The sequence below is a fragment of the Schistocerca americana genome, chromosome 2, assembly GCF_021461395.2.
Source record: "Schistocerca americana isolate TAMUIC-IGC-003095 chromosome 2, iqSchAmer2.1, whole genome shotgun sequence".
Classification (NCBI taxonomy): Eukaryota; Metazoa; Arthropoda; class Insecta; order Orthoptera; family Acrididae; genus Schistocerca; species Schistocerca americana.
The window spans coordinates 649451223-649518512 of record NC_060120.1 but is presented as its reverse complement, the minus strand read 5'-3'; the positions used below and the strand labels follow the sequence as shown (position 1 = coordinate 649518512).

The following is a 67290-nucleotide window of genomic DNA, read 5'->3' as shown; positions in this document are numbered from 1 at the left end:
ATAATAGTGAAGTTGACTTTTAGCTCATCCCAGAGGTATTCCGTTGACTTAAGGTTTGCGACTCTGGGTAGCCAAGTCAGTTCATTTCAGGAAAGTAATTGCCCACAAACCATTGCCTCGAAGATGCTACTTTATGACATTGTGCATTATGATGCTGATAGAAGCAGCCATGGTCATAGAACTGTTCCTCTGCTGTGCGCAGCACTCAGTGTTGTAAAATATGTTCGTATCCTTCTGCATTTAGCGTTTCCGTAACCGCAATAACAGGACCACCCGCTAACCACGAAAAACACACTCACACCGTAACACAAGGACTTCAAAGACCAGCTGAATGGAATGGACACTGCCTTGAAAAGAGAATATAAGATGACCATCAACAAAAGCAAAACGAGGATAATGGAATGCAGTCGAATTAAATCAGGCGATGTTGAGGGAATTAGATTAGGAAATTAGACATTTAAAGTGGTAGATGAGTTTTGCTATTTGTTCAAATGGTTCAAATCGCTCTGAGCACTATGGGATGTAGCATCTATGGTCATCAGTCCCCTAGAACTTAGAACTACTTAAACCTAACTAACCTAAGGACATCACACAACACCCATGCTATTTGTGCAGCAGAGTAACTGATGATGGCTGACGTAGAGACGATATAAAATGTAGACTGGCGATGGCAAGAGAAGCATTACTGAAGAAGAGAAACTTGTTAACATAGAGTATAGATTTAAGTTTTAAAAGTCTTTTCTGAAGGTATTTTTTATGGAGTGTAACCGTGTATCGAAGTGAAACATGGGCCATATACAGCTTAGATAAGAGAATAAAAGGTTTTGGAACGTGGTGCTATAGAAGAATGCTGAAGATTAGATGGCTAGATCACGTATAGGACACATCCTGAGACATCAACTGGTCACCAGTCTAGTGCCGAAGGGAAGCAGGGGAGATAAAAATCGTAGAGGGAGACCAAGAGATAAATGCAGTAAGCAGATTCAAAAGGATGCAGGCTGCAGTAGTTACTCGGAGATGAAGAGGCTTGCACAGGATAGAGTAGCTTGGAGTGCTGCATCAAACCGTTCTTCGGACTGAAGACCACAACAACAATCGTAACGCAACCTTCTTCATACTTCGCTGTCGGCAGTACACATGGTGGCAGGTAACGTTCTTCAGGCATTTGCCAAACCCAAACTCTTCCTTTGGATTGCCAGAGGATATAGGATGGTTCGTCAATCCAAATGTCTTGTTTCCAGTCGTCCGCTGCCCAGCGCTCTTTACATCACCTCAAGCGTCGCTTATCATTGATGATATAAATGCTTGGCTTTTGAGCATCTCTTCGACCATTCTGTACCAATCTTTTTAACGCACTACGCAGTGTTATTTTGCTAGCTAGGCTGGTGATAGGACTTTGAAACTTGCAACTGATTTCTTCCGCTGATTTGACGCAATTTTTTACAACCAGCCTCCGCAATGTTTGACAGTCCCTGTCCGTCACTACATGAGTTCTGCCTGTCTTGGTGTAGCTGAGGTCGTTCCTTCGCGTTTCCACTTCAGTGCCGCATCACCAACAGCCGACTTGGACGGCTTCAGAAGGAATGAAATGTCCGTGATGGTGTTTTTACTTAGATGATATTTAAGAATTGGTCCACGTTCGAAGTTACCGAGCTCTCCTCACCGACCCATTCTGCTGTTACTGGTTCTCTACTGCCAACACAATACTCACCGCCTCCTTTTATTCTGACGCGTCCACCTCTTGTGACATCTAGTGGTCATATCCGCACTACATAGGGGTTTTGATCTGATAGTGTAGCTCTCTTCTTCCAATTGATTTACAATTTAACGTCACTTTCGGGAACCTTTTATGGGTCTACGTTCAGTTTTTTCCACTTTGAGTATTTGACGCACAGAAGCGTTTCTTATGTGATTTGCTTTAGGGAAACGTCTTTTTCTTCTCGAGAATTTCATTTCGGGGCTCTCTTTTATTTTATTTTATTTTTATCTCTATGCTATGCTAGATGGGAGAGCTGTAATTGCATGAATTCTATTCTTGTGCCCTACCTGATCATACAGTTTAACTTAACAATGGATATAAAAAAAATAGTTACTCATATTTTTCCCAACTTTGCTAGTTTCGAGTCATTATATTTTGTGAAGAAAGAAGCCTGGAGATACTGACAGGTTTCAGATAGATTATGTAATGGTAAGACAGAGATTTAGGAACCAGGTTTTAAATCGTAAGACATTTCCATGGGCTGATGTGGACTCTGACCACTATCTATTGTTTATGAACTGTAGATTAAAACTGAAGAAACTGCAAAAAGGTGGGAATTTAAGCAGATGGGACCTGGATAAACTGACTAAACCAGTGGTTGTACAGAGTTTCAGGGAGAGCATAAGGTAACAATTGACAGGATGAAGAACGGGTAGCTCTGAGGGATGAAGTAGTGAAGGTAGCAGAGGATCAAGTAGGTAAAAAGACGAGGGCTAGTAGAAATCCTTGGGTGACAGAAGACTGACAATGGCAAGGAAAGCGTTTCTGAAGAAGAGAAATTTGTTAACATCGAGTATGGATTTAAGTGTCAGGAAGTCGTTTCTGAAAGTATTTGTATGGAGTGTAGCCATGTATGGAAGTGAAACATGGATGATAAATAGTTTGGACAAGAAGAGAATAGAAGCTTTCGAAATGTGGTGCTGCAGAAGGATGCTGAAGATTTGATGGGTAGATCACATAACTAATGAGGAGGTACTGAATAGAATTGGGGAGAAGAGAAATTTGTGGCTCAACTTGACTAGATGAAGGGATCAATCGGTAGGACATATTCTGAGGCATCAAGGGATCACAAATTTAGTATTGGAGGACAGCGGAGAGGGAAAGAATCGTGGAGTGAGACCAAGAGATGAATACACTAAACAGATTCAGAAGGATGCGGGTTGCAGTAGGTACAGGGAGATGAAGAAGCTTGCACAGGATAGAGTAGCATGCAGAGCTGCATCAAACTAGTCTCTTGGACTGAAGACCACAACAACGACAATAACATATTTTTTGTTATCATGATCGTCTTAGAAATGATCCTTACCGCAGACTAGAGTTATTCAAGACGATTTTAGTGCTTGCTGGATTCTTAACGCAGAAAGTTATCAATGTACTCTCTTTCTTTATAAATCTCAACAGCATAATTTTTGCGTATGCATACAGGATTTGAGTGGTACATTGGTCATTGTAACTCACCTCCCGCGTCTTGGAGTACCAAGGCATCGTCAGGTATGAGTGAAATGTTTAACTCATTTCCTCCTGACAACCTGATACCATTGCATGCACGCTGCTTCCAGTTTTGATTAAGTCATCTGCCTAAATATGAAGATGTATAGGTGGTAATGGACGCCGTATCCGCCCACCCTCATTTGTTAAAACTTTCTCAGTCTTAGTTTCTCCTGTGTTCATACTGATTTTTAAGTCTATGTCTAGACATAACTTGTTGCGGTACTAATTATGTACCATTACTGACCAAGACTAAACTTCTTTTAAAATTGTCAGAAGCTTTTACAAAGTCTGTAGAAGGTATATGTATTTGTCGGCTAAATTCTGTTCTTTTCTTCTGTACTTTTGAAAAATGAATTTGTTGTCACTGGTTGGTCTGCCGTTTCTAAATCATTTTGTTCTTAGAATAATAATTTCTGAAATAATTTTAAGTGTCATGTTCATAATTCTTAGATGCGATTTATATACTGAATTTAAGAGGCTTATATCTCAGTGGTTTTCTGCATTGTTTGCGGTCTCCTCTTCTGAGAAACCAGAAATTGCTTCTATTGTTTTCTAAAAATCTGATACTTTTGTTCTACTACCAATATTGGTTTACTATGTGCAGAAGTCTCTACTACAGTGTCATGCCCACGCAGGCCTATTTCGATAACCTGGCATTTATTAACTGCTCACAGTATGAACGCTATTTTACTCCTGTTTTTATGCAGCAGTAATAGTTATAGATAAACGTGCTTATTTGTACTGATGGCGATTAAACTCCACAGTGCAATGAAGTGCCAAACTGTTAAACAGTGACACGGCTGTAAGCATAAATAACTGGCCTGAAACTGTTACAAAATAATAATAGTTCTTAGGACTGTCGCACATACCAAAGATTCTAAGAAAAATACATATTACATACCCATTTCATCCACTTAAGCAAACCTATTTCAAGCAGACTCAATGCGTCTCTACATCGAAACCACTGATATTATTATTTTTAGAGCTGTCTTCTGTCATCTGGGCGCAGTTTGCACCAGAAAGTCTTATATTTAAGGAATTTGCATTCGAGTTAACAAACTACTAGTCACAAACCCGGAATTGCAGGGGTACCCATTTTGCCAGTTTTCTGTTAGAAACGTACAGTTTCTGTACGTTGAGCGCATCTGCTTCGCGTATCTACAATTCGACTTTGTAAAAGTCTGTGGCAACGCTTCTTCGTAGCTCTGTACACGGCTACTGTTTTCGCGCACGGCCGTTTGCGCTTGGCAGTTGAGACCTGTCAAAAGCGCTGCCTGGTGTCACGGATTTCCTTAAGTTGAATGGACTGTGGGAGTGTCGTAATAGTAAAGATTGTTTTAAAACTTCATACATGATGCGGAATTTTCTCACGTCTCTCGGTGTTAATGACGTCATATCTCATAAACTGTGTCATACTATATTTGCTTAGGTACATTCAAGGGCATCTGTGGGTACTGTCTGCAAAATATCTTCCGAATAGAGCTAGTAGCAAAGAAGTAATAAGTTTAAACGCCATGCATGACACGGCAGTTTTTCACGCATCTCAATGTTTATGACGTCATAACTCCTGATCTATGTGTGGTACCATGATACGATTTTGTAGGTGCATTTAGCGGTGTACATGGATACTGCCTGCGAAATTCATAGCGAATACAGTTAGTAGCACAGAAATAATAAATTTTAAAGTCCATGCATGACGTGGCAGTTTTTTACGCATCCGATTGTTTATGACATAGTATCTCCTGAACTATAATAGGTGTTTCTTACTCCCACAGAGATTGTTGCCTGACAGTAAGGCTATGTGTACCAAGTTTAGTTGAAATCGATCTGATGGTTTAGGAGAAGATGTGGAGGACACACACACACACACACACACACACACACACACACACACACACAATGGCTCAGTTTTTGGAAATCATGAAAAAATCTTCTAATGGAAGATCGTGGTCACTTGAGGGACTTCGACGTCTCTTGAAACTAGATTTCCAGTACACACTTCATTAACCGATGTTATGGAAAGCCGTACTGGTTCAAATGGCTCTGAGCACTATGCGACTTAACTTCTGAGGTCATCAGTCGCCTAGAACTTAGAACTAATTAAACCTAACTAACCTAAGGACATCACACACATCCATGCCCGAGGCAGGATTCGAACCTGCGACCGTGGCGGTCGCTCGGTTCCAGACTGTAGCGCCCAGAATCGCACGGCCACTCCGGCCGGCGAAAGCCGTACTGAAAGAACTGGCTGTTTGGTTTAAATCGTGGACGGCTTGTGTAATTGCTTCTGCGACTTGAGGCAGAAGCTATCCCGCTCACCACTTGGCCCTGAATGTTGTTTGAAAGCCGAAAAGTAATACATTTATACCCACCCTACTGTCGATTAGAGCGTGTAGCAGTGTTCCTAACAGACATTTTTACGAACTTTGGAGGATGGTTACTTGTGTTAGAAGATCAATTTTGCTTTGTGACATGATTAAAACATCGTAGTAATGAAGTCTAGTTACATCGCGTGTAACAGTTATATTATCAAAGCATCTGCGTAAGTTCTGAGTATTAGTCTGCACTACGAGGCATGGAGTACCATGTGTTTCCTCGACTGTGTGAACGGAACTCTCAAAATCGTAACTTATTCGCCTTAATATGACCTTGGTGACTGATTTGATCTGCATGCAGGCTCAAAGCTATCTCTGTTTTCCGGTATGACACAAGCACGTCTTCCTCCACTAGCTTCCGTTTTCCAGCAACATTTTCTTCAGTGGCCAACGAAGATAATCTTGAACGGTTACGTCATTGAGCTGCTGCGAGCCCAGTGTACTTCGCTTCACGTTCTTCATAGGGTAAAGTGGTCTCCAAGCACTGGCGTCTTTTCTTGGATGCAGTTATCCATTTCCAGCGCTCGAGAAAAATTGTTGCACAAAATTACTGGAGATGCCTCTTTGCGAAATTTCTTTATGCTAACTGCGTAACACCGGCTGCAAAAATGGTAGGTCTTAACCACACTGCAATTTCTGAACGTCTACACGTATACAGAAACGGATTGTCAGTTATTCATTGACACACTAAACAGTTTCGTATAAAAAAAACTGTACGTCAAGAACTGATAGTGTGGGTTGAAAGAAAAATAATTACTAATCACAAAAGGTGGAAAAACATGTTCAAAACAAGGTTTCCGAGTTTGATGTGACATAAAAAATGAAGAGACATAGGAAGGCCAAAAAGGAAATGAAAATCTTTTTTATGGTGAAGGAACAAACTCAAAGGCTAATCCCTGCAGAGTAGAAGAAAGAAATAAGTTGGTCATACTACACTCGTTAGCCATAAACACGGGAATTCCTGCTATATTTAGCCCTAAGTGGGACAAATAAGAAATTCTCTCCCTCGGTGAATAGTCTATGAGTAATATTGGTTGGTTGTGGGGATTAAAGGGACCAGACTGCGACGGTCATCGGTCCCTAGTAATATTGGACTAACAGAAAATTGGAGCAGCACTCACAGCTACAAAAATATAAAAAGCTCGTCTCATTCGGCCTGAAAAAATCCGTATTGTTGATTATAGCGATGTTGCCCTGCATGGTATATTACTATCCTAGTAACATTTTTACTTCCGTTTTTACAGTTTTTAGTAGTTGGCTGTTCGTAGGAATATCTACAGATACATATGATAAATAAAGATTATCAAATCACAAAATAAAACTGCAGATATGCCCATTTTTAACAATAATCAGTGCAAACTATTTGCCAGTAAATAAATTATAAGGGTGTTGATTACAAACTGAGGTTTCATTAAAACAGTATACTCCAGTTACCCAAATGTCACAAAAATAAGTTAGCATTCAGCTTTCCATTACTGTCGAAACTGAGCTACAAAAGCCAAATGTGATTGTTGTTAGAAAACAAACTAGATTCCCGGGTTCCCGGGTTCGATTCCCGGCGGGGTCAGGGATTTTCTCTGCCTCGTGATGGCTGGGTGTTGTGTGCTGTCCTTAGGTTAGTTAGGTTTAATTAGTTCTAAGTTCTAGGCGACTGATGACCTCAGCAGTTCAGTCGCATAGTGCTCAGAGCCATTTGAACCAAACTAGATTCGGCGAAGAGGGGTACTAAGAACAACGTAGAATTAGATTTAAATAGGAGATGCTTTGTGTAGTCATTTGATGATGTAAAAATTGAATATACCAAAAATACTATCAGGCGTAGATTTCTCCAAGTAACAGTGTGTCGCCGACTCCTCCGCTCTGGTGATCATTGCTTTTGTGTTATGGTGTATGGTGGGGGGTGGGCCTATATGAAATAATTGATGGAACACCGAATAGTGTTTAAAAACCATCCACTTTGAATGTTTATTTCTGAAAGCTTACTATGCAGTGACGACGACTAGTTTGTCTACAATTAAAAATAATATTTAAAAAATCTAGGCTAGTCTATTTCAGCACCACCACTTAATTCGATACCATAAAAAAACAAGGGCTTGTGTACTTGTTGGGATATACGTTGCTGGCTTCGCATTTTAGAATGCCATAAAACTTATCACGGTTAATTTAATGACATCATTTGCCACCCCAAAACTCAGTAGCACGCGAGCTCGTTTCAGTGTGTTTTACCAGACAAGTGACTTTGATTCAGTCTTGACAAAATGCGTGCGTCAAGTATCAGCGGCAGTAACTGCACATTCACACATCCTACAAGACATAGAAACAGCGCGACATCCTTGTTCATTAGTTCAACAATTATAGATACAATGTCAGATTTCTCAGTCGTACGATGTTTTGTCATAAAATAATAATAATAATAATAATAATAATAATAATAATGTTTGAGAGTGGCTATCTGTGTTTCGTTGTGTAGACTTGTGTTGAACCTTTGGTACTAGTCCCACCAGATGGCAGCAGCAACCTTCTGTACCTCGCGTAATCTCCAACCGCGGCCAGCAGATGTCTCGTATTACGCTACGCTCACACCGATATTCTCGCATTAACACAGAGACCTCATACATTTTTTAAACACTTAACCTTTAGAACAAAGTTAACACGCAATTCTGATCGACTTTTTGTGTGCTGTAAATCATTGCACAAAATAACCACTTAGACCCTACTATCAAAACCGTGACGCCACAACTTCACGCGTACCTCCGGAAGAGAAGTTGATGATCTATCAACTTCTCTATATTTTTTCTTTTTCTCCTCTTGTGTTGATTTGATGTGGCGAACTTCAGTTTTTGTGGCTCGAGCGCGCGCGCGCGCGCGCGCCCACCCACCCACCACTTTTTGTAGCTTGACAAATCCTATGAACGTGTCTTCTCTTAAGTCTTCCTTGCATTATCAAGCTCAGTGTCAGAACTGCCCCTCTGATGGATGTACCTATGAAATGTTAACCCTACTGCGCGATAGCAGTCGCACACGGCTGTTCTTGCTAGCTGTGGGATTCATTGAATGATACTTTTCCAAAAGTTTGCTGGCATTTCTTCAGATGAATAGATTCTAAAAACCAACTTGAATAGTCGTTTGGTTGCCACGTCTCCCCATGATTTTACGAATTTTGAAGGAAAGTTATCTGGGCCTTCCGTCTTGTTGACCGCAATTCTTCTTTGCCTTGCTTAACTCCAATACTGGATCCCCTACGTCTTCCATATCGACTCCCATTTTTTCTTCTATGACTTTGTCAGACAGTTGGCCCTCCTTTTAGATATCTTCAGTGTTCTCTTTCCACCTGTCCCCTCTCTTTTCAGCATATAACAGCGGCATTCCTCTTGCACTCATAATATATGTATATATGCCCATATGTCTTTATTAGGAAATCAACTAACTTGCACGATAGTGCTAGAAACGTTAACAATTTCCTTTAGAGTTCGCATCCTGCCTTTATTTCTTGTCTAATGAAAATTATTACTGGGTACTGACTCAAAACGTGGGCCACAATAACAAATTATAAATATACTCATTTTTTATTTTACCAGTTACGGGACTGCTGTTATGTATAAAGTTTTGTGGTAATCTTTTCCTCGGCTTCATATAACCACAATACTTTTTCTGGCCTACTGGAATCTCCAGTTTCTTATCGTTCTGCTAGAAGTCGCTTTTGTGCTTGTGTTATAGTTGTATGAATGTCTGCGGTGGTTCATATTGGTTGGCATATAATTTCTGTCGTCGTAGATCACTTTTTCTAAAGCTTTGATTATAGTTACTGTGCAATCTTCGCTTCTTATTGAGGTGGCTGTGGGAGGTTATCCATCTTCATACGATGTCGATTCACATTTATAATTTTACTAGAAGTTATACACACTTAATCTATGTATAAATGCGCTTAATTATGAGGTCGTCGATAGTAGTGTAAACACTTTGCCAAAAGTCCTGGTCGCGTACGATGCTCACAATTCCGCTTTCGGAACAATAGAAATTAATATAGAGAGCGACAATGAAAACGTAGGTGAGATGTTCAGTTGTCAGCTACAAACCCGTGTCCTTAACTGTCTCCAATGGTACCACCACCTGAGGATAGATAGAATTAAGCGCATTTAATTTGTCTTGCAAATGCTGAAAATTGTACGAGATTTCGCCTTCTGTCTGTTCAGTTTATTGTATACTGTAAAGCAAATTACCTGTTCATAAGCAGTGTCATAAAAGAGTGTACTTTTTTGTTTTAGGTATGTGGTTCACGTCTGTTCACTTGTCCAGAATTGCAGCATATGCGTAAGTAGTTCACATTTTAGATTTTTCTTGTTGAAGATATTAAAAGAAATGTACTACGTCGTGTAATTGTCTCTCATACGATCTCAAGCAAAGTACAGAGTTGAACTTCTGTCGAGTTATGTTAAAATATCAAGAACGTAATGAGCAGCTGTTCAAACCATAAAAGTGCTGAGTATATACTCCAAATTATCATAATTGTCCTCATCATCAGTAGATAGAGTTAGTAATCGCGTCAGGCAGGGATATTGTCTTGCGTTTGTCTTGGAATATGCACCAAGTGCTCATGATTGCTTGTGCGATAGACTGCCGTCTGTTACTGGGTCGTGTACTTTTTTCATATCCGTTCACGACCCTTGGAAATGGGACATTCATGTCTGTCGTAGTCAAGTTAGATTACAACTCTTGTGTGCAAATGTTCCCACTTTCAGCTTTTACACGTCATTTGGATTATTTACGTCTATGACTTTTTTTTTTGCCGGCCGGAGTGGCCGAGTTGTTCTAGGCGCTTCAGTCTGGAACCGCGTGACCGCTACGGTCGCAGGTTCGAATCCTGCCTCGGACATGGATGTGTGTGATGTCCTTCGGTTAGTTAGGTTTAAGTAGTTCTAAGTTCTAGGGGACTGATGACCTCAGATGTTAAGTCCCATAGTGCTCAGAGCAATTTTTTAGCTATGACTTTTTATTACCTTAATTCGTTAGAACTTAGAGTTCATTCATTTACAGAAACTGATATGCCTGTAGAATGTTTCGCAAGGCCCTTGTGTTTCATAGAGAACGTTTGAAAGAGTAATTCATGAAGTTTCAGATACCGTCTCTAACTTACCCATGTCGCTGTGACAGAGCAGCAGCGTCAGTTGGGAAGAAAATAACTATTGCATGACATTTTCTGCGTTCGTGAATTTATTATAGCTGAGCTGATGAGTCTGTGCGATTTGCGTTGCGTATTTATGTCGTTAACAAGTCACCAACAACAAAGTGTTGTAACATATCTCTTCCAAACCGGGAAGATCCGCTTGTCGGGAAAAGTAATTATTCGATGAATATTTCAATTGAGAGAGCAATTTTACGGGCGTTACTTGCAGTGAGAGCTACCGTAGCAGAGCGAGAGCGAGCTTGCTGTTAGTTTTCGGGGCGTGTAGGGGATTTCCGTCGATCCCGGCGGTTGTATGATAATTGGAGGATTTCGATGAACGGTGAAAACTGTGCTGAAATTTTGGGGGTTCATGGTCGTACTTTTATTGAGTGAGTTTCTTGTGTCACAGAAACTATTCTGATTACCAATTTGCAAAATAAGGCAAAGAGTATTTCTACCAGGTGGCAGCACCATGCGGAGAGTGGATTTTAACAGTAGATGAGCGAAATCATTGTGCAGCCACCGCTTTGGTTAGATAACAGCTCGCAAGTGGTCAGCAGTTTTGAGAGTTATCCTGAACCCGCGAACCCAGTGATGTGGTCTTCGACCTTTGTGTAATGAAGAAGATACACACATCAGCAAAAGTTTTGCATTATCTCGATATGGCGTGCAGGTGTGTTGTTAGTGTGGCTGTACCTGTACGATCGTAAGGCTACCCGTGACATTGTTTGCAAGAATACACACAGTCACTATGAGCGCTGCCTACGTGCAGAATGCCACACTCGAATGGATTGCAGCATTTCACTTTAAGGTAAAGCACCAGTAGTGACGCATTAGAGATGTCTGCGGAACAGTAAAGTGAACATCAGTAATGCCACGGAGTGATCGGGTCCACATCATCACTTTGCGCACAGAAGGCTTGTCAACAAGGAGAGTCGCTCGGCGTGTGCACCGCGGTCAACGTGATGCAGGGCGGACATGGAATCAGCTCCAAATGATTGGTAGGGTTGAGGACTTACACCGCGCAGGCTGTACGCATAAGACATGTGAACAGGATATCTACGACTTTTTAGAACTGAATTCAGCGTTCGAAGAGGCTACGGGAAGTCATGTATCGCATCAAACAGTTGATTGCATGACGAAATGTGCATTTCTGAGGACCATGGAGAGCACCACAATACTATGCACTCAGTTACCGATAAGCAAGATACCTTGTGGGATGGACGCTCCAGGGCTGGGGTGATGTTTTCGGGCGGAACTCGGATCTGTTTGTACCCTGATAATCGCAGATAACTTGTACGGAGACAACGTGGCAATACTGAACGCCCCAAACAGTGTGTCGTACATGTGCAGTAACATTACATGGGGCCACCGTACACTTCTCGTGGTTGTTGAGGGCAGTCGCACTGAATCTACTGTACAGGAACGAAATTCTACAACCAATAATGGGACTGTACCACTAACATTTTGGGGATGATTTCATCTTGATATCTGGATAATTCGCGTGCTCATCCTGCTGTTTTCATGCTGCGTTCCCTCAACATGCTAGGGTCATTAGAACAGCCTTCTCGCCCGACACGAACGCAATCGAACATGTGTGGGATCGATTGAAACGATCTCTTTTTGGACGACGACAACGACCACGTACACCACGCGATTTACATTTTAAGTGTGGGACAATTTGGACCAGAGGGCATCATGATCTCATTGGTGCTATGTCACGGCGGATTGGAGGCTGTATCCGGGCAAGGGGATGTTCCACCACGCATTGACGTTGCTCAGGAGCGCTGCGAGAAATCCCCCGTGGGAACCAGACGATTTTATCGTTACACAAATGTTTTGTTCGTTTGTTTTGGTGAACCTTGGCACATAACAAATGAATATACGCGGGTGGTTTGATAAGTCTGGTAAAAAAGCAATAAAACTGTTTGTTTCGCAAACAACTTACCTTTCTTATCGACGTAGTGTTCTTTGAGGGATATACAAATGGTCCAGAGATCGTCCAGCTTTTTCATCCCATCGGAAAAACAGGTTGTCTGACTCTGGGAAATACTCATTGACTGCAACTATCAGTTGCTCATTTGCTGAAAATATCTTACCAGCAAGCCAGAGTTTTAAGTTGGTGCTATATCTGGTGAACAGAGTGGACGAGGAACCATTTCAAAGCACAGTGTATGCACTTTCGCCATTGTTATCACTGATGAGTGGGATGGGGCATTGTCCTGGTTAAAGAACACTTTTTGTGTGCCAACCTTGGTCTTTTTTCAGCAAACGCAAGTTTCAAACTATCCAAAAATGTAGCATAATAGGATCCAGTTACAATGGCGCGTTTTTCCAAGTAATCTATGAGAATTATTCCTTGGGAGTTCGGAAAAACAGTGGCCATCAACTTACCAATTGATAAAATGGCCTTTGCCTTCTTCGGTGCACTTTCACCAGCCTTAGTCCATTGTTTTGACTGCCATTTTGACTCTGTTGTGTAATGATGGATCCAGGTTTCATCAAAAGTCACAAATCTTCGCAAAACGTCGTGCGGATTGCGATTAAACATCACCAGTCGTTGTGCTGAAGTGGTGTGCCGGGTGTGTTTATGGTCGACTGTGAGCAATCTCGATGGCTGTCAACTATGAAGTGTACACTGTACGTTGTTGAAGTTCTTTATACGATCCTTGGAACAATCAAGCATTACCAACCGTGAAGGCTCAACAAAAATGTCCCATTCTTTCCTGGAAATTTACCAGACTCATCAAACGACTCTCGTACACGCATCACTCGGAGGCAATTTTGTCTTTTCTGTGCCACGAATTTCGAAATAAAGGGGTGATTCAAAGCTTTTGTTACACACACTATGAGTAGGCAGGCAGGACCTGCTCAAGGAATGTTACCTGCAGTTACCGCGTTTGGAAGCCGTACGCCTTCCTTCCGGCAAAGGCACACGTGATTTCATGTCTGCAGCTTTTCTGGAGCGGTAGTATTAAAGAAGAAAGTTGAGAGTACAGTGATTTAGCTCAAGCGAGTGTTATTATTTGACAGCAGTCTTTTATTGTGTCCAGGTGCTAGTAGCCCTTCACTTCTACTTTGAGGATGTTGCTTATTACCTGCAATTGACATACCACCTACAATGATAAGCCCGGTCGTACTAACAGTTCGTGTTAATCGATACTGAAGGAAAAAGTGGTGCACTGATGGCAGGACAAGAGAATAGGACTGACAAATTACGAATTACTATACCGTGAAAGGGGGCAACTTTGTTACTTAGGTATTACTTTGCGACAACAGCACATCCTAGCTTTTTATTTTCGGATACTGTACCTCTTGTTATCATGCAACAGGTAGCTCTGTGGCAGTGTGCTGTTGCATGGTATTGCCGTTAGTGATGAAAATTACAAGTATGTGAGTTAGTCACAAAGCTGTATTGTTTTTAGGCCGAAAAACGTGATTGTGGATTTCTTGAAAACTTTTTTCTACTGCCTATAACATTCAACAGCTGACTAACCTAAGGTATATCGATATAAGTGAGTTACATGTGCTGACCATTCTGTAAAAGAGTTAAATATCAGTAACATTTTCTTCAGCCGTTTGAATGTGAAAAAGTTATATCTGTAGATTGTAAACGTAACTTTGTGACAGGATGGATACCTGCAGAAACAAATGCAACATTTGAAACCGTAGAAAAAACAAGTCTCATTAATGAAATTAGAGACATTTACGAATGGTTTACTGAAAAAGACTATGTTTTTATTTCCCACTACAGCTCTGTTTCTAAATAAAGCATACATTTGTTCAAGATATTATATCAAATGTATCATGGTTTTGTTTTATCTCACACCGCTAAACTTCAAAGTAACTGTCTAACAATATGTTCTAATTATCTTTCTTAGAAGATGTTGTGTTAAATATAAGTGATGCGACATCCCTTGTTTCTCAAACATTTGCTCTGAACAGATGCGTAAACACTGTGTAACAGTTTTGTTTAACTATCTTCCTTAACTCAGGTCAGTTATTTGCTCAATCTCATCTTGTTTCAATGAGTGCGGGCCTACAATCATTTGTATTGTAAGAAAAATTGGAAAAATAAATCTCACCAAGTTGACAAACTTTGTGACAAATGTTTTTCTGTATGTGAGTAAAACAGAACTTACGAAACTGAGCAAATTTGTAACCAAGTTGTCACTGTGTGTCGTAAAGAAATACTAGGTCAGCTCAGCTGTGTGACAGGTTAATTTAACTTTACTTTACCTGCCTTAGGCTTCTTCCAAACGCTTTGTCCTGAGCTGTTGGAGAAGTTAATTAATATTAAAATTCCATTTTCCGAGTAACTCTCTGCACAGAAAACCTTATTACTATCAAAGTTAAGGGATAATAGCTAAAATTACATGCATGTGGGAATTAAACGTCAGTACAGTTTTACAAGGGTATGTTACAAAAACGGTTCAAAGTATCACAAAGTTGTCAACTTTTACAGAATGTGAAATGGAGTCAGGCTCTGACACACTATCTTGCAGCCTCACATGTAAGCTAAGACGTTTCTCACTATGCTGCGTACATTGTCGCTTATCACATGGATATCTGTTACGCCATGATAACGAACTGCAGCGCAGAACGACAAGAGTGTTACGTACAGTATAGTGTATCGAAACATTCTCCGGTGCAACTGTAGGATTAAGACAGCTCTGAATTTGGTTGGTACTCAAAATTCGGTTGTGGGACGCAACTAAACGATTGTTAAGGCAGCATAATATTCTGCAAAATGGCAGTACTCCTCTCTGCGTTAACGGGGGGAAACATTGATGGGCCATCCAACGTGCCATACCTATATCAGCCAGAATTAATTAAAGTTTTTTTTTCCCTTCCTCTCTCTCTGATGTTGTTGTTGTTGTAGTTGTTGTTGTGGTCTTCAGTCCTGAGACTGGTTTGATGCAGCTCTCCATGCTACCCTATCCTGTGCAAGCTTCTTCATCTCCCAGTACTTACTGCAACCCACATCCTTCTGAATCTGCTTAATGTATTCATCTCTTGGTCTCCCTCTACGATTTTTACCCTCCACGCTGCCCTCCAATGCTAAATTTGTGATCCCTTGATGTCTCAGAACATTTCCTGCTAACCGGTCCCTTCTTTTTGTCAAGTTGTGCCACATACTCCTCTTCTCCCCAATTCTATTTAATACTTCATCATTAGTTATGTGATCTACCCATCTAATCTTCAGCATTCTTCTGTAGCACCACATTTTGAAAGCTTCTATTCTCTTCTTGTACAAACTATTTCTCGTCCACGTTTCACTTCCATACATGGCTACACTCCATACAAATACTTTCAGAAACGACTTCCTGACACTTAAATCCATACTCGATGTTAACAAATTTCTCTTCTTCAGAAACGCTTTCCTTGCCATTGCCAGTCTACATTTTATATCTTCTCTACTTCGACCATCATCAGTTATTTTGCTCCCCAAATAGCAAAACTCCTTTACTACTTTAAGTGTCTCATTTCCTAATCTAATTCCCTCAGCATCACCCGACTTAATTCGACTACATTCCATTATCCTCGTTTTGCTTTTGTTGATGTTCATCTTATACCCTCCTTTCAAAACACTGTCCATTCCGTTCAACTGCTCTTCCAAGTCCTTTGCTGTCTCTGACAGAATTACAATGTCATCGGCGAACCTCAAAGTTTTTATTTCTTCTCCATGGATTTTAATACCTACTCCAAATTTTTGTTTTGTTTCCTTTACTGCTTGCTCAATATACAGATCGAATAACATCGGGGAGAGGCTACAACCCTGTCTCACTCCCTTCCCAACCACTGCTTCCCTTTCATGCCCCTCGACTCTTATAACTGCCATCTGGTTTCTGCACAAATTGTAAATAACCTTTCGCTCCTTGTATTTTACCCCTGCCACCTTTAGAGTTTGAAAGAGAGTATTCCAGTCAACATTGTCAAAAGCTTTCTCTAAGTCTACAAATGCTAGAAACGTAGGTTTGCCTTTCCTTAATCTTTCTTCTAAGATAAGTCGTAAGGTCAGTATTGCCTCATGTGTTCCAATATTTCTACGGAATCCAAACTGATCTTCCCCGAGGTCGGCTTCTACCAGTTTTTCCATTCGTCTGTAAAGAATTCGCGTTAGTATTTTGCAGCGGTAACTTATTAAAGTGATAGTTCGGTAATTTTCACATCTGTCAACACCTGCTTTCTTTGGGATTGGAATTATTATATTCTTCTTGAAGTCTGAGGGTATTTCGCCTGTCTCATACATCTTGCTCACCAGATGGTGAGTCGAAACAAGGCCCCCGGAGTAGACAACATTCCATTAGAACTACTGATGGCCTTGGGAGAGCCAGTCCTGACAAAACTCTCTGATGTAGTCTGTGCATTACGCGTACCTAGACATCCATCGACGCTTATATGTATAGTTTCTGTGAGAGACTCAGCAGGCAGATTTTTAAAATAGTTGTCTTTCCAATTTCTGAAAATAAATGATTGCCTATTACACGTAACAAGGAAGTGTGCTTGAGCCTTGAACAACCACAATTTTTCTTGTTTTACTACCCACACATATTTTGGAGAAGCTGCTTCATCTTCAGTGGGTTTTTGTCCGAAACATGTATGGGAAGTAAAACAAGAAAAATTATTGTTGCTGAAGGCAGAGCCATATTTCCTTATTACGTATTAGGAAGCAAACGCAGCCGAGGAAAGAGCTTCGACCACGAAATGACTGCATATTATCTTTCTTAGACAACTAAAAATTGAAGTATTGAGGGTCCGATTGATATTATTACTGCGCTGATGCCGTCTGAATGTTGCGAACGTCCAAAAATTTTAAGTTTATTCTTTGTAAATGTTAATGTAAATAACAGAATAATTTGTAAACTGTGTATTTGTTTTCGTATGTTGTAAAGCAAAACGTGTGGTGCACATTGGAAATTCGTTTTGTAACCGAACGAAAGTGGTTTACAATTCAGTGCAAAGTTTGTGGTGGTGAAAATACGAACATCCTTGAGAATGTTGTTCATTGCAAGAAAACGACAGATGGACATTTCACGGCAACCCACAGGAAAATAATGTATAATTTTTTTGATGAAAGCATGAATAAACAGTGTGATGCTGAAATGTGAAAAATTGGAAACCGATAACTGTACTTTTTAAATAAAGTTACATAAAACCAATTTGTGGCTGGTTGCTATACACCATGAACAATTTATTTCATACAACAACCACGGTCTCCAACCATGTTTTATTTGACAAAATTTGCATAAAATAACAGCTTGTTCTTCTTTATTTCTGGGTTTTGAATGTAAGAGTACAAAATCGAATAGTTTCTTGAGAATCAGCTTGTGCACTAGTCGTAAAATTTTGTATGGAATATTGGAGTGTAAATCAGGGGACAGTAACTCTGCGGTACATTGCAACAGATTGTCATTTCTTTATTGTATATTTGCAACAACATAGATGGAAGTTTGTAACATAGTCACTAGTAAGAAGGAGTGGGTAGGAGAGGGGGGGGGGGGGGGGGGGAGGAAGATCGCGCGCGCGCGCTCTCTCGCTCGCTCAGTGCGGGCTATACTCGTTGACATCGCGGAACCAAGCGAGCGCGTCTGCGGCGAAGAAGAAGCCGTTGACGATGGCGAGGGCGCCGCAGGTGTTGGACAGGCTCTCGGGCTTGTAGTAGTCGGGCTTGAAGGTGGTGCCGTGGATGCGTAGACTGCCCGAAACCACGAACAGCACGCCGCCCACGGCCGTTAGCAGCAGGTCCTGAGGCACACAGCAGCCGCTTACAACCGCACAAGCACAGTAGTCAACAAAGACACAGTGCTGACAAAAAAATGCGCCATCAATCAAATCACAGACAAATAATGGTAATACAGGTGAAGCGCCAGCGGATCTCAAAAGGACAAAAAAGTGAAAAAAAAACCAATTCGTAAAGTTAGCAGAAGCTCGACGAGGATTCCTTAGAACGACAAAGAAGGATTTTCGTTTAAAAAAAAGTTTTCCGCATATCCGCAAGAGGTGGCACTTCATAAATCCATCGTTTGTACAGTGAGGTTATAATATTTGTACACATGTTGTCTACTCTTCCATCAATCGAAACATGCCCGTTATCCATTAACATGACATTTAGTAGCGAATCCGCATTATTTTCTGTTCGTGCCGTCATCTGCATACAATATGATTGTTGAAAGTGATGATAATAAATAAGCTACTGCAGGCTTTCCAGGTGTATCATGGATCTTGGCGTCAATGCAGTGTGGCATCGATAGTGACAATGCCACAACGTAGGTGCACGCTCTCGTAAGTTGGCACTACGAGAGAAGACTAACTACGCCGACCAGAGCGCCCTCTGGTCGACGCTGTGGAGCTTAGGGAGTGCCGTCTCGATTTCGCCCCATTTTCATCAAGAGCAGACGGCCTGGAAATATCGCTTCTCCTACCGAGTAGGCTAGCTTGCTATTGAGACTTGGTATTCGTTACGTTCAGTTAAAAGTTTGGACAGCAACGAGTATGTGTTAGTTTTTTGATTATACTGAACAGTCATCCCAACAGCACGCTCTCCTCACTTCTAACGGTCCCTCCTAAGCATAGCAGAAGCGCGGGGCCAGTCCTACCGACTGTTGATGTTCAGGAACAAAAATCCAGTTTATATTTGATCCCCCCTCGTAACTGAATCACCAAAGCCAGTTCGTGACTCACAGCGAAAAGATCCATGTTAATCAACTGCGCATAGTTTGCCTGAAATGCTTCGTAACGTATCAAACACGGAATTCGGTTTCATCTGAACTGTAAAAACGGTTTTGAAAAAGTCTACATGGCTACTTGGAAACCACCGTTAAGTGCCTGACGGAGTATTCATCGAACCACCTTCACAATAATTCTCTCTTATTCTACTCTCGAAAAGCGCCCGGAAGCGACGAACACCTATATCTCACCGTGCGAGCTTTGATTTCCCATATTTTATTGTGATGATCGTTTCTTTCTATGTAGCTCGGCAACTAAATATTTTCACATTCGGAGGAGGAAGTTGGCGGCAGAAATTTCATGACAAGATCCCGCCGCAATGAGAAACGCCTTTACTTAAATGATTTCCATCCCAAATCCTGTATCATGTTCGTGATACTCTCTCTCCAAGTGCTCGGTAGTACAAAAGCTGCTGTTCTTCTTTGAACTTTCTCGATGTACTCTGGTTATCGTATCTGGTAAGGATCCAACACCTCGCAGCAACACTCCAAAAGAGGATGGACAAGCATAGTCTAGGCAATCTCTTTAGTAATTATGTTGCATCTTCTAAGTGTTCTGCCAGTAAAATGCAGTCTTTGGTTCGCCTTCCCCACAACATTTTCTGTGGATGCTTTCCAGTTTCAGATATTCGTAATTGTAATTCTTGGGTATTTAGTTGAATTTACGGCCTTAAGATTTGACTAATTTATCGTATAACCGAAGTTTAACGGATTCCTTGTATCATCATGTGGATGACCTCACAGTTTTCCATTACTTACGGTCAGTTGCCAACTTTTACACCATCTTATCTAAATCGTTTTGCAGTTGGTTTTGATCTTCTGATAATTTTACTAGACGATAAACGATAGCATCAGCTGCAAACAACCTTAGACGGCTGCTCAGATCGTCTCGTAAATCATGTACATAGATTAGGAACAGCAGAGGGCCTACAATACGCATCGTTACGGAGAGACGTAACTCGAAATCGGTCTAATTCCCATTCAAAAATAACTGCTGACTAGATCACGGAGCAGCGATTGCGTGCTGCGACTGCTCTTCTCCTCACCCCAACAAATTCTCTTTAAAACTTCAGCTTCCTCACCTCTGCATAGACAGAGCGACGAAACTTGATGAGGGCATGTTAACCAGCCACAGACTGCTTGGCGTCGCAGCACTAGGATACGGAACGACCAAGCGCGTGGCGCCGCGCCTGGAGACGCGCGGCCGCTTCGGGCGGCACAGAGTCGCGCCGACTTGACGCCACCGGAAAAGGCTTCGAAAATATGTTCCCAGGATGCTACCGCAAAACTAAACCAAGGGCTTCAACCTGAGTTTGCCGAGTTGCATACATTTATTATTACGATCACATTCATTCCGAGTGAACAAGCATCCATGTTTGGGAAGGTGGTAAAACGCACATGTTGTTCTTGCTGTCAGTTGGAACTAGCCCTAGAGCTTTAAGGAGGGAAAATGTTACACTGCCACTAAAGCACCGTAAATCTGACTATTCCAACTTTTATACGAAGGAACTCACAAGCCGGCCGCGGTGGCCGAGCGGTTCTAGGCCCTTCAGTCCGGAACCGCGCGACTGCTGCGGTCGCAGGTTCGACTCCTGCCTCGGGCATGGATGTATGTGATGTCCTTAGGTTATTTAGGTTTAAGTAGTTCGAAGTTTTAGGGGACTGATGACCTCAGATGTTAAGTCACATAGTGCTCAGAGCCATTTGAATTTGGAACTCACAATTTATAAGTCATGTAATTATTATTATTATTATTATTATTATCATCTCCAGTGGTATGTTAGATACAAAATAAGCACAAAATATCCTGTGTTAATTTCATTGCTTAGAATGTTATCGGAAAAGAAGTCATAATTTGTATTTGCACTATTTACAAATTATTATAACTCCGAAAGTATTTTCCACACAAAGTGACAGAGTCTTTTCTGCTTTAGACACTATTACATCAATCTGATCGCGACCTAGCTCGGTCATCCCGGTCACCCAAATTTGCTTTTTCAGATTCCTCGTTTTCGTCATTGCTGCTTCAGGGTCTGGCTCTGCGTCACTGTCATCTGTACACTCAACATTATCTTCTTCTTCACTAAATTATCCATTGCCTGTATTTTTATCAGCTTCTTCAAGCAAATCGTGCATTATGTTACTGTCTAAATCAAGGTCAGCACCATCTGTATTGTGCTGATTTCAGTAGCAAAACACGAGATTAACACTGCAGAGGGCCGATGTGATACAAACTAACTCGCTTCTATGTGACTGCTTGATATTACACCAAAGATGTCACACGAAGATAAATTCTAAGGGATAAAAGGAACATGCCGACTACTAGAAAACAGGCACACCATTAGTAGACATTCGCAGTATTTATGACGAGAGCACAGGTGCCAGCAAACAACTGTAGCCTGGCAATAAATAGTTCAGTCATTGTTAACAACAATGTTTGCCATGAAAATACTCAAGAGCACGTGGCGCTCATGTGTACAGATACCAACTAATATCGTAAATTTTACTAGTATTTAGTAATTCAATGTTAAGGTGAGAATAAAGACACAGAAATTCAGGTTCCCAGCGCTATTTTCGTCCCTGGCATGGAAAATATGAGGATGAAAAATACTAGCAAAAGCAGGCGGACGAAAATTGCCGAAATTGATAAGGCAAAATCACCAAAATTATATGGGAGACGGATTGACTGATGCCTTTCAGTACTTAAGATGCATTGCCTAAAAATTCTCTTCAGTCAACATGAAATTCAAGTTTTTGGCATGTCTCAGAATATGCATCACAAGCTGGGACGGAAGGTGTACGCTTGTGTAAAGCAGTTTCGTACATGAATTGTTACGATGAACAACCTTTTCAAATTGTTGAAAATGAAGGCTTTTTAGGTTTGCTGAAAGTCATTGTACGTTCCTGCAAAGTGCCGTCAATACATACTTGCAAGAGGATGCTGGAAAACAAGTTTGAAGTTACTTGGAACTATTTCTAAAATAAAATTCAGGACGTGGACAATTTAACACTCTTGACAGATATTTTGACAGACACAACAGAACGTAAAAGTGTTCTCGGAATTACCGTTCATTATTTTGAAAGCAATAAAAGGGAAACGGCTACTCTTGATATCTAAGAATTAACAGAGTGACGGATTATGTTTTGAACATGTGATTACAGACTTGTAATGAAGGGAGTGGGGCTTCAGTAGCAGGAAATATGGGTAGTGGTTAGTGATTCAGGAGCAGTTATGGTTAAACGAGTAGAATCAGCGTTTGAAAGAAGTCGTATATCATGTTTTGCGGGTAGGAAAAATCTATTGAAAAGCTTGACCAACTGTCTGTATGGATTACTGCTGTGAAAAGGATTGTAGTGTGATGGAATGAAAGTGTAGTGTCAGCTGATGAGCTAAGAAGAGAATTAGACTTCACACTAACTCAACTACTATCCATTAGATCAGGCCTGGCCAACATTACACCGTACATCTATCACACCGTGTCAGAAATTACGAGGAGGCCGGCCGCGGTGGCCGAGCGGTTCTAGGCGATTTAGTTCGAAACCACACGGCTGCTGCGGTCGCAGGTTCGAATCGAGCCTCGGGCATGGATGTGTGTGATGTCCTTAGGCTAGTTAGGTTTAAGTAGTTCTAAGTCTAGGGGACTGATGACCTCAGATGTTAAGTCCCACAGTGCTTGGAGCCATTTGAAATAACGATGTACATCAGTAGCGAAAAGCGAAAGTGGTCTGACAAATAAATCGAAATCCACCTTCGATCGTGCAATGTCATGCAGTTTCTTTGAGAACTTGTGATGAGATGTTGCAATTACTGAAACTTGTTCAGTCATATCTGGTCCACAAATGACTGCCTCGAGTTATGGAAAATGATTCATGTTATAAACTTGAAGACAAATTTTCCACAGGATTAATTTTTGTTTGTGGCATCAGTCTTGTCCGCCACATCTGTTATCAAATGATTCTCCCTTTGCATTAAGACACTTAACGAATTCAAATAATTTGTAATGTCAGAAATAATAGATTTTGACACCACTCTCCTTATGCTTAATTCAGTTTTATTCCCTTCAGTTCAGCTAACGCGCAACAATCTTCGTCAGGAAAAAAAAAACACCATTGTATCGTCTTTATTGGTGGTGTGTAATGACGTTCCAGTAGATGTTTTTCTAGCTTATAACAGTGCGATGGCATATCAAGCCCTTTGCTTGGCCTCTAAACAACACGAAAGTAAGGCAATTCCCATTCGGCACTGAACGAGTGGCTTCCCTACTTTTTCTTTTTTGCACAAGTGCGTAGACGCCGTAGTTCTCCTAATGCAGAACGTAAATGTAATTTAACGCGAGTAGTGTGTGTGTGTGTGTGTGTGTGTGTGTGTGTGTGTGTGTGTGTGTGTTGAACCGGGCACCTAGAAACGACGGACGGGATTCGTCCCCGCCGTAGCTCACGGTGGTTCACAATACCACAACAGGCCACAGCAATCCACTCACCCCATCGCCGCCCCACACCGAACTCCATTGATCTCAAAATATTTTCAAGCAACAATTTTTCTTAGTGTATGATAAGAGGTGGAAGTCAGTTGGCGCCAAATCTGACGAGTGCTGCCAATTTTCCAGCGGCTCGTAATTCACATGACACTGTTTTCCAACTACTGACTCGGTTTTGATTTGCAGCTGTGTTGTCATGATGAAATAAGAGCCTTTTCCTTTTGCAATTCTCGCCTCTTATCACTATTTTTTCATCTAGTTGCTCCAAATAATTAGCGCAGTACTCGTAAGTTACTGTTGTACCCTTTGCCACGTGATCTGTTTATTATAAGTATCCTTTGTGCATCCCGGAAGATGAAATCGACTGATGGTGAGGAATATCGGTTTCAACATACTGCAATTTTGCTTCTTGCGTTCAGCGTTTGTTAGATCCACTATTCATACACAGCAGTTCGACCCCAGGAAAAGTGCGCATACGTTGTCTTCGTTATTCTGCTGCCCACCACTTTACTATTAAAAATAACGGAGCAGTCTCACTGCAGGTGTATCTCAACACTGGGAAACATTGCATTGGGTCTAAACTGGCCAGATAAAATAATTTTTATGGCGGTAAGATATTGTAGTTCATCGATTTGCATGTGACATATACAAAACGATGTATTTAAAAGTCGCGCAAAGAAAAATATTCCGCAAATCAAGTTGAAGTGTGCCTTAAGTTATTGTGCTGCGTGTACCAACATAACAAAAATGAAATTCCATTAATATCAAAACTGCATCAGGCTGAAAAAATTTCACGTTGTCCCAGTATTATCGCAGTAGCTTTTATGCTAGTGAAATACTAATGCATCTAGTTCTTAAATCAGTATTTCTTCTTCGTTTAAGCAAAATCGCCGGAGCCATGAGTAAGCAGTATTATTCAATTCCGCAGGATATACTGATAAGTGATCACAGCTTTCTCGTTATCAGACTGTTCATGATAACGACAAATGAAAAACTTCGCGGTTACAAGGCCATTTCCGTTGTGATACTGGCTACCACAATTGGTGGCAGTTTCTGTTGCTTGATTGCGAGTGATAAACCACTGTGGGACCAGAAATAGATCCTTACAATTCTTACACATCGACGCTTTTCAGCCGCGCGGGATTAGCCGAGCGGTCTAAAGGCGCTGCAGTCATGGACTGTGCGGCTGGTCCCAGCGTAGGTTCGAGTCCTCCCACGGGCATGGGTGTGTGTGTGTGTGTGTGTGTGTGTGTGTGTGTGTGTGTGTTTGCCCTTAGGATAATTTAGGTTATGTAGTGTGTAAGCTTAGGGACTGATGACCTTAGCAGTTAAGTCCCATAAGATTTAACACACGTTTGAACATTTTTTGGCGCTTTTCTATGTTGTCCCAATATCAGAGAGGTCGCCCCATAACATCAGCCGACAGCTTGGTCACAGTGCGTTCGATCATCTTCGTCAGTTTTTAAGGGGAGTTAGAGGTTACGAATCTACTGAAACCTATATCTGTCTCGAAAAGAACGTGTCGAGTACTGTATACTCATTCCTCAGTTATTGGAATAACCAGGTAAACAAACAAGAGGTGATTCGTGCTGACACGGGAAAGCAAGATTACAAACTTTCTGCAGTTTCAGATAAACTCTCCAAAACAGACATATGTAATTTAACTTTCATTGGCTGTAATTTAGGACATGTGCGAGAGACAAATATAAATTTTGGAATAAGATTTTCTGAACACACAAAGCACTGAAAAGCGGAAACACAAAAACACGCACCAAATTTGCAAACCGTCACATGTAGTAGAATCACTACCTAATGACCTAAAAACGCAACTAAGCAGTAATAATAACTCGTAGACAGTTAGTGCCCACTTGCCATAACCGAAATAAGACCCTCTGTAGTAACTTTAAGCATCGAAATTGACTTACACCACCTTTCTCACTTCATCACACAATTTTTTGAGATTATAATCTAGGCCTAAAATTTCCGATACTAGCTTTGCCTGCATGGCATGCTTAGTTTTAAGTACAGACATGTGGCTGAAATGGCTAAACAGCCACAGAACATGCACAATGTAATATAAGCTAACATTCAATGAATTATTATTAAAAATTTAAGTTGTCCGAAACTTGTGGTTTCCAATAAAGCAGCGATTTCAGAGCATAGGTTCCGAGATAAGTCGCTGTTAATTCCATCTCCCATCCTCAGGATCCCACAAACTCTTCATTTCATGTAACAAATTTAAAATATCTCACAGTCCATGTTTTGCGTGTGGGAACGTCAGCCGATTTGATCGGAGGCAACAGATTTGAATTTCACTGACCGACGTTCGAAGTTATACGATCGGGCGATGACATCGGTTGCATTGTGGCCAGGCACGTACTGCTGTACACATGCCTTTATTTTCATACACATTACACGGCACTGTCGCTGTGGTCCTTTCAAAGATGTACTATGGCTGCACTCCTTTCGAAGATGTAGTCTAGCTGAAGCACCTGCGGGAGACCATACTGGATTTCGTCAAGCTCGTATTTTAAGTGTTTCATATTATAAGCACATTATAACTTACGTTTTACAAATGAATGCTGTTTCAAAACACTAGCATATTGAGGATCTCTCGCATAAGGTACAATTTATTGAGATGAAATGTCTGATAATGAGTTATTGCCGTTCGAAGTTTTCAAGAGACGGATGGCACAGAACAAAACAGTAAGTTGCATATCGTCAGTCTGGTGTAATGTGTAAACTCTCCGGTTTGGGGGAAAGAGATGGTATTGGAATAGGAAAGCTAAGATTTGCGCCCTGCTATCGGTAAAGATTTTATTAATCAGATTCACGTTTCTTAGAGCTTTGGGGACTTGTCGCTCTCAATAATTTACAAATTAAGCATGGGAGACGGAAATTTGAGTGAATATTCAAAACATGTTGATCATCCGGTAAAAACAAACTACCATTCAAATAAAAAAACCTAGACAAGACTGAAGCAACGGAGAAAGAATTAAAAGGTGACTTAGTCTCACGATCAGCCGCCGATAAGTATAAAAGAAAATTTCCAAGCTAACTATTTTAGGAAACTTATTGTCAAACAAGAACATCTTCTAGTAAAGCATGTAAGCAGACGAATATATATTCTGGTGTTGGCACTGGCATATTTCTGCTGGTGTTTTCCCTCGTTATTTCACTTACTTTAAACAACAAAGCAAGAAGTTTACTTTTATGGAAGTGAACTGTAATTTTTCGCACAAATTAGAACATACGTCACACAGCTAGCACATTTATTTTTAACAGCGGGACAGCTTCTCCTTAAGTACTTTTCGTAACACATACCGCTGTGTAAATAACGAGTATGAAGTGGACAGGTTGTCACTTCCAAAGAAAGAAAAAACATATTTGCTGTGAATGAATCAGCCGAATATATAACGAGCTGCTACTTTAATTCGTCTGGTAGAATGGCTGCCGGAGTCAAGACGATAGATTGTGACGATACCTTGACAGCAGAGACATCTATCGATGCCTTCGAGAAAACGAAAGTATATCTTTGAGAGGAACAGAGCTACTGTACCACTCGTAACGTATATATAAATAAAGTCACGCACTGGTGTACTAATTTAGAAGATTGGCCGTCTTCGGCCGATGTCGGTCGGAGGAGGAATCTGTCGATGTACGTGCCACTTTGACCGCAGACTAAGGTGACTGAAGCTGTCCGACAGAAAGGGTCCTGAACGTACGGTAAAATACTAGTAACTTAGCTTACTTAACAGTTACAGTAAGCCTTGCCGCATGTGTACTGAACAATTTTTGAAATATCAAGGCGCCCCCGTTGCGTTGACCTCCCCGCATGAGGACTCACCATCTTGGGAGGTATGCGCTCGCCGGTCATGTAGCCGATGAGGAAGCCGCTCATGATGATGACGTAGCCGCTGTATGTGGTGATCTCCAGTATGTACACGTCCAGCACCGTGTGTAGCTGAGTTTCGGCGAATGTGCCAATGCACGCGCACGCCAGCGCCTGCAACATGCAACACACGAAACCTGTTTATCGATACTAAAAACAAATATAGCGGTACCTTCCAAGAGTGTCAGAAAATCCTCGTGAAACAGTAGGCGGGTATCATCTTCAGAACAGCGAGGGATGCCTATCTTTCAGCTTTGCAGTTGAGTATAGCAACTACACTACGTCTTATTCAATCACATGTTACGTCAGCATGAACTATAAACAATGACAGATTATAATGATTTGTAATAAAGCTAAAGGCAGTATACTGGGCGGTTATAATTAAAGTGCAGCTAGTCCCAGAGCTCCACTGTGGGCCATAACTGCCGTATGGCAGCGAATTTTGGTAGATATTCCAGTGCATTAATGTGGAACCGATATACGCTGGAAGAAAACGAGTTCCAGTTTTTGGCCACCAGGTGCATATCTGACGGCGTGAATGCAAAAAGGCGTACAGAAATGTTTCCATATGTAATTTTTGAGAGAATTTCTCTTGGAGAACAACGGTCTGGCAAAAAATACTTCAGTAATGAACACAAACAGTGTCGACCGCAAAAAACTTTATTTCACGGTAACCGGTTTCGATCAGTTTTTTACCATCTTCAGATTATCATATGTGAGACCTGAAGATGTCAGAAACTGACCGAAACCGGTTACCAAAAAATACAGTTTTTTTGTGGCCGAGACTGTTAGTGTTCATTTTTAAAGTTTCCATATGTAATTGCTTAGGAACTGGACTTGGGCAGAAAAGATCAGGCAAGTGAGAAAGGCATAATGTTGATTTTATTATTAATCGCCCCCTTACACATTTTGTTCAATATGAGCACCGAAGACGCCGACAAGATGCTGTACAGCCCAAGATTTGCACCCGGTGGCCCAAACTAGAACAATTTTTTTTCCGCGTAAATAGGTTCTACATTAATGCATCAGCAAATCTATCAAGTGCCGCTGCCATATGATAATTACAGCACATTGGACCTCCGTCAGTATCTTCCTTACACTTTAATTACAACCACCCGGTACTTACTGCTGCAGGAAAATACGCACATTCAGAGATAGCTTTCGTGCAAACCGTCTCTCAGAATGCAGCCATTTATAAAATGTAAGTTAATTATTCGTCGATCCCTTCTGCGACTGTCTTCAATCATTTGTGTACAAACATTCCTGTGTCTCAGAATGCTCTAAGCTCATTGTAATATTTTTTAAAGAATCATACATTTTCAAGAAATTAGACAATCAAACATCTAGGGAATTAGTAAAGATAACCTGACACATCTTGGCGCGAATGTCGAGTTCGGCGCGCATGGGATCACAGTATTACTACTACAGGAGGGATTAGGCCATTAATCTTCACAGCCATGCGAGTACACGTCTTGTGTCTCCAGCAACGTGATTTACTCCACTTTTAAAAATCGTAAACTATTCCAAAAAATAAGATAATTTCGTCCACGAGCTACAAGGTCAAACAATTGCGAACTCCGTTCCAGTCTTCCCACCTAGGGAAAACTATTAATAGTAGCGGATTGTAACCCGGATGTTAAAAACTGACCGCTTGGTATTGGAGGCGTACATCACATTCTAATAAACCTGAGTGATGTGATTGTTACCAATGCCGTATTGCCGCATAGTAAAGACATTTCCCGAAGGTTAACAACCAACAACTCCAGGGAACATTGTTGCCCTTCACACTCAGATAATGGTCTAGCAAATACATTTAGATTATCTATGACGGTTCTGTGTTTCACAGGTGTGTGATGTGTTTGCCAATAACAACCGACATTTCGGGACGACGTTTCGAAAGACGTGCGCCAAGAAAAAGGCAGAGCTGAAACAGGAAGGAAGGCGCGGTTTCCTGCCATATGCGCCCGCCCCCCCCTCCCCCCCCCCTCTCCTGCTTCCTCACATGAATAGAAGCAAGTTCATTATTTTGCACCACTGGACTGGACATTTCTAGCTCGGCAAAGGAATATGTAGTCCTCTTGTCCAACACGCCAGATCACATCACAATCAGAATTATTTATGGTGATTTTTGCTGTGCAGCAGAAGTAGTGATAATGTGAAAGATTATTTTCTATTGTTCAGATAATTGAAATTGTAGTATGAATAACTAATAATGAAACATACATAAATACTCGGACATACGTATTTTATATACCCCAGGTTTGAGAAATTTGACAGTTGGAGATTTCTCATTATTTATAGAGAGCAACTTGTTGCCATTATTGTTGCTAAAGAACACGGTGATGTCATATTTTTGTGAACAAATTAGCTATACTATATGAAATGTAACCTAGAAATGGTATTGTAGCATATTTTTTAACAGTAAGGTCGTTTTAATTTTCTGGTTTTATTTTTATAAAATATTTACATGAGTCTTGCTTGATTTCCGTTTTTGATCGCTACACGCATAAAATTACTAACTTCTGCAGCAATGTTGGAACGAATAAGGGGCACCTCAATAATACGGTCGATTATAGCGTGAAAAAACGCCAATTTGTGCTTAAAGGGGTAACAATATTAGCCATGTATGAAATTCTTTGTTGTGTTCGGTTTCCTGTAAAAGTCAAGGTTAATTTTATCATGTACTAAACGTTGTCTCAGGTCCAGAAGTTCATTATGTTGATTTTCTGTTTCATATGTAAATTTAATTTTAGCAGTTTCACGTACTCCACACCTCTCGTTAATACAATAATGGTATTATCGACATATCATCTGTAGAAATAAATGTTATTTGCTAAAGTGTTGTTGGAATTTAAAAAATGCTTTTCAGAGACGTTAATGGAGATGTCAGCTTAAAATCCAGCGGGGCAGTTCCCCATAGAAAGGCTGTCCCCTTGTTGATATAGCTGCCCATCGAAACTGAAGTAGTTGTGCTTTGAACGATTCTCAAAAATCATTAAATTCTTTAATTTCATTTGAATTTAGTTTCTTTTACTTAGTGAAATTGTCTTCAGTAATAATATAGTTTTATCTATACGGATGTTAGTGCAGAGATTTTAATATCAAAAGGTGCGAATATATGGCTAGTAGCAAAAGGGAAATTTTTTAGGTTAATAATCCCTTTTCTTCAAAGAGAATGATGTGTATGTATAGTATTTCTCGAAAAGAACCAGTAATTTCTTGGACACGAAGTATCCAGGGCTAACAGTTCCATTAACGACTAGACAAACAGGCCAATTTTTTATGAATCTTAACTTGTGACCATAAGGGTGGTGTTTTAGGACTTATGCTTAGTAATCTAGCAGGGTCTTTGGGAGGGTTGAGAGAATTAGTGGAATCAAAGGCCTCTTTAATAATGGTATGAATGTTGTTATCAGTTGCTTAAGATTACAGCTATGAATAAAATAATACCTTATTTATATTATACATCTTTATTCTTGATGTCTACATATTTATTTCTTAACATAGTCATTCTGGGTATGAACACATTTCTTCCAACGAAACAGCAGGTTGTTGATACCGTCATTGTAGGAAGTTTGACTTTGTTGACGCGGCCACAACCCCACCTCTGCTTGCACTTCTTCGTCACTATCAAAGTGAAGCCCTTGTAGATGAAAATCGGATAGGGCCAAGTCGAGACTGTAAGGAGGAGGATGGATGACTGAGCCCAAGGTGTAGTATTGTTGCAGATGTCGCAGCGCTTGGGTGTGGTCTGACACTGCCTTGCTGAAGGACTGGGTGCTCCATGTGTGGACGAACTCTTTGAATTCGAAACTTGATTACAGCACGCTGTTTCTCAGGCACCTACATAGTTACATTACACACCGCCATGTTACACGCTACAACTCACAGCCCTCTAACGGCAGAGGGCTCTAAACATGTAGCCATGAAAAATAAAGATGTGGAATGTTAATATTGTTTGTTTACGTTTAAAAAGCTATAAGAGTTTTCACATAAAAATTCTGAAACATTACTTTTCAGCACACCCGTGTAAATTTTCCATTTTTTCTACTATAACAGTACTAAAATTATTACAGCAAGTACTGTTAAAGTACCAAGTTCGTAATTTTCCCCTACGATGAGTTAGGCTTCACTATCATGTATGCTTTCTTGTTGCAGACACGAGCCAGGCATTTCTAACGTACAGCTACGTTCCATTATCAGTTACAGTCTTCGGTCCTCACCCTACAACTTCTGCTGTTTGAACAAGAAATACCGCACTTTTCATTATAATCGCGTCTGCTGTATAGCAAACATCACCACAAATACGTGCGCTTGTAGTGCTGAACGCGCGATATGTTTGCATGTGTGACAGCGAGGTGAGCCGGTCCCGGTTCGAATCAGCGCGGCGGTTTAACGACCGTTGGTCCTGCGCACAGGTTTCAGCCTCACAGTGTTTTTAGGCGGTTTTCCACGTCCTTCGAAGAAAATGCTGGGCTAGTTTTCGGTCCCCACCTCTTTTAAAATACAATGACACACTGAAAAAAAATTTTTACATGATCCAAAGACATATCGCATACGCGATTCCCGTTCATTAGGTTAACTGATGACATGAATGATTTTTTTTTCAATGTCAATAAACTTCACCAACAGCCGTATATTTTAAGATAGTTTATTTTATTCTGAAAGCAACCAGTTTTGGCCATTCATTTTGCCATCTTCAGGCCCCAAACGCTTTTATCAAAACAAACTAACATACACTTTTGTCCAAATAAACGAACCTATCATATGGCGCCATGAAACACTGGATATCGTGAGTTCCAGCCGTTAGACAAATGCTTCATACGACGAGGCTTAATATTTTAATTCGTTGCTAATCCTAGTCATTTGAGAAATTTGCTTGCCTGCGTTGTTATTATTGCTTGTGGGTTTACTTACATTAACCCTCTTTTCCTACCAGTTTCGAAGCGGAAAAAAAATACAAGGAAAAAACTGCAGAATGCAACTGGTAATCAGACACAGGTTCAAAAAAAATTTTTTCATCAACTTCTTGGAAAATATGCGTTTGCAGACCCATATATGTCGATGAGAAATGCAGTTTTCAATAATCTACCTATACTATACTACCTATACTATCAACTCTCAGTCGACTGTTTTCTCAGAAAGGGGGAGGTGTTGAGCCAAAATAACGTAGTCTGTAATGTTAGGTTGTGCACTTAGTGAATATGAGCCGAATCGATTTGCCTATTACCGTTGTCACAGATAGTAAACAATTTCATGTGCGAGGCTTCCAATGGACGGGATATGTTAACACGGAATGGAGTACGTGAATAGTAGTCTCACTATAGCAATGCAGTGGGTAGGTGCAAGGAAGTTGTTAGAATTTGGTTGTTTTTAGTTAATTAAGTATAGGCATTGAGGACCAGATGACGAGTTACTTCGGGAATTACAGATTGTAATTGCTACATAATATGGCTCGTAGAGGAGTAGGGCTGTGTGTTCTTAAACCGTTGGCACACGGGACGAGTTAACTGACGTCGACGTAGCGCTCTACGATTCTTATGACGTCACTTCCTGCCATTTCACGTTGAGGGGCCATCTCGTCACGTGAAGCGTAAAAGAAGTTCTGCGATATTTCAGCTTCGTGTCGCGTAATATATAACCAACAGGAAGCAGGAACGCTCCCTGAGTCACAAGCAGAAAGCTTGCGATGCGCAGAAAGCGAGACGCCATATTGTCCTTGTCTCGTTCAATAAAAGCCCATCTTTGGTACGTTTTATGTGGTACATTACACCCCATGAAGGCGGTCGCTGTGGCCGAGAGGTTCTAGGTGATTCAGTCCGGAACCGCGCTGCTACTACAGTCGCAGGTTCGAATCCTGCCTTGAGCATGTATGTGTGTGATGTCCTTAGGTTAGTTAGGTTTAAGTAGTTCTAAGTTCTAGGGGGCTGATGACCTCAGATGTTAAGTCCCATAGTGCTTAGAGTCATTTCAAACATTTGAACGCCCCTTGAATGTACGCTATTTCTAAGCACCAGCATACTGAATGTCTGGAAAAAAAGAGTCGTTATTGGTACGATTTGTTGTAATAAAAGTATTTAATAAATGTTAGGCAGTAAGTCGCGTGTTATCAGACTAAGCCGTTTTAAGGCGACGGCACGTTAAAGATTCATGAAAAAATGTGTCGTTCTTGTTAGGATTTGTTATAATTAAATGTAAATTAATAACATATCGGCGATTAAAGCTTGTAGGAGACTATATGATAAAACCCAAAGCGTCTTGTAATGAAGCTACAACCTTGGATAGTGTTTAGACACACCATCTTACATTTCAGAGATTAGCTCGGTATAGGGTTGGAGTCCTGTTGTATGTAATTTTTTTCTTTATCTTCATGTTTTCCAAAAGGTTGTGGAACTTTCTTAAGAAATTAATAGGAATGGCATCTGTAATTTTTCATGTTATATAAATATATGTGCGTTCTGTCAGGAGTGAGTTTGTTAGATTTGTTGAGCTTTTACAAGCTGATGTCCTCACTGATGCGGACACAAGGGAGGGAATGTGCGTTTTAATAGAGCCAACGTCGGAATTTTACGCGCGCCCATTTTCTTGAGCGGATTGTATTGTTAGTGAGCCAAATAAGGCCGACAACTCCGCTGCAGAGAGCCGAGAGCAGAAAATCACGTGACGCAGCTAGTGCCGTGTGCCGACGGCGCTGCGTCTCGGGACGTTAGACGTCCCGTCTACGCACAGGTTAACGTTGTAGCTGCCCCGTCCCGTGTGCCGACGGGTTTAAGACATTATTCTCGCTGTAGCCGGTACATTCAACACTGTGTTGTTATTTTATGAACGCGTCGTTTTCAGTGTTTGCGACAGTCAGCGATTGTGTTACACAATCTGCATTAGCTAACAAGATTGCAGGTTTAATTTGTAACAGCAAGTAATAAATTCCCATTCAGATTCAGTTATTGCGCTAAATCTCTTCAGGATAATTCTGGCATGGTTCCTTGAACGTTGCTACGGTGAATTCCTTCCCCCAAACCTACCCGACTGACCTCGTAGCCCTGCGTGATGACGTCACCGGGATGTCGCGCTCTACGTTGCTTTCGTTCCTGCCTAGAATTGTTTTAGGTGACAACCTGTTCCTATCGAGTACCATCCACATTCAAATTTAACGTTTTCAGACTACGCCAGAGGAAGGATATTTGCTTTTTTTTCGGTTGCTCCTGACGGCAGCAGTTGTCATTGGTAGGATGGCCCGGATGTTGGTTTCCTGTTGTCACCTCGCGTGGCTGCGATGTTGCGCCAAATCAAATGTGATGTCAAAACGTCTCTTCCTTTTGCTGTCACTGTCTTCGCAGAAAAGAACGCGCTCTAGAACGGGAATCGCAGTGATTCATTACAAAGCATTATACCGTGCGCGTCATACAGAACCACGTAGTGGGTGGAAACGGGAAGACCATAGTTCCTTTTCCGAAGACACTGTGAGAATTAATAAATCTCATGACGTACAAGTACTATCAGGGTGACATGTAAACTGTTCGAAGAGGAATTGTTCCCAGTCACAATACGCGTTAAGCAGCCAGATATAAATGTCCGCGTGCATCTCTCGAAACAGTCTATATTTCATTACGAATTATACCACTATACAGAAAATTAAGGCCATACATAATTACATTCCAGCTCAAAGTATGATGTGACATAATGAAATGGAAATAATCTTTTTTCAGGTATTCCTTTCATGTAGTTGATTAACAATCTATTTCCTTTCAAAGGCTTAAATGCTGCTGATATACTTATAGTAATTAATTGTTTATTACACAGTAGGAGTTCTAAAGGATTTTAATAACAGGCTGATTGCTGCGATTGGAAAATAGATCTTAGAAAGTATAATCTTTTTCTGTTTAATATGAAATTATACCGTCAGGTTGGTTGGTTGATTGATTTGGGGGAAGGGACCAAACAGCTGTGTCCCCCATCGGTCCTATCAGATTAAGGAAGGAAGTCGGCCGTGTCCTGTCAAAGGAACCATCCCCATCAGGTTTCCATAAATTAGCCATCATCCGTCATCTCACTACCTGCACGGTACTTGTCCAGAGTAAGCTACGTCCTCTCCTTCTCTTAAACACACACACACACACACACACACACACACACACACACACACACACACACAAGCGCGCATCCATTGCTGTTCTTCAGTAAATCGCATAATCCTGAACTAATCTCGCCTTTATTGATGTGGAGTGTGCAGTCAGCTCCTTAGTTAAAGTGCAAGCCGTTCCACGTAATGTCGATACTAGCCACACGTTGATTATACCCTACGTTTCATAAAAGCGAAACAATGTTTCAGCCAACTCACAGCATCTCAAGTGGTGAATATTTCGCTGTAAATTTAATGCTCTCCAGTTTTCACCTACTGAGATATGAAGACCATAATAAAGTTCATTTAGTACCCCTGGGAAGGGCGCTAAAATTATTTATACAGGGTGTAACGGGTATAAGTGCACATATTTCTGTTAGTGACTGAGGACAGTGTGCTGAACAACATGACAACTACAGCTATTAAAAGTCCTTTACATTTAGGTTGGGTAGTACGTCCAAGTACATGTCGCAAGAGCAAGTCGGTAATGCTTTTCCCTTGGGCTCCAGGTAAGGTAAGGTGTTGCAGTGTGGATGGGTGGACGCGAAACTGTTAGTCTATACGGACAGGCGTAGTCCACTTAGTGGTGCAGTTACGACCGTGCAGAGAACATCAGGTCGTAAAGCTTGTGACGTGTTTGCGGGAAAACTGCTCGATGCACAGAAGAAACAAGCAACACCCTGATGTGTGTGCATATTAAGGTGTGCCACACACAAAATTACCTGCCTCAGTGCCTGCAGTGAAACGTGGGCGAGGAGTGTGGTGAATTATAAAATCAAAGCAGCCCGCTCAGCGCGATTTTCGCCCATTTCGCAATTTTTACGTGACAGTTAAAGTGAAACTGCTCTCTCCTCTTTTGGTCGACTCCCCTCTTCTCATCCTCACAGTTATTTTTCTGCCCGAAGGTTATCAGTGTCATTAAAATTACGAACTTGGTTCAGCATCTTTCCAGAAGTTAAGCTTGTCGTCCATTCTCTGACTAATTAGTCAGCGTGTCATGCTAGCTACTGTCTTACAGTAGCATTCTTCCAAAACAAAGTTTGTTGCCAACCGTCAGTTGCATACCACAGACAACGGAAATATTTATACACTTTATTATTGGCAGAAAAGTGATCTACACCACACAGTGACGCAGGCTGATGTTCGAAGCATTAACAATCTTTGCTCATTTAACCAGTAATCGGAATGGTTTTAACAGGTTAATAAAAATAATTTTCAACAACAAATTAAACTAGTATGCATCTGATGACTAATTTAATTGTGGACAGAGTGATACTATCTTGCTCTTACAGCGTAACGCGCAGCGCCCTTCCTCATGACATATGCAGATGCGGAGAACCAAGATCGAATCCTGGCGGTTTACTAATCACCGCTGCTAATGCACTGACGAGGCTAAATCTGGTTTTCAGGCGGTTTCCCACGCTCGTTTAAGCAAATCCTGGGCTGTTCCTCAATATCCACCTCACAAAATACGATACACAGATAGTTAAAATAAGACCAATCCATCACGCACAGAACAAAGTTTACACAATGCACACGACTTCCTTCCTGTAGGTAACTGACGGCTACAGCGACAGGACCAGCAACCGGCCGCATAAGGTAGATACATCTGAACGTCGAAATCTTGAGTACGGCGGACCTCGTACTAGAAGGAACTAACGCTAAGTAGAGGAGGAAGTAGTAGCAGCCTACACACACACACACACACACACACACACACACACACACACCCCGGATCCCAGAACTCCTGAAAACAGACGTTGACTATGGATACTGTATCATGGACACAGTCCCTTTGACTGTTCAGAGATGTCACTAAACCCGCCCAAAGATGTAAACAACCATGCACGAGCAGCTCCTATTAGGTAGAGGGGGTCCGACAGCCGACCAGCTCCAGTCATTCCACCACGAAGAAGGTACACGGCTCTTGTTGTCTGTAATTCAGCCATGCCTAGACGGTCAATACTGCGGTTCGATCGCGTCCGCATTGTTACTTTGTGCCAGGAAAGGCCCTCAACAAGGGAAGTGTCAAGGCATCTCGAAGTGAGCCAAAGCGATGTTGTTCGGACATGGAGGAGATACATAAAGACAGCAACTGTCGATGACATGCCTCGCTCACGCCATCCAAGGGTCACTACTACAGTGGATGACCCCTGCCTTACCATCATGGCTCGGAGGAAGCCTAACAGCAACGCCACAATGTTGAATAATGCTTTTCGTGCAGCCACAGGACGTCGTATTACTATTCAAACTGTGCGCAATAGGCTTCACTCCCTACGTCCATGGCCAGGTCCATCCTTGCAACCACGACACCATGCAGCGCGGTACGGATGGGCCCAACAACATGACGAATGGATCGCTCAGGATTGGCATCGCGTTCTCTTCACCGATGAGTGTCGCATATGCCTTCAACCAAACAATCGTCGGAGACGTGTTTGGAGGCAACCCGATCAGACTGAACGCTTTAGGCACACTGTCCAGCGAGTGCAGCAAGGTGGAGGCTCCCTGCTGTTTTGGAGTGGCATTATGTGGGGCCGACGTACGCTGCTGGTGGTCATGGAAGGCGCCATAACGGCTGTACGATACGTGAATGCCATAGTGCAATCATATCGGCAGCATCCTGGCGAGGCATTCGTCTTCATGGACGACAATTCGCGCCCCCATCGTGAACGTTTTGTGAATGACTTCCTTCAGGATACCGACATCGCTCGACTAGAGTGGTCAGCATGTTCTCCAGACATGAAACCTGCCGAACATGCTTGGGATGGATTGAAAATTGGCTGTTTATGGACGACGTGACCCTCCAGCCACTATGAGGGATCTACGTCGAATCGCCATTGAGGACCAACAGTGTCTTCATGAAATTGTGGATAGTATGCCACGACGACTATAGGCATGCATCAATACAAGAGGACGTGCTACTGGGTATTAGAGGTACTCGTGTGTACAGGAATCTGAACCACCACTTCTGAAGGTCTCGCCGTATGGTGGTACAACATGCAATGTGTGGTTTTCATGAGCAATAAAAAGGCCGGAAATGATGTTTATGTTGATCTCTATTCCAATTTTCTGTACAGGTTCCGGAACTCTCTGAACCGAGGTGATGCAAAACTTGTTTTGATGTATCTACTTCCACATATTGTTGAGGGCAGTTTCACAGTATTTTGTTGTAAGGTCCAGTAATCGCCTGTGGCACGTTTCAGAACAATTGCATTTAGTTTGATTTTTTTACCCACATTTTTCGTTGTATCTGAATTGGATCGCCGGCCGGAGTGGCCGAGCGGTTCTAGGCGCTTCAGTCTGGAACCGCGCGACCGCTACGTCGCAGATTCGAATCGTGTGTGATGCCCTTAGGTTAGTTAGGTTTAAGTAGTTCTAAGTTCTAGGGGACTGATGACCTCAGCTGTTAAGTCCCTTAGTGCTCAGAGCCATTTGAACAATTTTTTTCAATTGGATCGTAAATATCTGCAGAACAGAGTAAATGCCGATAGTATGCGTCGTGTGTCTTGTTGGGATACTATCTGGTTCCTTTCACTCACGGTACTTACTGGTGATAGCAATAAGACGCACTCTACTCTTTCCCGTCAAGATCGCATTCAGTACTGCTCGTTACTGACTCGTGTTTGTTTTCCCAGCAGATCCAGAATGAATTTTCACTCTACAGTCAAGCGTGCGCTGATTCGAAACTTCGTGGCGGACTAAAACTGTACGCCGGATAGGGAGGGAAGAACCGCCCGGTTAAAACCGATACCAGTGTTTTAGTTTTAAATAGGCGGTATTTTTCTATATTTGGTCTCGTTTATAACAGGTGCTTTAATTTTTTGGAATAACCGGGTAAAAAACCGAAATATCAATCAGCCATAGCAGAAGTGCTGTAATTTTTGGTTTTGAGTAACCCTTCTTTAAAGAGTAAGAGTTATTTTTAATCGTAAAATTTCCATTGCTTTAAAATATTGTGTTTTTATAGAAAATAGGAAAAGCGATCAGTGTTATTTTAATAGCAATGCCTACAGGGACGTGCAACAGACACATGGCATAAGAATTGGTACAGCATTTGTTCAAATGGCTCTGAGCACTGTGGGACTCAACTTCTGAGGTCATTAGTCCCCTAGAACTTAGAACTAGTTAAACGTAACTAACCTAAGGACATCACACACCTCCATGCCCGAGGCAGGATTCGAACCTGCGACCGTAGCGGTCTCGCGGTTCCAGACTGCAGCGCCTAGAACCACTCGGCCACCCCAGCCGGCTGAAAGTAGCTGACCTATTGCTTCTGTCTACGTAATATACCTTTATCAGCTTGTACCCCGCGAAAACGCACAAATTAAAAAAAAAATAGTTCTTCAACCTCAGTTTTCACCCTTCAGCACCGACTGCTCCAAGTGCCCAAATTGTGATATGATCCTCTATTATGACATGATTTTTGGGCAGAGTTTCAAAAAATTACGATCAATAGGAGAATACTGATGATTTTTTGTAGTATTCAGCCACTTACTTTTCGAGACAAGTAGCGAACGATCGACTGAATAAGTTTTCTTTTTATTTCCCTATTTAGTTTAGTATTTTGATTATGTGTATCCTGAAACTGGGAGAGTCGATTTCTGCGTTTATTACAGGAAATAACATGTATAAAAAAATCGAAAATCGTTTTCAGAAACCGGTTGTTTTGGGCTGTTTTAATACTCTCTCTTGTCAGACTGACGTTGAAAAAAATGCAATATAAGTAAAAATTTGTTGAAACTTCCAGGCAGATTAAAACTGTGTGTCGGACAGAGACTCGAACTCGGGACCTTTGCCTTTCGCGGGCAAGTGCTCATCCAACTGAGCTACCCAAGCACGACTCACGCCCCGTCCTCACAGCTTTACTTCTGTCAGTACCTCGTCTCTTACCTTCCAAACTTAACAGAAGCTCTCCTGCGAACCTTGCAGAACTAGCACTCCTGAAAGAAAGTTTCCGCAATATCCTTAAGCTGTGAGGACAAGGCGTGAGTCGTGCTTGGGTAGCTCAGTTGGCTGAGCACTTGCCCGCGAAAGGCAAAGGTCCCGAGTTCGAGTCTCGGTCCGACACACAGTTTTAATCTGCCAGGAAGTTTCATATAACGGCACACTCCGCTGCAGAGTGAAAATCTCATTCTAAAAATTTGTTGTTTGAGCGACAAACGCCATCCCTAGTGTCGGACTGGGAGTCGATCCTTGGACCTTTGCCTTTCACGAGCGTATGCTCTGCCGTCTGAGATCTCCAAGCAAGATGGCAGCTGGCCCTCAGTTTTTCTTCAACCAGTACCTGATATCCTATCTTCCATGCTTTCCATAGCCATATTCACGTAAGGACTACAATGTAAATGACCAGCATGTAGCCGTATCTAAATTAAGTTACTGACACGTTCTGCATACTACCCAATAGCATCTGGTTCGTGTAGCAAGTAGCTACAACAGCAACAAAAACAGCAACAACAACAAAAATAACCACTGTGTCAAGTGGGCACTTCAGATCGGGCAGCCAGCGACGTGTACTTACTAGCTCGAAGAGCTTGAGGCCAATCCTCAGCTTGGAGACCAGACCCATGGCGAGGTGTGAGTTGTGTATGAGTTGCGTACGGCAGCTGTGCGAGTGTGCGAGTGGCAGCGCCCGTACCCAAGCTGTAGCTGAGACTGACTGGAGACTGGTCGCCGTACGTCTGCAGGCGGCGATAGCCGGGCCGCTTCCGCCATGTCGCCAGCCCAGCGTCAACCAGGAAGCGGCGTAGCCGGCACGGCGCCGTTGTCCAATCGCGATTCCTGCCCAGCTCCAGGTACCACCTGAGGAGGTCGCGCACTCTCGAAACACTGGACTCGTATTCGGGAGGACATCTATTCAAAAGCACGCTCGGCCATCCAAATTTAGATTTCTCGTGGTTTCCGCAAATCCTTATCCCATATCCCATTCACCTACCTCTTCCTTATTTTTCTCTTCCAAGTATGCCCTCTGGTAGCGAAGCTTGGCGATCCACGTAGCTGGTTCTTATCTTGACTGTGCTGCTGGGAAAGCTGCTTCTGCTGTACGATTGTGCCTTCTTCGGATTCCTTTTGGCCGTGCTTCGGAGCTTCCGTTACGTCGCTGGAAGTTTCGCTTGCTACGGTTGCCAGAAGTGCCGCACTTTTATTTGCATTGGTAAATCAGAACATAATGACCGCTTGCTTAATAGCCTGTTTGACGAACGCTCTCGCATCCTATCATACGTCACTGGCCCACTAAATCATTAAGTTCATTCGATATTGCAGAGTCCGTGTTAAGAAGTACGATCAGTGTTCCTCTCATGTCCAAAGGACATCGCACTTCATAACAACTCGGGCGCTGCAGTATTGTATTTATCCGACGGTACCAGGCAGAGACTTTCAATTAAAATGCCTTCCGCCTGTACGGAATCACAAAATGTGTACGAAGGCAGGTTGTAGCGCATGAATGAGGACATAGAAAGTTTGGGTCTGGCTATGAGTCTTTTACGGATAGCCACAGCGCTTAACGCGACCACTCGCCGCAAAGCAAAAAATACGGGTTCGAGTCCCGTTCAGGCAATTTTCACTGCGGTCATTCAGTTGCTTCAGCTGGATATGGTATATCTGCACAAACCTGTTGAGTCTTTTCCTCATCCAGCTGTGGCTAGAGGCGTATTTACCAAATGTTAGCGCGACGTCCCTAGGGGGAATTACTTTTTGTCCCGTTTGCGCACTACGAAATGCCTTAATTACTCCACCGTTCGCAATTTCGGCTGAGGCCTTCATCGTAGCTGAGAGCATACTCTTTCGGACGCAACCAGGTAAATTATCTATACATATTAACAAAACGACTCAAATGGATGATGAAGTCATGAACGTATTAGGGAGAGAGTTATTTTTTTTCCTTCTGGTTCCCCCATCCTCCACATCACACCGTGGCGTCGTATTCCTCAGAACTCCACTATATATAAAAAAGTAAATCCCTGCTCCATCCATCTCGTCACAAGTGACGAAGTGCAAACTGCATTCTTTAAAATCTCAGATAACAGAAACAGTCTTCTTGCGGTATATGTGGAACGCTAACATCATTGTGTCACACAGTGAGTGCGTGTGTTTTAGTGGCCGAGCGGTTCAGGCGCTACAATCTGCAACCGCGCAACACAGTCGCAGGTTCGAATCCTGCCTCGGGCATGGATGTGTGTGATGTCCTTAGGTTAGTTAGGTTTAAGTAGTTCTAACTTCTAGGGGACTGATAACTTCTGAGGTCAAGTCCCATTGTGCTCAGAGCCATTTTTTTTAGTGTGTTTTACCTTAATTAGAAATTGAATCACATACGCTTATCTAATAGCGTGTAGCTTCCCCTTTCAGCCCTGTTGCTTATAGCAACTCGTAGTTGTATCGACTTCGTCAGACAACGAAACCGTTGCAAAGCCATCGTTATCGATGAGAGTTAAAACGCCAGCCTCAACTCACGGACATTGGTCAGAGCTTTGTGCAACATGTGACTCACGTCAGTGGTGCCCCAAATTTTCTCAATTTGTTTATATTCGGATGACTTCACTCAGGTGGCTGGAGGACAACAGAAGGACACTGGAGTCCAAGGAGACGTAGTCTGGCATTTCAGACTCAGTTCGAAAGGTGTCTGGTGGGGGCATTGGCATGTTGGAGGTACATGTCGCCAGGGGATGCTGTCAGAGCAAACGCATTGTTCCTGTACCGTTCGACCTTATATTGGGCCGTATTTCATATTACGTAAATGCACGAGAACACATTCATTACCTGCCTGAACTGTATACCCCGTTGGCAAGAGAAATGCATCACTTCATATTGTTTCCAATCTACTTATGTCTGCAGTTGCTGCTACAAGGTTCAGACTTTTTTTGATCAGTCTTTTCATACAGGCATATACATTCAGAGTTGACAAAATGCGCACTGAGGCTTGAATTTCCAGGATAATAAATTCCTATAGAATTAGTTCATGCTTAAAGGGTTCACTTAATTCAATTACCAGAGCGCCAGGCAAGTTATTATTAGTCTATTACAAGACGCTACCGTGTGCATAGAATCCCGCAACAGGATGATAGCAGGAAAGTAAATGGAATTGTATTAGACAGCGAAACATTTACGCGCACAAGCACTATTGCAAATAAAAGTGAACAGAACGTCAAAATCTTCTACAATGATGGAGTCACTGAGGGGAAGTATGTATTGACCGGTTCCTCGGATAGTTCTTCTAGAGAAGTTGTTCTGAACCTGAGGGGAAAAACGAAATTTTCTAAGAGGTAAAAACTAAACCATCCGATTCTGTTTCAGTCATGAAATTAAATTATTTTCGATAGAACATTACTCTTATTACAATTTTGTAAGACTAATACTGAGTATATAAGTTATTGATAGTTACTTTTTCTGAGTTAGTAGCATTAATGCGATGGAGATTACAGATTCCCCACATAGTCCGCCCACTGCGCACGTATGCTGTGCTTTGTCGTGTACATCGCTGGGGTTAAAAGTGGGAAATATATGTAACAAATGCTAAATATCTCAAGAAAATGTCTTCTGCAAGCTGTAGATATAGTATATGCTGTAGTCCATAAATTTCTTCATTACTGTCTTCGAAACAGATAAATAAATTAATTGAGAGCGCGACCTAGCAGTAACTCCATAAGGGCTACTATAGTGCTGTACACATTATTATTGAACCGTGTCTTATCTTCAAAGAATATTCTTAAAATTTTATTTTATTTCCTAGTGATTCATCAAGAACATTAACACATTTAATCACATTATGTGAGCGTGGAAGTAGTTGCAAGGGAGCAACTGATGAAATCATAATCAAATTGCTTTTAACAAATGGAAATGTTATTCCTAAAAGCGTTTTTTTTTAAAAAGAAACATTTAGAATTATAAGCAGAAAATACCCTCTGAATATCAAGTTAAAATTTATTCAGAGGCAGAAAGAAACAAATTTTTTGATTGTACGAGCTTCCGGGCTGAGAACCTTGCCGCTCCCTTTTGACACGGCCGTAGCCACGACCGCTCACAACAACCTCTGAAAGACTACACTGGTGCAAATCTGCAACACACCAGATTACTTTAAACTAAAAGTTTTAACAATTCACACAAGCACACAAACTATGCACCCCGTAGGAGGGATGGAAATGGTACAAAACACTAAAATTACCCTAAAATGACCACTTAAAACCCCATGAAATGGAATCTTATATAAAATTATACAAGGTTGGCCAAACAAGTTAACATGCTCTACAGTACACAGATACCGCCTCTCACGATGATAGGTAAGATCAAAACATATTTCAGGAATTAGGCCGTTACACTCCAAGCAATAAATTCGTTAAGACATCAAATCCGACAAACATGACGCAGGCAGCACCGAACGACAGACATACTAGCACTCCGACCGACAATCTGACAGATTTCCAACCGTCAGATCCAACTGCACAAACAACAGAGAATATCGGCCGGTGTCGAGTAAACCAAGATACCTACACCTTCTAACTCGACCTCGACAGGATCAAGGCATCAAACACCACTCAAACAAGTTTAAAAGAATACAGAAAACAGAAGTTACGACTGTCAAATCACTACGGAAGAAAGCTGCGGGTTCTAGACAACAACACACACACCACTGGCCGGCCGGTGTGGCCGAGCGGTTCTAGGCGCTTCAGTCTGCGACCGCTAAGGTCGCAGGTTCGAAAAACTGCCTCGGGCATGGATGTGCGTGATGTCCTTAGGTTAGTTAGGTTTAAGTAGTTCTAAGTTCTAAGGGACTGATGACGTCAGATGGTAAGTCCCATAGTGCTCAGCCATTTGAACCATTTTTTGAACACACACCACTTGCTATTCCACGCGTGAACGGCTGAGGAAATAACAATCCACAAATAACGAACAAATCGTAACAGTCGAGATTTAAAAAGTAGTAACTAATTACTCAACTTGAGGATCCTGCTTCGGAGGAAAGCGAAAAGTCGCTCTCGCAGCTAGGGCCTCCAAATGCAATAGCGCGTGCCCGCCGCCAAAAGCCCCGGCCTGGCTTCGCGCTGTGGAGACCACGTCGCTGCTCAGTTCCAGCGAACGAACAAGGTCCAACCACATCCCGACTCGGAAAATGCTGTTCATCCTGAGGATCCAAGATGTCGTCAACTAAGAGGATCGGCCAAGCAAACGACCAACGGGAGCGCGCTTTCGCCGACAGCGGTCCCGGCGAATACTGACACCATACGGACCCGACTGTTGCTGGCTGCCAACTCTTCCCGACTGATACTGGTGTCAGTGCTCAGCAGACCACATGTCGCCATCCGCCGACCAGCCGACCGATCGACCAACGGCCTTCCGTCTGCGTCGACCACGGTCCCGGCGCGTACTTGCACCCTGCGGACGTGCCTGCTGCTGACTGCCCACTCGTCCAACAGCGAAGTAACGACGAACCCGACTCAGTCCACAACCCAACAGCGACTGAGACTTACAGCCGACTAACATGCGAGTGTCTGCCTTCCGACTGACTCTGTCGGCTCACTGCACCGACTCCCAGACTGACTCCGACTGACCCCTTGGCGAGTTTTTTTCTTTTTCCTTTATTGTAATTTTAATCACCTATACAGGCTGGCTGTCAGCAGCATATTACGCTGCTCTTCAGCCTTAAGTGGAACAATAACATGACATAGAGGTGATACAGAGAATACAAAAAAACGGCGGGCAAAAAATGGAGATACAAAAAAACAATAAACATGAAGCCGTTCACGCTGGACGATAAAAACACTAACACTGGTTGACACGGCGCACAAAACACGGAGGACGGCGACGGCACATGTGAACAGTGGAGTTGGAACTGCGAAAGAACGCGAAACACAAAACGAAGCACACACACGAGACACTGATGGCGATGATCTCCGGCGCGCGAATGTTCACTATGCGTGTGTGAGTCCGGGGACCTGCCAAGAGAGGAGGAGGAGGAGGAGGAAGGGGAGTGGGAGACCGAGAGGGGAGAGCAGAGATGCCATGGGCAGGGGAGATAGGGGGGAGGGAGGAAGGGGGAGGGGAAGCCTGGTGGAAGAGGGGTGGAGGGAGGGGACGGGGGAAAAGGAAAGAGAAGGGAAGGGAAGAGAAGGGAGGGAAGGTGCCTAAAGGAAAGGACACCGGAAGTGGGGGGTGGGGCAGGGTCAAAGTTGATAGGAGGGGTAGATGGAGGGGAGGAGGACATCATCAGGGAGGGGGAGCTGGCGGAAGCCAACTTGGGAGAGGGTAAGGAGGGTGGAGAGATGGAGACCGGGTGGGACGTGGGAATACAGGCGCGGCAGCGGGCGGGGGTGAGAGAGGATCGGGGAGATGAGCGGGTGAAGAGGATCGAGTTTACGGGAGGTGTACAGGATCCGTATCCTTTCAAGGAAAAGGAGGAGGTGGGGGAAGGGGATGAGATCGTACAGGATCCGCATAGGGGAGGGGAGACGGATGCGATAGGCGAGGCGGACAGCATGGCGTTCAAGGATTTGGAGGGATTTATAAAAGGTAGGGGGGGCGGAGATCCAAGCCGGATGGGCATAACAAAGGATAGGGCGGATGAGGGATTTATAGGTGTGGAGGATGGTGGAGGGGTCCAGACCCCACGTACAGCCGGAGAGGAGCTTGAGGAGACTGAGTTGGGAGCGTGCCTTGGCTTGGATTGTCTGGAGGTGGGGAGTCCAGGAGAGGCGACGGTCGAGGGTGACGCCAAGGTACTTAAGGGTGGGAGTGAGGGCGATAGGACGCCCATAGATGGTGATGTAGAAATCAAGGAGGCGGAAGGAAGGGGTGGTTTTGCCTACAATGATCGCCTGGGTTTTGGAGGGATTGACCTTGAGCAACCACTGGTTGCACCAAGCGGTGAACCGGTCAAGATGGGATTGGAGAAGGTGTTGGGAGCGCTGCAGGGTGGGGGCAAGGGCAAGGAAGGCGGTGTCATCGGCAAACTGGAGAAGGTGGAAGGGGGGGTGACGGCGGTGGCATATCCGCCGTGTACAAAAGGTACAGAAGGGGGGAGAGGACGGAGCCTTGGGGCACGCCGGCGGAGGGGAAAAAGGTGTAGGAATCTGTGTTATGGATGGTGACATAGGAAGGACGGCGGGAGAGAAAGGAGCCGATCAGACGGATGTAGTTAATGGGAAGGGCGAAGGTTTGGAGCTTGAAGAGGAGACCGGAATGCCATACGCGGTCATAGGCACGTTCGAGGTCCAGGGAGAGGAAGATTGTGGAGCGACGGGAATTAAGCTGTTCGGAAAGGAGATGAGTGAGGTGAAGGAGAAGGTCGTCGGAAGAGAAGGACGGCCGAAAGCCACACTGGGTAACGGGAAGGAGGCTGGTGGATGCGTCGGGTGAGGATAGATTCCAGGACCTTGCTGAAGACCGAGGTAAGGCTGATGGGACGGTAGGAGGAGATGGCAGACGGCGGTTTGCCAGGTTTAAGGAACATGAGGATACGGGAGGTTTTCCACAGGTCGGGGTAGTAACCGGTGGACAGGACTACATTGTAGAGCCTGGCCAGGGTGGAGAGGAAATAGACGGGAGCTTCACGAAGGTGATGGTATGTGACACGATCGTTGCGTTTTGTGCGGAGTGTATCAATGAGATCCTGTGTAGTGATAGGGACATTGAGTTCCGTGTGTGCAATGTTGTCCAAGTACTGGAAACCAGGAGCGAGGGGAGGGACAGAGGTGTCAGTTCGATCTCGGATATCCGGGAAGAGGGAGTAATCGAACTGGGGATCATTGGGGATGGAAAACACATCGGACAGGTAGGAGGCAAAGTGATTGGCCTTACTAAGGGCGTCAGGGAATGGATGATCTTCATGGAGAAGAGGATAATAGGGGGAGGGCTTAGTTCCGGTAAGGTGATGGAAGGCTGACCAGAACTTGGACGAGTTGATAGGTAGAGTAGTATTTAAACGGGTGCATGTCTGTCGCCAGTCCCGGCGTTTCTTAGCCGCAAGCAAATTATGAATGTGTCGCTGGAGTTGCTGGTGGCGTCGTAGTGTGTCCGGGTCACGCGTGTGGAGGAAGGCATGGTAGAGACAGCGGGATTCACGGAGGAGGAGGACGGCCTGTGGGGGTAAGGTAGGACGGTGGGGGTGGATGGCGACAGTAGGGACGTGTGCCTCCACGGCCTCAGACAAGGTCTGCTGGAGAAAGGAGGCAGCATGGGTGACATCATCGGGGTGGTGGTAGGTGAAAGAGTGGCTATCGACCTGGGTGAAGAGGGTATCCCGGTAGGCATTCCAGTCGGCACGGGAATAGTCATGGACGTACTTAGGGGAGGGTCATTACGAGGGTCGGGTTGGGGGCGACGTCCATCTGAAATGGTGAGGAGGACAGGGAGATGGTCACTACCAATAGGCTCCAGGACATCCACCGTTATGCGAACAAGGAGGTTGGGGGAGGAGAGAATAACATCGGGAGTGGAGTTGGATTCGGGACGGGTGTGCTGGGGGATGGGGACGAGGTCGCCTTGAAGGGTGGAGAGGAACCAATGCCACCGCCGTAACTGGGCAGCGGAACGACTATGGATGTTGAGGTCGGCGGCGATCACGTAGGAGGAGAAGGTACGGTCGACGTGGGAGAGGAAGTCGAAGGGAATATGAGCGTTGGGGCGGACATAGATGGTGGCGCAGGTAACGGTAAGGCCGGGGAAGAAGAGACTAAGGATCAGGTGTTCGGTGGGGTCGGGAAGGAGAGGTTGAAGCCGAACGGGGATCTGGCGGTGGTGACCAATGGCAACTCCGCCACGCGCAATTGGGAGGGGATTATCAGAGCGGTGGAGGAGATAAGGCGAAGTGTGGATGGTGTGGTGGGGTTGGAGGAAGGTTTCATTAAGGAGGAAGGCATCCACGCGGTGGGTGGCAAGGGTGTGCAGGAAGAGGTTCTTGTTGGCGGGTAGGGAGCGGATGTTGTTGAAAAGGATACGGTGCTGTCGCGCCATGACAGGGATTTAGACGAGGGTGTCAAGGCGGGAGAAGGTGAAATGGGCCTGGTTGTTGGAGTAGGTGGCGTACATTTTGAGGTGGAAAATGGAACGGGCGGCGAGGGATACCTGTTGGAGGGTGTGGGGGCGCTGAAAGGGATGGACATTCTGGAGGACGATGGTGAGGAACCGGATGATGTCCTCAGCGCTGGGGGGGGGGACGAAGGGAATTTCCAGGAGGGGTGGGGGCGTCCAGAGGACGGACAGGGAAGGTGAGTTCAGGAGTGGTTGGAGGGGGTCGGGCTTTACACTTTTGGGAATAGGTGGGATGGGGAAGATTGCAGGTATTACAGGAAGGAGGGGATTGGAGGTTAGGGCACTGCTGGAGGAAGTGCGCTTGCCTAGAATGCGGGCAGGTGGGGGCCTAGCGGCACTCAGCTGTGGGGTGTGCGTTATAGCGCAGACACCTCTGGCAGCGCAGGGATTGAGGAGGGGAACGGGAGGGGTCGACCCTGTAACGCTGGTTGAAGAGGAGGGCACCCTCCTTCAGGAGATGGTCAATGGAGGGGGCGTCCTCGGAGAAAACCCGCATAAGGCGGGTGGGGCCGGCCGAGTTGAAAATGCGGCGGACCGCTCGCACCTCCAGCATGGGATGCGCCTTGAGCTCCGCCAACACCTCCTCCTCCGTGATCGACGGACTGAGCCGAGTGATCACGGCGTTGAGGGTCGGCGGGCGACGTGGGGGTTGGGGTTGGCGGGTAGGAGATGGGGAAGGAGCAGGGGTGAGGGAGGTGTTGGGGCCAAAACGGGTGATGGAGAGGCGGGAGAGGATGTCAGTATAGAGGGTGGGGCTGGGGGAGGAGATGAGGATGGAATCCCGTCTGGGAGTGAGGAGAGAGATGGGTGCACCAGGGAAGTGTTGGCGGAGGAAGAGGGAGAGATTCCGGGCCTTAAGAAGGGAAGGATCGGGACGGGAGAGGAGGTATTTGTATAAAGAGGGGGGGAGGAGGAGGAGGAAGAGGGCGAGGGAGCAGGGCCAGGTGGGGAGACATCCATGGCACCCTGGGGGGGGGGGGGGGGAAGGAGGACGGGACGGGGCCTTTTTGGGGGCGGAGGAGGTGGTGGTGCCACTAGGGCGCTTAACGGCGGCAGAAGGGCGGGTGGTGACATGAGGTACGGGAGCTATAGGGAGGTGGTGGGAAGGGAGAGGTCCCGGCGTGGACGCAGCAAGCGGCGCCGGAGATGGTGACGGTGACGGCGACGGTGACGATGACGGTGGCGGCGGTGATGGCGAAGGCGACGGGGAGAGCTGGGCATGGACAGTGGCCCGACAGGCCACCACCCGAGCCGAAGCTGCAGTGACAGGCTGGGGGAGTGGGGGGAAAGGATCAGATCGAGAGGAGCGGGAGGAAGAAGCTGGAGAGGGGGCGACAAAGAGCGAGGGCGAAGGGAGAGTGAGAAGAGGAGGGATGGAAGGAGGGGGGTGGGACTGGGCACACCATGTTATAGTGGTAGAGGCAACGGAAGGGGAAGTATAAACTATGGCGGTGGTGGTAGCGGTGGCGGTGGTGGTGGGGGCGGACATGACGACAGGGAGAAACAATAACGAACAGGACGAAAAGGAAAGGACACAAACTGGGGACAGACGAAGACGAAGACGAAGACAAAGACGGATGAAGGCGAAGACGGCCGAAGACCAGGGTCAGGACGGCGACGGCGACGGCGGCGGGCAGGAACGCCTCAGCTGCTGCTGCTGCTGCTGCTGCTGCTGCCGCGGACGGGGCCGGGGCGGCTGCCGCTGCTGCTGCTGCTGGCTGGACCGCTGCGGCTGGCTGGACCGCTGCTGCTGCTGCTGCTGCTGCTGCTGCCGCTGCCGCAGGAGGACTGGGGGGGCTGCTGCCGGCTGGACCGCTGCTGCAGACCGGGACCGGGACCGGGACCGATACTGCTGCTGCTGCTGCTGCTGCTGGCTGGACTGCTGGCTGGCTGGACTGCTGGCCGGCACCTGCAATACCTAACGCTTCGATTAAACCGAACGGTCAATCGAAGGGCGGTATCCTACCGGATTACCGCCGAAGATGCCTTGGCGAGCTCATAGCGCCCCTTAAATGCACGTGAACAGGCAGCCTTTCCGTTTTTCCACCAGAGGGAGACACCAAACCTGTGATTGCCACAGCGGCGCCACCGCCAGAAACGGAGGGTGACTGCTACGGCGCGCTCTTCAAAACAGCAATTTTTACCACGGCTCAATTATTATTATTATTATTATTATTATTATTATTACTGTTAGTGGTTGTTGTCAGACACAAACCATTAACAGCCTAAAGCCTTCCAGTTTCTGCCAGCTCAGCAGTAAGGAGTGCAGAAGTCAAGTGATTCACGTAAATAGGTTTGCGGAGTGCAGGTCAAGCAGGTGCCGCAATGGAGAGGAGTCATGTAGGGGAAGAATGTTTTGTAACGAATGTGTACCATCACTGTGGATAATCAGCTTTCTTTCCTGAAAAGGAGTTTCGGGTAGCACTTGCGATACACAACGAAGTCTTTCGTCATTCATTCTATCACACATGCCCTAAGAAAGGTTGGGAAACGCTGTCCTAGAGCGTGTTGTGTGGATAATGCTACATGCCACACTTTGGTACTCGTTTCCTTGTATTTGTGGGCGTGACCGCACCAATCGTGGGTGCGCCAGACGGCCTCAAGTGCCGAAGCGTGCACCGAGCGTGCGCGACCGGCCGGGATCGCAGCCACGACTGGTGGGTGAGCCCCGGCTGCTGCCCGTCAGCCGGTGGAGATGCACCGAGGCCGGCCGGGCCGGGCCGGGCCGACCTCTTCCCCGCCAGGGCTCGAGTCCGGCCGGGTGCCCGTGCGGCTCGTCCAAGCCGCGCCCGCCGGCGTCTCACTCCGTGGACCGTCTTCAAGCACTTTCTTACCTTCGTATTCCTTACCGACACAGTAGTTGATCTTCGGCGTTACAGTACAAAACTGATGGTTGCAACATCGGGAACAAGATGGTTACTTAAACCTCCACCGTTGCTTGTAATTGTTAAACCATCTTACTGTAACGTGCATATGAAAAAAACTCTGTATCTTACGATGAGTGAAAATAGTTAATTTTAATGAAGGTCGCCTTACAAATTGACGAATTTTTGTATGTGAGGAAAAATTATTTAAAAGTTTTGATTCACACACGTAGAAGTTAGGTGGCTATAGCAAGGCAGAACTGTGCTGATATTGTATGAAGTTTATCTTTTTTTTACCAGGTTCTCCTTTGTGAAGGCAAAGTCTGGGTTCAAACTGTAGCCTGTATGGCAGACATTTTGTTAAAAATCAACAGGTTAAATTTATTACTTCAGGGACCAAACACAACAGTATCGAACCGTTTATTAAGAACCGTAGAGTCTGCGATATCTGTTTGGATTCCAGTCAAATTGTGCTTCAATACCCTTCACGATTTCCTAGTAGAAATTCATCTCACTACGGACGAAAATGTCAAGAACATAATTAAGGAACGTTTGACGGGATTGGAAAAGCTTTCAAAGACTGTTTCACTGTTCTGTCTGGTAATAACAACTGGATTCGCAATCGCTTGGAAGAGACAATAATTTTGGAATCCACATGAAGTGTAAATTTAACGAGCAGCTACTCGAAACTTCCAGTGACTGTAAGTTGCAGAAAATAAATCTTTGTCACCGATAACTTTCTGGTTATGCTTAAAGACAGAGTTTCCGGTGTTGTCAAATAAAGCGGTAAGTTATGTGCCATGCTAAGCAAGCGGGTTCACTTCACTTCCAAAGAAGGTTTGGGTCAGTTAATTCCACAATCACAACCTGTAGGTTAACAGGATAGTGTAAAATAATTCAGTATTGCGTACCAGAGCTGTCCAATGTGCAAAAGCCATTCATCAGCCCTTTTAATGTGCTACGTCTAAAATGCAAAGCATTACAAAAGCGTTACGGCTGTTAACCAATTAACTCGGAATTCAGTTACTTCTGGTACAGTAAGTACCTTTTCATAGCATATAAGCTTTCACGGCCGGCGTCTTCATTAATTAAAACTTTCGGGCTGAATTGCCGTGGTCCATATATAAAACTTCTTCTCCTTCCTGACGTTTCGTTGCCTACTGCGGGCAACATCTTCGAGGTGAGTCGGCGACTGGCTTCTAGGCGCTGGTGGTCCCACTTATATAGAGCTCTTAGATGGCGCCACCACTCGTCACGTGCTTTCGACTTTAAAACTCTCTCTCGATAGTGCCATATCTCTCAATTACAGGTAATCGATTGTCACTTCGTTGGTACAAAGTCGAACGCCATATCTTGTCTAGTTTTAATCCTTCTTTTCTATTAAAATTATTTCCGTGCTTGTAAATCTCTATAGCTTCTCTATACATGCGAGTATAGCTATCACGTTTGTCTCACTAAATTTTATTTCGTGATCACTGTCTTTGAAAATGTGTTCCGCTACAGCTGATTTCTCAATCTGTCCCAGTCTACTCGTAATGAGTAAGTACCTTTTTCTTTTGTAAGGCGAGGGTTCGCACATATCAGATTTTTTATAAAAGGAGGTCACATGTCGAAAAAGTTCAGAAAGCACTACTCTTTGATGTATGCAAAAATATCTGCATGACACCAAACTCGTACGACACGCCAACAAAATTGTCTATTAGGTACAAATATATTTGTTAAAACTAAAAGCAAAATAATGAAGGAACACAAACTGCGGACAAGAAGCTTATTGAAAACTTTCTTGCTTCAGTTAAACAAAGAAATATTCGTCATCTCGTAACGCTGTAACGACCTCTTGTATCAGTTTATACCTGGAACAAGCACTCGAGGTGTTAGAGATTTATGATAACGAAAATGGGATATTGTGCAAACGTATTTGAAACTTACAATGGTATTGCAATGGTTGTCGGGACACTCTGAGATGAGAGTGTAGAAATGACATACAAATTTTATTTAATATAATTACTTTTTATTTAGAACACAATTACATGCAATCAGTTGCGGCAGAAGTAGTAGGTACACCATATTTTTCGTATGATTTCACCTTTTTCAGCAAGTATTTTTTTGCTTTTAACGTATTTATGAAATTCTTTGCAATCAGCTGATAATTAAACTGGCACTGTAACATTGATTCCACAGTTCCTGGCAGCAATCGATTTCTTTCATCAAACCACTGTGCCGATGTCAGCGAAAATACTGTTTTCACAGTGGCGTTGTGTGCGGGAATAAAAAATAAATACTCGCATAATTTTAGCAATTGGCTTTTGCATTCAGGATTTTCGGTTTCCTTACGAAAGTAAATCAACCTTTCTTCCACGGGCTGTTTAGACTTCCATTCTTCCGAGTCACGCTTATTTTCTTAAAAGCTCTTCAGATACATACATTCCTGAAAACAATTGTCGACTGAAACCTTCACACAATTTTAGTCGTGTATATAATAATGTTTTCAATCATCACCCAATCTGTGTTTTCAGATAGCGTCATCCAATCAAATACTCGATATTTATTAAAAGAAATAGCCGATTTCTCTAAGTAATCAAATACTACGGTATAGAAAACCGTTCTCTCTTCCTCAGGTTTCTAAATCAAATTAATTATTTCTGGTTTATGGTTCTCAGTCTTTAATTTGTTCAAATTCATCTTGGATTGCATGCCAATAACATTGGCCGTCTCCCTTTCATTCTCACGTTTTTGAGTATCGATTACTATATTTCTTATTTCAGTTATCGAAACTTTATTCTTCTCCACGCTTTGTATATTTTTTGCTAACAGAGTTTGACTACAGAAACATGAAGTAAACTTCAGCGATTGGAGTATTGAAAAAAATCTTACATTACTTTAGGTGACCTGTCTTCGGCGTCAAAAAATTGTTTTAATGGAATCCAAAGCTTAAGCAGCGTCCTAACAGCGGGAATTAATGACAGCCATCTTGTTTTTGAGTGAGGTAGAAGAGTGTGGCGATTGATGTCAACGTTTAAGCAGAACTCTTTCAGCTTCTCTGTCCTTACCCTGTATTGGAAAATAATTAAATTTTTTTCATGACGAATATTTCATTGCCGACAGTTATGACTCCAGCAGCGCTTGATATACTATTATCGAGAATATGGGTAGGGCATCCAATTCCTTCTACATTTTTTCCTAGTTCTTCTTTGATTTGGTGAAACACATTCCGTTGGCCGCGTCGATGAAGTTGGTATTAGTATTGTCGCCACAAAACGCGATTAATTTATCTAATGGAATTTGCAGATGTCTTAACGTGTCAAGACAAAACTTTGTAGTTGTCTCCTATGTTTCGTTATTCAGCGAAGCAAACTTCAACAGCTTCTGTTGGATTCCGTCATTTTCATTAAAGTACTGAACAACTATAGGAAACGAAACTTCCTGCCAGATTAAAACTGTGTGCCGGACCGAGACTCGAACTCGGGACCTTTGCCTTTCGCGGGCAAGTGCTCTACCATCTGAGCTACCCAAGCATGACTCACGTCCCTTCCCCACAGCTGTACTTCTGCCAGTACCTCGTTTCCTACCTTCCAAACTTCACGGATATTGCGGAGACATGGCTTGGCCACAGCCTGGGGGGATGTTTCCAGAATGAGATTTTTCACTCTGCAGCGGAGTGTGCGCCGATACGAAACTTCTGGAACTAAGGGAAACATCTTTTCAGCCTTTGTGGTTCGACGCGTCGTTGCCTATGCCGCAAAATGAAATTTCTTGCAACTGTTTTATGTATTCGGAAATGGAATGTGGTGCGAGAATATTTTTAACAATCGTTGTAGCTTTGGTGCTGGCTGTAGACTGCTTTGCGGCGACTTTGGAGTCGGGAAATATTGCAGCATTCAAGTTAACGGTACAGTCGAGAGGACTGAAGGACTGACGATGCTGGACAACTTAATGAGGTTGGTTAGTTGGTGGGTTGGTTTTGGGGCATGGGACCAAACAACGAGGCGGTCAGTCCCATCGGATTAACTTAATATGTCGTTGTTAGTTCTACAACAGCAACGAGTAATTCTTCCTGGGTATCTTCTTTAACCACGAATGTAGAAATAGACTTTGATGTCTATGCTACCGCCAATCTGTTTGTTTGATTCTTCGCAAAAATGTGATGCCTCACATCTGCCTTACTTCCGTGAGTTACTGAGATAAAACAGGTACAAATCTCACTCAGAGCTTCCTCATCCGTATGTCGTTTCTTGACAGAGGACCACTCTTATGTGTAATCATCCGAAAAGTTATACTTCCTGTTTGCATCCTTAGGACTTTTCGTAAGCTGTGATAAGTTTATGACAATAACACTTCAGTCAACGATGTACTGGTCACTACACACTTCATGCCCTATATACCCGCAGTAAACACTTTAAACATTACTAAGTAGCACACGTTGTTCGTATTACGTTTAGAAGGAATCGTCTTACCAGATCGCTATTCAAATGGAAACTGCCCGATTCTTCCACGTGACGTTGCTAAAATAGCTCCAGCCCCGTACTACTGGAGAAGTCTGGTTTTTTCTCGAGTGATGGCACTAGGTCAAAAATGGTTCAAATGGCTCTGAGCACTATGGGACTTAACATCTGTGGTCATCAGTCCCCTAGAACTTAGAACTACTTAAACCTAACTAACCTAAAGACGTCACACACATCCATGCCCGAGGCAGGATTCGAACCTGCGACCGTAGCAGTCGCGCGGTTCCCGACTGAGCGCCTAGAACCGCTAGACCACCGCGGCCGGCGGCACTAGATCTACAAGGTGCTTGCACATCGATACAGGATACGCAACACGCAACGCCACTGTGAGACGACCTTGTCAACGTAAGCTTGTTGACATAAATAAAAACAACTGAGGCTACGTTTACATGTTGCCTTAACAGAGGGTGTTACTTCAGTACTTGAACCAAGCTCGTAACAGTGTTTCGCAAAATCGTGACAAAACTGGGTCTTGTCGGGATGCCGGGGCAAGAAGATCCATATAACGGTGACGGTTGCGATAGATCGGGACGGATGGCAATCCTACTGCCGCCTCTTCAGGACTAATGAAGGCAAATGCACTGACTTTATTTCCGTTTTTCTGTTAAGAGATTTCGAGCGCTTACTTCCAGCAGTGCTGTTCCCCTCAAATGCTTCACAATATTGAGACACGCCGTCTCCTTTAAGTACAATGTGTTATTCAGTTCTAGGTGTTTAAAATATTTAACCAAAATATAAATTTTATTTGCTTATAAAAGCGCCCTTTTACATATATGGATGTGCTTACCGACACCGCCCGCTACATTCTCAACACGGTGTTCCTGTAGCTGGTACGCCAGTGGCACAACTGCGGCGCCGGACTGCCGTCAACTTCCATAGCGTCCGTGGCCTCTTGAAATGATTCGAGAAACTGGATTGATTTGCCAACTACCTTGTAATACCAGTTTCCAAATAAGTGTACTTTTTGCGAATACACGTCAAACTACTTCAATTTGTTCATGCTGCAATTTGTTCAGATTTTAGCATGACGCACAAAAGGTAGGGAAAAAGTCGGCGTTTAGCGTCCCGTCGACATAGAGATCATTTGAGACGGAGCACAAGTTCGAATTGTGTCAAGGATAGGGAAGGAAATCGGCCGTACCCTTTCGAAGGAACCATCCCGGCATTTGCCTGGAGCGATTTAGGGAAATTACGGAAATCCTAAATTGGATGGCCAGACGTGGGTCTGAACCGTCGTCGTCCCGAATGCGAGTCCAGTGTGCTAACCACTGCACCACCTATCTCGGTAACATGACGCACAAAGTATTCCGCCGAATCTCGACGTGCTGCTTTACGGTAAACAAACACCTTGAGTTATTCACATGATCACTCCTTTTTAAATAGCTCCCGGCATTTTGGGTGTGGCGTAGAACAGTGCTGAAGGAGTGGTTGTTGTACGGCAGGCGACAATGGCTCTCTGGTGTCTTTTCCACATTTGCTCCCTGATCGTTAACGATCGTAACCCTCAGTTCGTGTCAATTTCAATTTCGTCTCGTATATTTGTAGCACTTTTCTCCACATCTGATGGGAACTCTGCAACAAACGGTTTTTGCGTTGCAAATCTCGCGAGATTGAATGCGTAGTAGGAATCAAATAATGCGCTTAGAGTACGTTTCTGTCCACATGTCAGTTACACAAGCGCACGCACCATCCTCCACATCCTGTAATAGTTGGGGGTCATAACCACACGGTATTCGTCTGCTATTTCTTTTTAATTGTGAGAAATTGTTGACAGGTGAGGAAGCGCGTGTCTTGCAATTGCTGTGGATACTGTACACCTATTTCTGGCAGTGCCTGTGCAAGATGTAGAAAGCCTCCTCCTGCAACTTCGCTGAGCGGCCGCAGATCTCTTCCTCGCATTGTTACGCATTTCTCCAGGACAGTGGATTTTCCAGACGCCGGAAGGTAGCCACTACTATTGATATGACTATTAGGAGAAGCCTTGCAGGTATCTGGTGTCGAAACAAGGTACTGGTACTGTCATCACGGAAAGCTGATAACGTTCGACTCCTACTACACTCTGCAAAACCTACAGATTATCTACAATCTGTGTAAAGTTATGCCATACCAAGTTATCTCCTGAATGCTTCAGGCGAGTGTAGTTTTCCTCCTCCAGTTACAGTGAAACTCCTTTTTAAATCCTGCCTAGTCGTCGAATATGGGGTGTATAAGAAACCTGCTTTCTCGGATCGCTAGACAACATTCAAACAATCGTATTAATAAATTTTATTACAAAAGGAAACGATTACAATACTTAACTTTGACTTAAACAGATGTGTCGCAAACAAAGAGCGACCTACGAAATAAACAAGCTTCTTCAGTGTATACAATTCCTAAGTTTCTGCTATACAAGTGAAGTAATAGATTTGACGCTTCTATTCAGTTCGCTAGTCTTAGCCGGCCGCTGTGGCCGCTTGGTTCTAGGCGCTTCAGTCCGGAACCGCGCTGCTGCTACGGTCGCAAGTTCGAATCGTGCCTCGGGCATGGATGTGATGTCCTTACGTTATTCAGTTTTAAGTAGTTCTACGTCTAGGGGACTGATGACCTCAGATGTCAAGTTCCATAGTGCTTAGAGCCATTTGAACCATTTTTTTCGCTTATATGGATTTGGTGTCTGTTCTTTCGGAACAGACTAAGTATATAGCTCTGGCAATACCGGCCATGACCTTCTTCTTCTGTGCGGATGCACATATATTCCCCGAACTCATATGGGACTTGGTAAAATAGGACAACGGAAAAGGGGCTGGTCATAGTGTCTTGCGCTGAACTGTCTGAATAGGGCTCCTTTAGCCGGTCGCACACTAGGGGATATTAAAGACGGGCCACGGATAATTCCGACTGATTCTGGAACACTTGCAGTCTTCGTCTGTGCATTACTCGAGACACGACCTCGACGCCGTCGAATGCAGTTCACGGAACAGTCGATCGGGCCTCATTAGCTGAGCGCACACGTGCGGGTCTCTGCAGCAACGGGACAGGCCACGTTCAGAAAGTCCATGAGTTTTCCAGCGGCTTCCGCGTGACAGCAGGTTCTAGTTTCTTCCAGTATGGCGAAGGAGTGGACCACTGACCACATTGAAAAACTTATGAAACTATATCACAAAAGACCTTATTTGTAAATACTTGTTTTGTAAATAAAACTGCCTTTTCCTGCTGCTAGTTACTTTATTTGCCCCATACGCGTTTCGCCTTCTCCTGTTCTAAGGCATCATCAGTGGGATCTACAACGATACAGGTTTGTTAGTTTTAGATTATTAAACAGTTCACTTCACAATTTTTTTTTTGTGAAAAAAGTAATTACTTACGATTTGCTGATCTGTGTTTCCTCACATCTGGTCTGGAGGTCGCACTACCACTTTTATTACTGCCATATAATCACATCTTTGTGTTCTCGCCTCCCGCACACTGTTCACCATGTTTCTCACTCTTTTTTGTGGTGGACTATTGTTCTTTTGGTACTCGATACAACTGTTTCGCCGTACACTCTTTTTCACAACGTAAATATTGCGACTCCATTACGTGTTTCATGTTCTTTGGTATGTTTACCTATTTGTTGCCAAACTAACGAAGTATATGTTCAAGACTAACTTCTGTTTATGATGTTTATACCGTGTCACAGCGTAAATATTGCGACTCCATTACGTGTTTCATCTTCTTTGGTATGTTGCCCAACTAACGAAGTATATGCTCACGACTAACTTCTGTTTGTGATGTTTATACCGTGTGTGTACATGAGTAAGAGAGAGAGGGACCTTATTTGTGTACGAAGAGATTGTTTAAACATTTTTAGACGATATTGCAGTTGTGGACCGAAGTGCAATGAAAACTTAGATACAGAATTTGAGATCAAGTTTCATAAGAGAGCTCAGAAACTTGGAGGCTTTAGAAAGAAGCGGAAAAAAAAGGAAACGAGGAATTGTTTAAAACAGTAAAAAGTTGCTTGTATTACGTATTACTGTGTTACATCCATTATTTTACATTACGAGTTATTTTTCTTTACAAAGGATCAAGAACGCCCTATTTCTAGCATATCAAACCTTCACGATTCTCATTTCCCAAAGGAGTGCAAGCGATTCAGAGAGCAATTCCGATAGTGTGTAGGTAGTAATTGCCGTCTTCCCATCGCTGTCTGTTCCTCTCTTGTTACCGAGCCCTGTTGACGCCGCGGGTTGGCCAGGGCTCCCGCGGGACCTCGACGGCACATCGTGGCTCGCGCTTTCTGCCCCAGGAAAGGTTTAGCTCCAGTGCCCACTGTGCGAGCAACATGCAGAACGGAGCTGTCGGTCGCGTCGCGGATGGGCTCGGGCGGTTAAATGTGGCGCGATGCACGGCCTTGCTGAAGTGTCTATAAATACGTATCCCAGTTGATCGCGAAAAGCCAACCATGAACGATACCACATGCAAAGTATAACTGCAGTGAATTTACTTTTTGCTTCTGTTTTAGCGCAGTGAATGACTCATATGGTGGAACCCAAAGAAAACCGGAAGAAAATTTTGTGGTGGTTTGGGAAGTCGATTCTAAATGGGGTAGGAGATCAGTACCATTCGTTCACATGGTTCATACTCCACGAAAACTTGGCTCACGCTATAACGTCACGCCCACTACGAATGCATCTTAACACTAGATGTACAACACGTACGAGATTAAAGATTTTCGCCTATAGCGAGGCAAGGATTACGAAAAAGCAGGGACGACGTGGTCAGCAGAGGGGCAGACAGTGACAAGCTCTGGTACAGCAGTATATGTCAAAACTACAGAGTTATACCATCGGAAGTGGCGTCAGAATCATGTGTCACTTGATGTGACAGACGTCATATTCATTTCTGCATATTTTGATGTTTTGTATTATAACTTGGAGAATGCCGTTTCAAGGAAACTAGGTATTGAAGAAGATCCCAAACGCGCTATTCTTATAATTAAATGTCATTTAATGACGCATCACCTAACCATCATAATATACAACGGTAACCCACACGAAAGACGAAAATCACACGTTATCGGCGTAGCGTAATGGACAAGGATGTGAATTACAGAGACGAAGCAAGTAGGTTCACGTCTCACAATATGCTAATTTTTTTCACCTTACCGTTTTTAACACATTCCGGGACTTACTTGTGAATGTAATACACGTATGTTCTGCTATGTTTGATGCTTTTTTGTATTTCCGTGTCATTAGAAAACGAAGGATGAAATAAATTTGAAGTGCGATCAAAACGTAACGGGAATTTTTTTTTTATTTTGCGGGCTTTATTCGTCCTATTTTCAAATATTTTTATATGTTGTTGGCATACATGTTCCCGATCTATGTTCCATTTTCGGCTGTTCAGAACAGTTTATTGTTGACAGTCGAAAAGGTTATGTGTGTTTTCGCGTGCTCAGCGAGTTTTTACTTTCGAAGAAGACGAATCACAGAATTTGCATAAAATTTTACTTGACAAATGGAATAAAGTGCAGGCCAGCATTCAAAATGTTGACTGTGGCTTTTGATGAATGTACTATGCACCCCCTCCCCCCCCCCCCCCCTTCCATGAACCATGGACCTTGCCGTTGGTGGGGAGGCCTGCGTGCCTCAACGATACAGATAGCCGTACCGTAGGTGCAACCACAACGGAGGGGTATCTGTTGACAGGCCAGACAAATGTGTGGTTCCTGAAGAGGGGCAGCAGCCTTTTAAGTAGTTGCAGGGGCAACAGTCTGGATGATTGACTGATCTGGCCTTGTTACACTAACCTAAATGGCCTTGCTGTTCTGGTATTGCGAACGGCTGAAAGCAAGGGGAAACTACAGCCGTAATTTTTCCCGAGAGCATGCAGCTTTACTGTATGATTAAATGATGATGGCGTCCTCTTGGGTACAATATTCCGGAGGTAAAATAATCCCCCATTCGGATCTCCGGGCGGGGACTACTCAAGAGGACGTTGTTATCAGGAGAAAGAAAACTGGCATTCTGCCGATCGGAGCGTGGAATGTCAGATCCCTTAATCGGGCAGGTAGATTAGAAAATTTAAAAAGGGAAATGGATAGGTTAAAGTTAGATATAGTGGGAATTAGTGAAGTTCGGCGGCAGGAGGAACAAGACTTTTGGTCAGGTGAAAACACGGTTATAAATAAAAAATCCAATAGGGGTACTGCAGGAGTAGGTTTAATAATGAATAAAAAAAGAGGAGTACGGGTAAGCTACTACAAACAGCATAGTGAACGCATTATTGTGGCCAAGATAGACACAAGGCCCACGCCCACTACAGTAGTACAAGTTTATATGCCAACCAGCTCTGCAGATGACGAAGAAATTGATGAAATGTATGATGAGATAAAAGAAATTATTCAGGTAGTGAAGGGAGACGAAAATTTAATAGTCAATTCAAGAGTAGGAAAAGGGAGAGAAGGAAACTTAGTAGGTGAATATGGATTGGGGCTAAGAAATGAAAGAGGAAGCCGCCTGGTAGAATTTTGCGCAGAGCATAACTTAATCATAACTAACACTTGGTTCAAGAATCATGAAAGAAGGTTGTATACATGGAAGAACCCTGGAGATACTGAAAGGTATCAGATAGATTATACAATGGTAAGACAGAGATTTAGGAACCAGGTTTTAAATTTTAAGACATTTCCAGGAGCAGATGTGGACTCTGACCACAATCTATTGGATATGAACTGTAGATTAAAACTGAAGAAACTGCAAAAAGGTGGGAAATTAAGGAGATGGGACCTGGATAAACTGAAAGAACCAGAAGTTGTAGTGAGTTTCAGGGAGAGCATAAGGGAACAATAGACAGGAATGGGGGAAATAAATACAGTAGAAGAAGAATGGGTAGCTTTGAGAGATGAAATAGTGAAGGCAGCAGAGGATCAAATAGGTAAAAAGACGAGGGCTAGTAGAAACCCCTGGGTAACAGAAGAAATGTTGAAATTAATTGATGAAAGGAGAAAATATAAAAATGCAGTAAATGAAGCAGGCAAAAAGGAATACAAACGTCTCAAAAATGATATCGATAGGAAGTGCAAAATTATCTAAGCAGGGATGACTAAAGGACAAATGTAAGGATGTAGAGGCTTGTCTCACGAGGGGTAAGATAGATACTGCCTACAGGAAAATTAAAGAAACCCTTGGAGAAAGGAGAACCACTTGCATGAATATCAAGAGCTCAGATGGAAACCCAGTTGTAAGCAAAGAAGGAAAAGCAGAAAGGTGGAAGGAGTACATAGAGGGCCCCTACAAGGGCAATGTACTTGAGGACAATACTATGGAAATGGAAGAGGATGTAGATGAAGATGAAATGGGAGAAATGATACTGCGTGAAGAGGTTGACAGAGCACTGAAAGTCCTGAGTCGAAACAAGGCCCCCGGAGTAGACAACATTCCATTAGAACTACTGACAGCCTTGGGAGAGCCAGTCCTGACAAAACTCTACCATCTGGTGATAGAAGCCGACCTCGGGGAAGATCAGTTTGGATTGCGTACAAATGTTGGAACACGTGAGGCAATACTGACCCTACGACTTATCTTAGAAAATAGATTAAGGAAAGGCAAACCTCCGTTTCTAGTATTTGTAGACTTAGAGAAAGCTTTTGACAATGTTGATTGGAATACTCTCTTTCAAATTCCTAAGGTGGCAGGCCTAAAATACAGGGAGCGAAAGGCTATTTACAGTTTGTACAGAAACCAGATGGCAGTTATAAGAGTCGAGGGGTATGAAAGGATACAGTGGTTGGGAAGGGAGTGGGACAGGGTTGTAGCCTCTCCCCGATGTTATTCAATCTGTACATTGAGTAAGCAATAAAGGAAACAAAAGAAAAGTTCGGAGTAGGTATTAAAATTCATGGAGAAGAAATAAAAACTTTGAGGTTCGCCGATGACATTGTAATTCTGTGAGAGACAGCAAAGGACTTGGAAGAGCAGTTGAACGGAATGGACATTGTCTTGAAAGGAGGGTATAAGATGAACATCAACAAAAGCAAAACAAGGATAATGGAATGTAGTCGAATTAAATCGGGTGATGCTGAGGGTATTAGATTACGAAATGAGACACTCAAAGTAGTAAAGGAGTTTTGCTATTTGGGGAGCAAAATAACTGATGATGGTCGAAGTAGAGAGGATATAAAATGTAGACTGGCAATGGCAATGAAAGTTTTTCTGAAGAAGAAAAATTTGTTAACATCGAGTATAGATTTAAATGTCAGGATGTCGTTTCTGAAAGTATTTGTATGGAGTGTAGCCATGTATGGAAGTGAAACGTGGACGATAAATAGCTTAGACAAGAAGAGAATAGACGCTTTCGAAATGTAGTGCTACAGAAGAATGCTGAAGATTAGATGGGTAGATCACATAACTAATGAGGAGGTATTGAAGAGAATTGGGGAGAAGAGGAGCTTGTGCCACAACTTGACTAGAGGAAGGGATCAGTTGATAGGACATGTTCTGAGACATCGAGGGATCACCAATTTAGTATTGGAGGGCAGCGTGGAGGGTAAAAATCGTAGAGGGAGACCAAGAGATGAATACACTAAGCAGATTCAGAAGGATGTAGGCTGCAGTAGGTACTGGGAGATGAAGAAGCGTGCACAGGATAGAGTAGCATGGAGAGCTGCATCAAACCAGTCATAGGACTGAAGACCACAACAACAACAAACAACTATGCACAAGAGTGTACGCGTGGTATAAACGTTTCAACGAGAGTCGAGAAGACGTCGAAGACGACGACCGTCCGAGGCACCCTGACGGGATATTCTTTGGCTCATGCTAAGCCATTTCTTTCGGATCTTTTGAGCATGAAATGTGAAACAGAAAAGTTTGTTCCGAATTTCGAACGGAAATGACGTGACTTAGCTTTCGCTCAGGAATTTCTGAATGAAGTCGACAGGTGAGGAAACATGGATATACTGTTTTGACGAAACCGAGGCCGAACCGTCCTAATGGAAACTGCCTGAAGAGCCAGCACCGGTAAAAATTCGACAAGTTCGATCACTTTCCAAGGTTCTTCGTACTGTTTTCTTCGATTACAGTGTGATAGTACATAACGAGTTCCTGCCTAATGGCCGTACGGTCAATAAGGAACACCACCTTTAAACTATGCGCCATGAAACAATGCGAAGAAAACGACCAGAATTGTGACAAAACGACTCGTGGAAACTGCGTAATGCTCCCGCTCACACCTCAGGCTCGTGATTTCTTGCCAAAAAATAAAACCGTTACGTTGCCTCGGCCACCATATTCGCCGGACGTGGTCCTCTACGACTTCTTCCTGTTCCCGAGGTCGAAGAGAACGATGAAAGTACGCCGTTTCGCTACCATCGATGAGATAAGAAGAGAATCGCTGAAGCACCTGAACACCATAACGAAAAGTGAGTTCCTGAAGGAGTTCCATGATTGGAAAAAAGCGCTGGCATAAGTGTATTATACCTCGGTATTACTTTGAAGGGGACAGAGTTGATGTTGATGAATAAATAAAGGCCAGCCGAAGTGGCCGTGCAGTTCTTGGCGCTACAGTCTGGAGCCGAGTGACCGCTACGGTCGCAGGTTCGAATCCTGCCTCGGGCATGGATGTGTGTGATGTCCTTAGGTTAGTTAGGTTTAATTAGTTCTAAGTTCTTTCGACTGATGACCTCAGAAGTTAAGTCGCATAGTGCTCAGAGCCATTTGTAATAAATAAAGGTTCTTAAAGAAAAACAATTTCCATTACTTCTTGATCACACATCGTATTTGGCTGTATATTTCCGATATGTGGCGATTTCTGAGTGTGTGGTTAGGCAGGAACCTAAGAATTGCTGCCTGTGAAAGAAGCAGCAATGAAATTCATAATTTTCCTTGTCACAAATATTTGGCTGTTTATTTCCTAACGTACGCGAAGATCGTGAAGG

General features: G+C 43.6%; 1 protein-coding gene across 1 annotated transcript; it reads right to left on the bottom strand.

The window, feature by feature from the left end:
- Positions 1-18001: 18001 nt before the first annotated feature.
- LOC124595902 lies at positions 18002-41681 on the bottom strand. The gene is made up of 3 exons (XM_047134812.1): positions 41526-41681; positions 27844-28002; positions 18002-18538 (listed from the first exon to the last, which is right to left on the bottom strand). Exons 1-3 carry the CDS (start codon positions 41571-41573, stop codon positions 18335-18337), a joined length of 411 nt encoding a protein of 136 aa, XP_046990768.1. The 5' UTR covers positions 41574-41681; the 3' UTR covers positions 18002-18334.
- Positions 41682-67290: the final 25609 nt, after the last annotated feature.

Bases quoted from the DNA above. Each gene is read 5' to 3' on its own strand.
- LOC124595902 (XM_047134812.1), bottom strand. From the start codon at position 41,573: ATGGGTCTGGTCTCCAAGCTGAGGATTGGCCTCAAGCTCTTCGAGCTA. The intron at 28,003-41,525 runs GTAAGTACACGT...TGCATGTTGCAG, and splicing joins GCCTCAAGCTCTTCGAGCTA to GCGCTGGCGTGCGCGTGCAT. The intron at 18,539-27,843 runs GTGAGTCCTCAT...TGTGTGCCTCAG, and splicing joins AGCGCATACCTCCCAAGATG to GACCTGCTGCTAACGGCCGT.